Source organism: Emys orbicularis, chromosome 8, assembly GCF_028017835.1.
Source record: "Emys orbicularis isolate rEmyOrb1 chromosome 8, rEmyOrb1.hap1, whole genome shotgun sequence".
In the NCBI taxonomy this organism is placed as follows: Eukaryota; Metazoa; Chordata; order Testudines; family Emydidae; genus Emys; species Emys orbicularis.
This window is the reverse complement of record NC_088690.1, coordinates 79646444-79718289: the sequence shown is the minus strand read 5'-3', so window position 1 is coordinate 79718289 and position 71846 is coordinate 79646444. Positions and strand designations below refer to the sequence as shown.

General features: G+C 47.2%; 1 protein-coding gene and 1 non-coding gene across 2 annotated transcripts; both read right to left on the bottom strand.

The window, feature by feature from the left end:
* Positions 1-31225: 31225 nt before the first annotated feature.
* HSPA9 (heat shock protein family A (Hsp70) member 9) lies at positions 31226-66821 on the bottom strand. Its single transcript, XM_065409679.1, has 17 exons — positions 66651-66821; positions 64150-64208; positions 60078-60165; positions 59782-59963; positions 57359-57483; positions 55443-55516; positions 55251-55357; positions 53792-53954; positions 52909-53001; positions 50146-50355; positions 46931-47158; positions 45531-45635; positions 44322-44439; positions 40149-40243; positions 37448-37540; positions 32956-33096; positions 31226-31977 (listed from the first exon to the last, which is right to left on the bottom strand). The coding sequence occupies exons 1-17, from the start codon at positions 66729-66731 to the stop codon at positions 31915-31917; spliced, it is 2025 nt and encodes a 674-aa protein (XP_065265751.1). The 5' UTR covers positions 66732-66821; the 3' UTR covers positions 31226-31914.
* Positions 46001-46071, bottom strand: LOC135883193 (small nucleolar RNA SNORD63). The gene has a single exon (XR_010561631.1). It is a non-coding gene; the product is annotated as a small nucleolar RNA SNORD63 (small nucleolar RNA).
* Positions 66822-71846: the final 5025 nt, after the last annotated feature.

The following is a 71846-nucleotide window of genomic DNA, read 5'->3' as shown; positions in this document are numbered from 1 at the left end:
TCCCAGCGGGAAAATACAGAGAAACCCCACCAAAGGGGAAGATCCAGCGTCAGGTCCATCCAACCCACTCGAGGGGACCCCTGGGACATGGTCTGCTATCACTGTGACCAAAGAGGTCACATACGGGCCCAGTGCCCCAGGCTCAGGGACAGACTGAGCAGACCAAACCCACAGAGGGTTGACTGGGTAGAGACCCAGCCGGGCGAGAGGCAGCACTCCCAGGGAAGGGGGGCTGGCAGAGTACCACCTGCTAAGGAGGGAGGAGAGCTCCAGGCCTGCTCCTCTGTGGGGCGGGATGCTTCAGACTCAGGGTTTTTGGTTTATACGGTGGGCGCGGGGCAGTCCCTCCGGAAAGAGTACCTCGTTCCCCTGGAGGTGGATGGGAGGAAGGTCGATGGATACTGGGATACGGGCGCAGAGGTGACGCTGGCCCGGCCCGAGGTGGTGGCCCCAGATCAGGTGGTGCCCAACACCTACCTGACCCTGACGGGGGTGGGCGGGACACCAGTCAAAGTGCCCGTGGCGAGGGTACGCCTGAAGTGGGGGGCCAAGGAGGGCCCCAAGGATGTGGGGGTACACCCGTATTTGCCCACTGAGGTGTTGATGGGGGGAGACCTGGAGGACTGGTCAAGCAACCCACAAAGTGCACTGGTTGTGACCCGCAGTCAGAGCCGGCGAGGGGTACTGCGCCCTGGCCTTGGGGAGGGTGCCTTGCCCGAGGCGCAGGACCCTAACCTGGTGGGGAGGGAACGCCCAGGGACACGGCTCAGGGAGGCTGCGGCTTCAGACCCAGCCGGCGGGAGGGAGCAGGTGGCCATCCCTGTCCCAGCTGCTGAGTTCCAGGCCGAGGTGCAGAAAGATCCCTCCTTGCGGAAGATAAGGGACCTGGCCGACCTCGGTGCGGTACAGACCATGGGGAGAGGTGGCCGGAAAAGGTTCCTGTGGGAGAAGGGGTTCCTGTACCGAGAATGAGCTCCCCCAGGGAAAATGGAGTCAGGGGGGATCAGGAGGCAGCTGGTGGTACCCCAGAAGTATCGCCGCCAGCTGCTGTACCGGGCCCATGACACCCCCTTCCCAGGGCACCAGGAAACCTGGCGTACCCAGCAGAGGCTGCTACGGAGCTTTTACTGGCCTGGGGTCTTTGTTACTGTCCGACAGTACTGCCGATCCTGTGACCCCTGTCAGAGGGGGAGGAAGGCCCAGGACAAGGAGAAAACGGCTTTAGGACCCTTGCCCAGCATAGAGGAGCCTTTCCAGAGGGTGGCCAAGGTTAAAAGGGGGGCTCTGAACCAAGAGAGCCCGAAGCACAGATCTCCAGACTGGAGTGCTGGGAGAAGACCGCAGCCCAGTTGGAACCCCAGGGGTATTGGGGTGGGAAAAGGGCACAGGCCGCATAACCCTTCCCACATGCGAACTGCGAATGCCTTCGAGCACCCCCGACCTAAGGGGGGGCGTGAAACTGGAGGGGCCTGGTGTAATTCTCACCAAGGAATGGGAGGGATGCTGGGGCATCCATGGGAACGGGGGTAGGTTCGAACTTCCCCGGGTCACTGGCTAAAGTGACCCCGCTCAGTTCGGTCTCGAAGGGGGGAGAGATGTGACGAACTGGGACTGTTCTTACTGTGGTCTGTGAATGCTGACAGGGGTGTGTGGCTAGGATAGTCTGCATTGGGGGATGGGAGACTGACCGAAGGAGAATACCTGAGCATGTAACCTGAGAACCCAGGAGGGGGCTGGGGCCAGGTGACACCTTTGCCCGGGAAACTGAACAAAGGCTGGGGGAGGGGTCGCTGAAGGCAGAGTCGGAGGAGCTGGCTAGTGACCATGGCTGGGAGGCAGACGGGGCTCTGACCTCCCAGGGGGGCTAGGGTGCCCGGGGACCCCAAGATGGACCTAACTGAGGGGGATCCTGTTGTCTGTGCCTGCAAGACCTGTCTTGGACTGTATTCCGGTCGTCTAAATAAACCTTCTGCTTTACTGGCTGGCTGAGAGTCATGGTGAATCGCAGGGAGCCGGGGGTGCAGGGCCCTGAGTCCCCCCACACTCCGTGACAACTGCCATTCGCGATGTGCTACTGACAGCTAGCAGAACATTGGAGAGTAGTGCAGGATCCATTCTTTCAGACAGAGATGGCAGGGCAAGCAGAAAACAAGGGACATTGAAAAATGCCACGAACTGAAGTTGGAAGCATATGGAATGCTGGAACAGAAAGCAGTGCATCATGGTACATTGAGCCCAGACCCATGATGCGCTGCAATCCCCTCTGCCTTCCCACAAGACCTAGCAGCAGAAGATGAAGAGCTGAACTGTGGATAGCGTCCCACCTGCATTGCTCTCACTGTCGACGCTACTGCCCCAAGTGTGGACATGCTATGCCAACAGAGAAAGACAGTGTGAACATGCAACAATGATTTTCTTTTCGTGCTTTTTAATCATCGACCAAACTTCTGTCGAAAAAACTCTGCCAGTGTAGACATAGCCTAAGTACCCCACAATCTAGTTGTGCTAACCCCTTGGAAAAGCAGGTACAGTCAGGCTTGGATCCTGTGTGTTCATGGTACTCTCCAGTACAAACAGGAGCAGAGGGCATAAATTGAGTTAAGTTTGAAATTTCCAGCCCCTCTGGGGTTTGCTTGCTCCCAGCCATGTCAAAGAGCTAAAATGATCAACAATTAAATAATTAAAGTGTCAGCATCAGGCTTTAGAGTTGCCACCCTGACGAGGTTAATAGCGGTGGGGCCATTCACACTGCTGTGTCTTCATTGCAGAGTGAATTGGGTGACCGGCAGTTGGCTGAGTGCCAGGTTAGCCAAGCCTGGGTGCAAGCAGCCACAGTGCAAAGCCCTGCATGTGTTACTGGGTATGTCTACACTGCAAAAAAACCAATAACACAGCAGTGAGCCTTAGAGCCCGGGTTAGCTGACTCAGACTTGTGAGGCTTGCGCTAGGGGCTAAAAATAGCAGCATAGACATTCCTGCCCACAGAATAAAGTTGGGGGGGAAAATCCCCCGAGTCTCCATCCACTCTCCCAATGGAGACGTAAGCAACTCAAGCGACTTAATTCAGCTCCAGTGAGTCCAAACTCCCCCGGGCTGCTCAGCCACCAGGCATGTTAACGACAGCGTGGCTGCCTTCTGGCACTGGACCCCTCAGCACTGCCGTCCCCTCCCAAATTGCTGTCTGGAAAACAATTCCGTCACCCCCAGCACTGGCTCCAGAGCATGAGGCCATACCAGTCACGCTGCCAGGCTGAAGGAGGTAAAACCGATTCTGTTCACATTCGGAAGCTTCCTCTGCAGAACACCGGAGGTTTCGCCCCAGAATGGTGGTAATGGATCCCAGGCTGTCCCAGGGTTGGTGGCATACAGAGAAGTAGGAAATCTAACACGTTTCCATCTGTCTCCTGGCTGGCAGCATGGCAGGAGCCACACAACTCCTTCGCTCCCGCCACAGTTTACAATGCTGCATCAGAAGGAGAAAAAATGGCTTTTGGGAGCATAGGATCTGGCATAAAAACCGACTGGGCCAGTCCATTGTTCTGCTTCCAGCAGTGATGCCTCAAACACCAGAGTGGAGGGCAGGGCTCATTAAGTGCATGGATAGATGGGCAGAGAGATGCCGGTTCTTAATGCTTCAGAGAAAGGCCATAAAAGCAACCCCCATGCACATCTAGCACGTGCTGCCTAGAAGGGGAACACCCTCCTGCATCTCCCGGCTGGGAATTGCAGGGGCTGAGAGGGTAGTTCACCTCACACCCCAGCTAGTCCTGGGCTTCTTGGCTGAAATTGCCAACAAGTGGGCCAGTTAGTGCCACTGCTCATGGCATGTTGTGTGTGGCAGACACCAGCCCACGGCAAACAAAGTAGAAGACATTTCATGTGTTTTATTTATTTGAATTTCTGCCTTTGTTCCATCAACAGGCCACTGAGCAACCACGAGCCAGTGACCATTTACTTCAGTGTTGCCCTGGGCTGGCTTTGAACCAGTGACACACAGGCTGGATGCAACACAGCTTTTGTAGAAGACTGTGAAAGGGAAAGGAGAGCCTGATGGTTAAAGCATTATACCGGGCCTCAGGAGATCTGGCTTCAATTTGCAGCTCTGATGTAGACTCCCTGTGTACCTTGGGTAAGTCACTTTGGCCCAGTTCCACAAAGCTATTTTGGCTCTTAACTCCCATTGGCAGCTTTGTGGATCTGGGCCTTACCTCTCTCTGGGCCTCACTTCCCCATCCTTTGTTTAGCTTGTCTATTCAGACGGTAACATCTTTGGGGCAGGGACCATCTCTATGTCACAGCACCTCGTACAGTGGGAGCCCACTCTCAAGTACTAACAATGGTGTCCAACCAAAGTGTCCTAGAGCTAGATCAACTATTGTCTCACCTGCAGTTAAGGCCTCTGCCCTAATAGGAACGGACAGCGTTAGAAACATTGACTCATGGACATTAGAGCTGGAGAAGATCTCCTTGGTCATTTAGTTCCTGCTCCTTGCCAGTACGGGACCATTCTCTCCAGAATAATATAGGCTGTTCTACCAGGTCCATCTTATCATTCTTCTAGTGGTGGCATGGGCTCCATCACATGCCTGGATGAGAGTCTTCCATGGTCTGACAGATGTTACACTTAGGGAAGTGTCCTCTGCGTAATTCCATTCCCCTTTGCTTCATTCCAATAGCCCCAGCACATGTGTTATGCACTGTGGGTGCAACGGAAGTATGCATCTGGCACAAACACAAGCATTTGATATTGAATCGGCTCCCAGCACTACCCAGTCCTAGCTTGGGTTAATGCGAGTGAAAGATAAGCCATGGGACTTTCTGGCAGCGTTCCAAGCAGCTGAGTGCCTAGAGCAGGGAAGCTCTCTGTCCAGAGCACAGAGCGCTTCGATTGTGTCTCTGGGCCCCCAGACAGTGCTATCAGAAGAGCCCATTCAGCTCACCCCACCCACCCACTTTTAAAGCTGCCCTTTTTGTTTGATAGCTTTTTAAATTTCCAGGGTGGTTCCTTCACCTGGCAGCTAAGTAGGGGCAGAGCTGAGAGAAGAGAGACCGTCTGACCCTAAAGACAACAGCCATAAACCCCCTGACACTTTTATATTATGTAAAGCCCATCATTTTCCCCAGCTGGGTGATGGGCTGGGGATACAGATCTGGGGTTACTATTTATAATTGTCAGCTGGTTTTGAGGAGCAATGCGGGTACTTTGGTATTTAAATTAATATTTTAAAATGATGGCATGGCACTGGTGGCCCCAATCCAGCAAAGCACCTAAGTACGTGCTTAAGGTAAGCCCTGAGTAATCCCCATGGCTTCACATGATTAAAGTGATGTCCTTATGCTTTGCTAGATGGAAGCTTTCAGTTCTATAAGTGCCTAGGTCCCAATTCCCTGGTATAAAACAGGAATGACGCCCATGTAGTTGGCAGCTTCACTTGAACCAGGTAAAACTAAATGTACTTTCCATAGACGATAGTAAATACCTTGGTGTTTTCTAGTGTGGATAATTATACCCTGCCTCCCCCATTTCCCCAAGTGGATTCAATAGGATACAGTCTTCTTCACTTCTTGCTCTAAGAAGTTGCTTTGTGTTGCTGTGCACTGGTAAACAATTGATATGTTCCACCCCAGGGCTGACTGCATTTTAAAGGGGGAGAAAGTGATGCCTCTATGGAATTCATCTATCAGTTTAAGGGCCCGATTCTGGTGCATGGAACTCCTATGGATGTCAATGCATGTAGAGGGCTGTCCGGATCAGCTCCTTGCTTTGGAAATCTTCATGATGAAGGATGGGTGATATTAAATTAACCGCTTTCCTGTTAAAAACCCAAATATAAAGACAAAACTGAGTGGAGAGTATTTGCACTAGATTCTACCCCAGTTCTTTAAAAAAAAAAAAAAATCACCTTCGAAGAGGCAGGACAGTACACCAGCCATTCTTTAGTGAAATCTTTCATCTTTTTCCCAGGCACACCTTCCATAGCAAAGTACTAGATAATGCCTACATCACGTATACTCAAAGCATCTCAGCTCATCATACTACCTCACTCCTCTCCATGGACAGCTAGGGGAATCAGAGGTGGCTTCTGAAATTTTTGGCACCCATAATGCGTTTTGTCTGCTTCTGTGCATATAACCCTAGGCAGTAACTCTGCACCTAAGAAATCATTTCAGACATGGAGACTAAGGCAGTAAGCAGCCTTTTACTGATGGTATGCCCAGCTTCCAGAAAGAATTGCACCACAACCAATCAACAGCATTTCTCCAATGTCTTATTGCCTGGACAAATAGGCTACTTGCAATAGCACCATCTGGTGATAGAAAGACAATATCACCGCTCATTCTCCTCCCCTACAAAGGGGAGCCAGAAAAATCACACCCCACTAAGTCTGTTTTCTCAGTGTTCCCTATCACACCTGAATGAGTGAGGCACATTACAGTGACTGGCACTCCAAGTGCTCTCCCCGATTGGCATGCTTCTTCCACAGGCCCAGCCAAGCCAGGTGGGACACAGCCCTGGAATAAGGAGGGGCTGCCCCTCTTGCCCCTCTGCTGCAGCATAAATCCTACCTGAGCTGCAAGCATTCTCCCCTCCCCCACCTGCCTTTTTTTGGAGTTTAGCTGCAGTGATTCAGTGGGACTTTTACACCCCGAGAAACAAAAATTAGGTCTGAAGTCTCCCCTTTGGAAAGCGTAGTATATTAAGGCTACATTATGCTTCTTCATGAAGGTCACTGCAATGTACAAAGCTCACCCAAATTGGTCAGTGTATTTTGTTTGCAAACACATCCACAAATCTGCTCGGCAGCGGCGGCTGCGCCGGAAAACACATTGTATTAATTAGCTTAAAACCATGCCAGTCTCATCGTCATAGATACGAGGAAGGCGCAGCGATTTGCAACCTTTATGCATTGCCGAACATGCAATGGCAGTGCTGTAGGGTTGCTAGAGGCGGTGACCCCCCATACATAGTCTGCAGCATACTTATCCCCGATTCAGCAAGACAGTGGGGGCCACATTCAACGGCAAAGAGGGAATTCTGTGGGAAGGAAGCGCTCAGCAGAGCCCTCAGGAAATGGGGGCGGGAGGGAGGGTCTAGTGCTTTCCCCCATACCAGGGATGGCTGGCTTAGTCACTTACTGTTTCACTGAAGGGGAACTTCTCTTTGCAACTGTTTCACAGAGCACGCCAGGATGCTGCCTGCTTCCCAGGGAGTTCAGGAGCCTGGACTGGGGTGCTGTAAAAAATGACGTGTGCAGAATTTATGGTGTGTGCCATCCCCCCTCTTCTGGCGGCTGGATGGTTCTGCCAAAATGATCAGTAGTGAAATAGATAATGTGCCCATTTATATTGGTATGTTTGGGCTTCAGAGGAACAGGGACACATTTACAATGTGCTTGTACAGCCTCTAGCACAGTGGGGCCCCAATTGGCTGCCCCTAAGGCTCTACTGCCAAATAAGTGTTGAATAACAAATAGTCTATAGAGATGCATGGAGCAGTTCACCCCTCTCAGAGCTATTGTTTCAGGCTGTTTGCAGACTCAAGCAGGAATTACTGCGTCAGTTTACACATGGTTTACATTTTCATCATGGCCATGAGGGCTAAAAACACCATTCTAAGCTTAACTGAAATGTAGCTTGTGGCACACAGTCCTGCAGCATGGGGCTCGGTGCTACTACAAATGCTGAAACAGCAAATCACTGAATGCACAGGGCCCTGGTTGTAACTCCCAGCCCACCATTCTACACCCCACTGGCAACTACCAAAGTGTCCTCAGAGGTTAACCCCCGTGCGACTCCCTGATAGCCTGCCTAATGCACAGAGTCACGCACACCCCACGTTGCACACAGCTCCTGCCTGGCTGACTTTCAGATGGGGCAACCCCCACTGGGGCAAGAGACAAGGTGCAAAAAACCCAAACCAAACAAAAACCCACCCCACACCAGGGGAGAGGAGGGAGACCAAGCTGGAAAAATGGGTGGAGGGACACAAGTCTTCAGCTCCTCCTGCAAACCCTGGCTGCAGCCCAAGTACAGCGCTATGAGGATGTATGGTGCTACATCATATGCAATGGCTATGGTGCATTTGGATTTCAACAGTGCCCACCCCCCCAGCTGAGAGCAGAGCCTCGTCAGGCTGGCAACTGTATGGACACAGCCATGCCTCCAAAAGCTCACCATCAGCCTAGAAAAGACAAAGGCGAGAGGGGAGACTGAAGCACCAAGCAGTGCCAGGAGTTGCCCAAGATCATTCGGCCAGTCAGGGGCATAGCCGGAAACAGAACATAGGCCTCAAGCCAGCACCCTACCCACCAGGGCATAGGTGGTCACACCTAATGGTTGGAACAGTGGCAGTCAGAGCCCAGGCAGGAGCAGTTGCAGACATAAAGCAGGCACTAGCCAAGTGCTACTGCTGGGCTTAAGAGCGGTCCTGGCAATGCTGTTCAGCCAATCAGGCGATCTGGCTGATTAGGGGGTTCAGCTGTGGTGAGCAGCTGCTCCCAGGCCCAGCTGCACACCCCGTTCCTGACACAGACCGCCCAGCCCTGATAAGCAATATTGATCTACAGTGATCAAATATGAATGGGAACCTGTATCCCCTCATCTCTGGGGTGCTCCGGCCCTGGGGCGAGGAGCACTATAGAAATGCCCAGAGATGAACTCGTTAAAGCATGAACCAGCCTAGCAAAAGGCATCACTGAGGATATTCCAGGTCCAGTTTATAAGCTGGGTGGTCAATCCAGCTGGTCCAGTGTAGGTCCCCAGACAGTCCCATGTACTTAGCCCCATGACCCACCTCATCCCAAACTCCCTTTTCTCTCTGCCAGCAGGTATTTTGCCCTTCCTGGATGCATTTGATTCCATCGAGCTAGGGAGTGGGACAGGTTCATGCAGAGGGCTTGGGCAGTACTTGTGTTTAGTGAATTAGTGTCCCAGCGCTTGGTGCTGTCCATGGCCTGGGGGCATCCAAGTTGTCTGGGGGAGAAGGTCGTGTCCCGCTGTGAGTTATGGCCTCCAGGCCAGGGTTTGCAGCTCAGACTCCATACTGCCCTCTGTGCCCCACTGCTATCAACAGGAGATTTGCTCAACGATCACGGGGGGAATATGGCCTTGTGAAGGGCCTGACCTCATTTGTTATTGTTTGCTCAGTGTCTTATTGTCTCACTCAGCACCCTGCCCAGGGGAAGGCGCGCTCCCCTTCGGGCCTGCCATCATCCTTTCCCATCCTCCTTCCCCATGTCTCTCACCTCCCAGTGCCCACGGAGCAGTAAATGCATTACACTAGTACCTAGGCGCCACAACCAACCTGGACCATTCACTTTTCCAGAGCAAAATGTTCTGCATCTCCTCATGGTTTGGTACCGGGGCAGTCAGCCAAGTCACTCGTCATCCCTCATCCTGACTCCACACAGGGTTGAGTCTAGCTTTGGCAGCTCTCCATGCAAGATAACACCTGAGCAGCCTGTAACTGGGTCAGCCACCTCCCAAGCACTCACTCGTGGCCAAGGGTGGCTCTGCAGCACCCTGCCTCAGTTTCCCCTTCACTCAAGCTCCTCACTTACACCACAAAGGTTTGCAGCCAATAACAACACCCCTTCTTGGGGACCAGTTTAGTAACAAAAAATAAACTCAAAACCAAAGACTCCTCTGCAGGAGACACACGCTGGGCAAAACGCCTCTTCCCTGAGGGTGCCTGTCTGTCTTTCGGAAGTTCCTTTCTTTCACCCTGTCCCAAGCTAAGCACAACCCCTGGTCCCAGAGTGTGGGTGGAGCAGTCTGTCTGTCTGTCTGTCTGTCTTCCTGCTCATTCAGCATTTCTTGCCTGGTGTATAGCCTTCTCTACCAGCCTCCAGCCCCACCGGCATCTTCTGCTAGCTGAATCAGGGCCCTGAGGAAATCTTCCTGCTGTCTGCAGGCATCTGCCACCCCTTCTCTGACCGAATGGTTCCTTATCTACTGCAGGCCAGCTTCACTCACCTGACCCATCAGTCACATGAACGTCATTCTCCCTACCTGGGGAGGTGAGTTAAGCATGTGGCAGGTGGACTGAGGCCCATCTCTACTGAAGGGGCCCAGCCACTCTACGCCAGAGCCCTGTCTAATACCCCATACCCACCACCACACTCCCCCCTACTGACCATCCACTGCTTAGCAGCAAGCCTGTGGCAACCCCTCCAACACCATCTGTTTGTGAAGCTCCGCTGCCTCTGGGGGCACTCTCCCCACCTGGAGCATGGACTGGAAGCTAAGAGCCAGCGCTGAAGGACACATTGCCATGGAGACAGTAGGAGAGAGACAGTTCAGGGTTGAGTTCCTTGCTGCTGCTTGTTGACACAGGGCAGGGACAGGAGTCAGGGAAGCAGGGCTGGTACTATGGTGAGTTGGATGTCAGCAGAGTCACTGTGTAGCCCTGGGCCTCAGTGGAGAAAAAATAAGAGTGCAATGAACACAGGGCTTTTCACCGTGGTCCTTCCTCAGTGGCTTGTCCTCGTACTTGGAGCAGCGCTTAGAAAGAGCCCATTTGGAGCAGTCGAAGGAAATTCACCACAAGGATTGAGCTGTTTCTGCTCTCCAGGTGAATGCCACTCTGTGTAACCTGCTGCACATCCGACCTAGGCACATCATGCTCTGACACTACTTCTCCGGTGCTCAGAAACAAACACAGCCAGAAGCTTAAGGCTTAAGGAAGTAGTTTCTTGTATTTCAGATCCCTGTTACCTAGCTTGTCTCTTCTGGTGCGAGGGGAAGGTTTGGTGCTCAGAACAATAACCCTTAGCACTAGAGCTGAATGAATAATTCCTAACAAATCAGGTCCTTGATGAATTGTGCGGGGAGAGGAGGTTGTGTTAACAGATGCCTGTGAGCTGATCTGATTTTCTCAGATTCATTCATTCTCTGAAATGATTCACCAAACAATTCTGGGACTCTAGATTGCTGGCGAGCAAGTCTGTGTGAGTATTTGCCAGTCAACACTCAAAATTCCAGCAGCACTGGTGACTTTTGCCTGGATGTGCAGATCACAAGGCATGCATTGGTTCCCTGGCTGGCTGAGTCTAAGCCAAAGACTCCGGTTTATGGCTATGAATATTCACCTTTGAAAATGTAAAATGTGCTCCCTGCGAACGTTCTTTATTAATCACTGAAACTGGTTTGTTTCCACACTCAGTCCTGCTAGTAACTCACTCATATTCAAGCGTCCATGAAGCATGAACATGAAAAAAGCCATGAACCCAGCCAAGGCTCATTTGAACAGCTGCTCACAGACAATTTTTCCACAGTGTTCATCCAGCGCTGCATAGAGCTTCCATCCTGCTTTACATTTTCAACATAATGTGCAGCCGTTAATCAATTCCTTCTCATTCATTAGGAAGCATTATTCCTGTTCATTCTGCCTCTCAAGAGTCCCTCAGAAACTAATACCTGGAGCTGCTGCCCAAAGCAACACAATTGCAGAAGTAGAAGTAGAACTCAGACATCCAGCGCTGTGGTTAGGATATAGGCCTGACCATATTGCTACAGATAGGAGTTTGTCTCCCCCGTCTGATGGGTGTGGACCACTGAATTCAGCTATTTGACCATCATTTCCCAGGCTGGTTCATCGTCAGCGTTAATCCCAGCTCCTGCAGTGGTTTAATACTATTTTTAAACAGGAGTGAAGCAGTCTCTCTGTATGTTAACGAAATGATTATTATACTGCTGCCCCAAGCAGCCCTGGAACGAGACACTGCAGTTTCTCTGCCTCCTGTCCTGGTTTCCTCTCTTGTTCTCCTCTCAGTCTAGCTGCTGGGTAGCCAGTTCTAGCCTGTCAGCATCAGGGTTTTTTTGTTGCTGTTCTCTTTGCCAGTTATGGGTAGAACTGTCTTTTGGGCTAGGACTGGCTCTCCAGATTGTAAATACAGTGTATGTATGTAGATTATGGTACATTTACCACAGTATAAATGTATCATCCTTGTCATCACAATACGTTTGCAGAGGGGCTTGTTTTTCACAGCGAGTGCTCGGGGCTAGGCATTCTCTGCTCCCAGACCTAGCAGCCGAATCCACCTCACCGGGATCGAGGAATGAAATGGAGACTAACGTGGACACCTGCAATATCTTGTGGTACATGCGACGGGTTGGATCACAGAAACCCTCTTGGGAGCTGACACGCGATGTGCCAAGACTACTTCTACCCCTGCTTTCCCTGCCAGCTGAGCTCTCCAGCACCCTGTCTTGCTGAGCCAGACACTCCCGTCTGCTCCAACACAGACCCAGGGTCTGAATTACTTGCCCCAAAGCTGCAGGTTTACCTGAAAGCAGCTAACCGAAGTGTTCCTGTCTTTAACACTCAGATGCCCAACTCCCAATGGGGTCTAAACTCAAATAAATCCATTTTATTCTGTATAAAGCTTATGCAGGGTAAACTCATAAATTGTTCGCCCTCTATAACACTGATAGAGAGATATGCACAGTTGTTTGTTTCCCCAGGTATTAATATATACTCTGAGTTAATTAATAAGTAAAAAGTGATTTTATTAAATCCAGAAAGTAGGATTTAAGTGGTTCCAAGTAGTAACAGACAGAACAAAGTAAGTCACCAAGCAAAATAAAATAAAATGCGCAAATCTATGTCTAATCAAACTGAATACAGATAAGATCCTCACCAGTTCCAGAATGCTCCCTTTTACAGACTAATCTCCTTTTAGCCTGGGTCCAGCAATCACTCACACCCCTTGCACACTGTCCTTTGTTCCAGTTTCTTTCAAGTATCCTGGGGGGTGGAGAGGCTCCCTCTTTAGCCAGCTGAAGACCAAATGGAGGGGTTTAAATAAACTTTCTCTTGTGGGTGGAGATCCCCTCCTCACTCCTATGCAAAGTCCAGCTCCAGGATGGAGTTTAGGAGTCACCTGGGCAAGTCACATGTCCATGCATGACTCACAGTTTTTACAGGTAGCATCCATTGTTTACATGCTACCTTGAACGTCTTCAAGTAGACTTATGTGGATTGGAGCATTCCAAGATCCATTGTCCTTTAAGTGTTTCTTGATTAGGTATTTAACTTCAACATTCCTTTCTCCAGGAACTGACCGAATGCTCTACTAAGGTTATTTAGAAATCAAGCCAGTACACAGCCAACATTCATAACATTCATGACTTCAAATACAAAAATGATACATGCATACAAATAGGATTAATACATTCAGTAGATCATAACCTTTGAGATACACCTCTACCTCGATATAACGCTGTCCTCAGGAGCCAAAACCTCTTACCGCGTTATAGGTGAAACGGCGTTATATTGAACTTGCTTTGATCCACCGGAGTGCGCAGCCCCGCCCCCCCAGGAGCACCGCTTTACCGCGTTATATCCGAATTCGTGTTATATCAGGTCGCATTATATGGAGGTAGCGGTGTATGTTACATGGCATATGTAGCATAAAACACATTCTAAGCATATTTCCATAAAGCCTTATGGGAGGTACCGTCACAGTACGGCCCCGATTAATGGTGTAAGCAGAGGAATTTTCTCTAATACGCCCAGCGTTAAGATGATCACGATGTTCAGGAGGAATTTCTCTTCAGGGCTAGGGGTACTTCCCTCCCTCTGGAGCTGTGTTGGTATTACTGAGCAATGCCAATTAGATTGTGTCCAAAATACTAATTATTCTTTGCAAGATATTAACAAAAAAATGTTTTTATTTTTCACAGAGCAAGTCCTGGGAAATTCTCCTGGTGCGAGGAAGAGGGAAGGGCAGATTTCAGAGACATGCACCAACAAGAAGTGTAAGTATGGGAGAGAAGGAGTTTGCAGCATCAGCTCTGTTCCTGAGACCATGAATGTGTGTAACCCACCGGTCAGTGTGTGTTATAGGCCACCCTCTGAGCCTGATCCAAAAAGCTCATGAGCCAGCCCCATCTGGAGAGCCTGACTCTTTAGCCCAAGCTGTAGCAGCTCATGCTTTTAGCGCTGGAGGTCCTTGACTGAATGCCAGGTGGTTGGCCAAAGTGACAGCAGTCACAGGTGAATGACATTGCTGATGGGGGAAGGGGGAGAGGAAGGGCACAAGAGAAAGACGCGGAGCTCCAGTTCTACTGTGTAGACTGTCAGCAGGCAGTGGGATCTCCAGGATGGGAGGAGAGGAAGAGATGTGAGGCGGAGAGGAGCGATTGTGTGATGGGTGCCCTGCTCTTGCAGGGGTGGATACTGGCAGACTCTAGTCCTGCCCAGCTCCCTTTGGGATGGTGCTTCAGTGATGCTGTATCTCAAGGATTTGTTAATTGGCACTTAGCTGCCACTTGTAACATTAGCACTGAGGGAATCTGACAGGCAGAAAAATATCTCCATCTGTTGGCCAGCTCTCTCTGTCCATGGGAGCCAGCAAATGTGGCATGTTCTCAGTTCAGGGGGTAGCAAAGCTGCCAGGGTAGCTTTAGGAGCTGGCAGTGCCACACTGGCCTGCTGGGGCAAAGAGGGACACTCTCGGCTTCTTTTGTTTTCATGTATCAGCATTTAGACTTTGCAAACACAACCCAGCTCTCTGTGTGTGGAGCACCACGGAACACAAAGCATGCTGAGGCTCTCTTCTCTTGGGCTGAATCCACGGCCATGGGCTCCATCACATCTGATAGCCTGCCTGGGGCTGCGGCCACCGCAGCCGTCCCTCAGAGGCATCTTGGTGAAGAAAACTGGGTCAGCGTGCAATGCTGTGAATTATGGGAAATTCCATCCTGACCCCCACCGTGATGACAATGTGAATAAGAGCCTGATCCCACATGTGCTTATTCATGTGAGTAGGGTTTTGCAGGCTCAGGCCTTAAGAGACTCGACTGGGCAAACAAGCTATGAAACACTGTTTGGAGGGAGTGTTTATGTATTGCAATGTCCTCTGTGAGGGGGGCGAATTCATCACAGGGGCAAATCCATTGACCATATTGTTCACCGTTAAACAGCTGCTATGTTCCATCCCAGAGGTGGCAGCCGTTCAGTGGCAGTTTGTTTCCTGTATAAATTTAGGCCCTGGGCTATACTCTGTGCAGGACCTGAGGGGTTGTGGAGGCGGGCAAAGGTGGCTGTATGCTATTTGGGGCTCCTCTCACAGATGCTAGCTGGTCACAGCCCCCAAAGGGCCATTGTGCCAGCTGGGGTTTGCCAGAGCACAGCAGCACGCCGGCCACCCCCTTCTCCTCCCAGCACAGCCCATTGCAGGCGGGACTGAGGAGCGATGTAGAGTTGGCTGTGTGATCTCTACACCTAGCAGCGCTTCTTCTGTGCCTGGAAATCCTCAGCCCATTGTGCTACAGGACCAGGGCAAGGGGCCTGGGGCAGGCTGAGCGCTGGCACGTAGTTTGTAAGGCCCTCTGGGATGGAAGGTGGCAGAGCAATGTAAGATATTCTCATTCACACACTGCCTGGGGGATGGGAAGGGGCTGGAGAATGGAAGGCCAAAGGCATGACAATAAATGTGTGGCACATGCAGGAGCGGCGCCAGGATTTTTGCCGCCCTAGGCGGCAGCGCTCCTCTGAACATTCGGCGGCGGGGGTCCTTCCGCTCTGTGTCTTCGGGGCACTTCAGAGGCGGGTCCCGGAGCAAGTGAAGGACCCTCCGCCAAAGACCCGGAGTGGAAGGACCCCCCGCTGCTGAATTTCCACCGAGGGTGGCAAAATGCCGCCCCCCCAAATCCTGCCGCCCTAGGCGCCGGCCTTGGGCACATGCAAAACAGAGCAGAGGCAAGCGGGGGCTAGAGGGAGGACACGCCATGTGCTAGAGGCAAGTACCTTCATGCACAAGGCGCTGCAGAAAAAGAGTGTGCAGAGTGCTGCCCTATGAAAGACTTTCTCCAGTCGCGATGCCAAGGTCACTGAAAACGCTGGCCGTCTGCCACACAAGTGCTGGCTGCTAGATTGAAGCCTGCTGTCCAGGGATTGCTGCCTGTGTCTCCCCAATGCCCGCATGCTAGAGGTTAGACAGCCAGGATTCTTTGGCTCCCTGCTGCTAGTTCCGCCCAGTTTCTTGCCTACACCCTAAGCCACAGAGCGGCAGAGTTTTCCCTTGAGTGGCAACCCCCTCTGAGGAGCATATGTGAGGATTTACGTGCAATTTACAAGGGAAAAGCACTAACTGTAGGCAGTTTTCATCTCGTTGATTAAATGATGTAAATCAAGTACAAACAGGAGGCCAAGGTTCTGCTCTCAGTTACAGCAGTGTAAATCCAGCCAGATTCCACTGGAGTTACTCCCCATTTACTTGAGTGTAACTAAGGGCAGACTCTGGAGTGGCATCTGGAATGATGAAGGAGGTTCTGGTCCAACAATTCCTTCTCACTGAGCTAACCTTTGTGTAGTTGAAGCTAATGGCAACACGCTGCTCTCTGCTAAGCCTGGAATACCATGTAGGCCCAGCCCCTCGGCTGGTATAGGTCATCATAGCTCTGGCGATGTCCAACTCACGCCAGCTGAGGGAGCTGGGTCTGCCAGGTCGTTGGGGGCAGTGTGTGTTCAGATGAGAAGCAGGATGAAGTGATGTCAATGAGGTCAAGCAGGTAGAATCCTGGCTTAGGCAAGCCCGTCCCCTGTAGCATGCCAGTCACAGGGTGCATTATCAAAGACTGGGCTGAAGAGAGCTGGCACAGCGTGGCTTTGCGTGACAGCTGGAGCCCACGCATGGTATTTCGGTGAGGCCAGTGCTGGTGAAGTGTGCCAGGTGGGGAGCCTGGAATGCGCTGTCTGGCCAGTGAGTAAGTACAGCTGCATTGCCAGCTTCCTCCCATAGGCTGCCCCCCACCCTGACCTAGCAGGACCATTGCAAGAGCTGAGAGAGGAGTTGAGTCATGATGATCCATTCAGTTCTTGGCAGCTCTATGGAGACTAGCAAGGTGCCAAGAAGCGATGGCAGTTTTTGTGGTGTAGACACCTTTATTCAAGGAGACATGAAGTGACACAGCCATTGCACGTGATTTGGTGTATCTATCATCTATCTATTGATCACTTATACGATCCCCATCACCACAGAGTCTGAGCAGCTGAGCAATGTGGTCACCTGAACAGAACTCAGACCATAGTAACCGCTGGTCACTGGCAAGGTGGGCTGGATTTGAAATGGTGACTTATGGGTGGAAGGCTACATTATTCAGTGTCAGCCCTAGATCTACCAGTTCCTGCTCCAGATGATGATTGTGAGGTGCAGCTCAGTAGAGTTGCCCACTATGACTACAAGAGATAAGACATGAAGCAATTCCTTACTTCTCTGATGTGCACACAAGCCTACCATCAACATGAGCAAACCTCACGGGCTCAGTGCCTCAGCTGGTGTGAATCCACGTAGTTTCCCCAAAGTTAATGGAGCTATGTCAGTTGGCACCAGCTGAGGTTCTGTCCCTCTGTGTCTTGATCATTTCTGAGTGTGGAGATGTCAGTGTGAGCTGGTTGAGTAATGCGGCTTCACTCAAGCACCTGCCTATATCTAAAGTGCTGCTTCAGCCTTGGGGAAGAGGGAGTAAAAATTTTCAGCCTTCTAAGCATTTTCATTCTCCCCTCCGCCCCCCCCCAAAAAAACCAGCCTGTGGTTACATATGGCCTGTCATAATCCCCCCTCCAAACAGTAGGAAGGTGGATTACACACAGCTTTACAGTAATCGTCCAATAAGAAGCCAGTTTATGCATGAGATAACAATAACAGAATACCATTTATTTAAATATTTTTGGATGTTTTACATTTTCAAATATATTGATTTCAGTTACAACATAGAATACAAAGGGTACGTCTATACTTACTTCCTGGTCCGGATGTAAGCGATTGATCTTCTGGGATCGATTTATCGCGTCTTGTCTAGACGCGATAAATCGATCCCGGATCGATCCCGGAAGTGCTCGCCGTCGACGCCGGTACTCCAACTCAGCGAGAGGAGTACGCGGCATCGACAGGGGAGCCTGCCTGCAGCGTCTGGACCCGCGGTAAGTTCGGACTAAGGTACTTCGAATTCAGCTACATTATTAACGTAGCTGAATTTGCGTACCTTAGTCCGAAGTGGGGGTTAGTGTGGACCAGGCCAAAGTGTACTTTATATTTATTTTTGATTACAAGTATTTGCACTGCCATGAAAGTTGAAGTTACAAATGTATAATTATGCACAAAAAAACCCTGCATTCAAAAGTAAAACATAACATTTTAGAGCCTGCAAGTCCACTCAGTCCTACTTCCTGTTCAGCCAATCGCTCAGACAAACAAAAATGTTTACATTTTCAGGAACAGGGCCGCCCAGAGGGGGGGGCAAGTGGGGCAATTTGCCCCAGGCCCCGGGCCCCACAGGGGCCCCCACGAGTATGTCGGAGGCTCCCCCCGCCTCCGTCTTCCCCCATCCCCCAGCGTCTCAGCTGGTAAGGAGGCGGGGCTGCGAGCTGTGGCCGAGCGGCAGGAGCTCAGGGCCCGCTGGAAACACCAAGCCGCTGCAGCGCTGGACGCGGCGTGCTGAGGCTCCGGGAGAGGGAGTAAGCGGCATGGTAAGGGGCCGGGGCCGGGGCCAGGCACCCCCCCAACCCCATCCCCCACAGCCCTGACCCCCAGCTCCGAGCCCAGCCCCTCTGAGCCGGACACCTCCCGACCCCATCCTCCCCACAGCCCAGACCCCCAGCTCCGAGCCCAGCCCCTCTGAGCCAGGCACCCCCCCAACCCCATCCCCCCCACAGCCCTGACCCCCAGCTCCGAGCCCAGCCCCTCTGAGTCGGGCACCCTCCCGACCCCATCCCCCCACAGCCCAGCCCCCCAGCTCCGAGCCCAGCCCCTCTGAGCCGGGCAACCCCCGACCCCATCCCCCCCACAGCCCTGACCCCCAGCTCCGAGCCCAGCCCCTCTGAGCCGGGCACCCCCGACCCCATCCCCCCCACAGCCCTGACCCCCAGCTCCGAGCCCAGCCCCTCTGAGCCGGACACCTCCCGACCCCATCCTCCCCACAGCCCAGACCCCCAGCTCCGAGCCCAGCCCCTCTGAGCCGGGCACCCCCCCAACCCCATCCCCCCCACAGCCCTGACCCCCAGCTCCGAGCCCAGCCCCTCTGAGTCGGGCACCCTCCCGACCCCATCCCCCCACAGCCCTGACCCCCAGCTCCGAGCCCAGCCCCTCTGAGCCGGGCAACCCCCGACCCCATCCCCCCCACAGCCCTGACCCCCAGCTCCGAGCCCAGCCCCTCTGAGCCGGGCACCCCCCGACCCCATCCCCCCCACAGCCCTGATCCCCAGCCCCTCTGAGCCGGGCACCCCCCGACCCCATCCCCCCAACAGCCCTGAGTCCAGCCCCTGTGAGCCGGGCACCCCCCAACCCAGAGCCCAGCTCCCCACCCAGCCCTGGGCAACAGCAGCGCCACCCCCAGGCAGCGACAGCCCATTGGCACCAACCATCACCATCACCTAGCAACAGCCCATTATGTAATTGCAAATGTATACATACCATTAAAGCATTTAATGTTTTTAAATAATGTATTTAGTGTATTTTCAAATTACAACAAATTAATTTTTGAATGTATTTCACTAGTTATTTTTTACATTTCCAAATACATGTTACTATAGTATTGCAACTTTTTTTTATGGAAGGGGCCCCCAAAATTGCTTTGCCCCAGGCCCCCTGAATCCTCTGGGCGGCCCTGTTCAGGAGATAATGCTGCCCGCTTCTTGTTTACAATATCACCTGAAAGTAAGAACAGGCATTCTCGTGGCACTGTTGTAGCCAGCGTCCCAAGATATTTATGTGCCAGATGCGCTAAAGATTCATATGTCCCTTCATGCTTCAACTGCCATTCCATGGGACATGCGTCCATGCTGATGACGGGCTCTGCTCGATAACAATCCAAAGCAATGCGGACCAACGCATGTTCATTTTCATTATCTGAGTCAGGTGTCACCAGCAGAAGGTTGATTTTCTTTTTGGTGGTTTGGGTTCCGTAGTTTCCGCATCGAAGTGTTGCTCTTTTTAGACTTCTGAAAGCATGCTCTACACCTCGTCCCACTCAGATTTTGGAAGGCGCTTCAGATTCTTAAACCTTGGGTCGAGTGCTGTACCTATCTTTAAAATTCTCAAATTGGTACCTTCTTTGCATTTTGCCAAATCTGCAGTGAAAGTGTTCTTAAAATGGACAACATGTGCTGGGTCATCATCCGAGACTGCTATAACAGGAAATATATGGTAGAATGCGGGTAAAACAGAGCAGGGGACATACAATTCTCCCCCAGGGAGTTCAGTCACAAATTTAATTAACACATTATTTTTTTAATGAGCATCATCAGCATGGAAGCATGTCCTCTGGAATGGTGGCCAAAGCATGAAGGGGCATACGAATGTTTAGCATATCTGGCACGTAAATACCTTGCAATACCGGCTACAAAAGTGCCATGCAAATGCCTGTTCTCACTTTCAGGTGACATTGTAAATAAGAAGAGGGCAGCATTATCTCCTGTAAGTGTACACAAACTTGTTTGTCTTAGCGATTGGCTGAACAAGAAGTAGGACTGAATGGACTTGTAAGATCTGAAGTTTTACATTGTTTTGTTTTTGAGTGCAGTTATGTAACAAAAAAAATCTACATTTATAAGTTGCACTTTCATGACAAAGAGATTGCACTACAGTACTTATATGAGGTGAATTAAAAAATACTATTTATCATTTTTACAGTGCAAATATTTGTAATAAAAAATAATATACACTTTAATTTCAATTACAAGACAGAAAACAATATATATGAAAATGTAGAAAAACATCCACAATGTTTAATAAATTTCAATTGGTATTCTAGTGTTTAACAGTGCAATTAAAACTGCGATTAATTGCGATTAATTTTTTTGAGTTAATCGCGTGATTTAACTGCGATTAATCGACAGCCCTAGTGGGGATAGATAGATAGATAACTGGACACCTTCAATTTTCTCTGGTAGTTCAGTCACATCCCTCCATCTTAGGTTAGTACTTCAAGGAATGGTTCTACTCTGAAGAGTGAATGTGCAAAAATATCATCATGGGTTTCCATGTTCATCTTTCCATCACTCCAGATCAGATCTGCTCAGTTTACAATATAAAAGTAGATAGTTTGTTTCTAACTACTAGCCATAAAAAAATGACCCTGGGATCTGAGAGTCAAGCTGGGCTTTTTCTTAACTCATGCATCACAACCATCAGTAAGGCCACTGCACTCAGAGCCAAATTAACAACTCGCTGATGATGCAAGAGCCAGATTACAATCCATCTCATTTTCTCAGAGTTATGTTGGGACACAGCCCCCAGGGAGAAGAGCTGTTGAATTAAAAGGCATCCTTTCACACTAGGTCATGTTTCAACGTAGAAATGCACTTTACAAAAGGACACAGCCGTGTAACATGGATGTGCTTGCACCGCTGGAAAAAGTGGAGAGAGAGTCCCATTCCTCTCAGTTATAGCTGTAAAATATTGCTGCAGAACATTACAAAACTGCATTTCAGCCAAGGATAGTTACAGCAGCTGTGCGCACATGAATCAACCTTGAACTATGTTGGTCAATGTGCTTGCACTGCCGAAAGCAAATGAAACAATTGCTAGAAATGGGTCCAAGACAGAGATTTAGCTCCAGATTTTGAAGCACCCAAAGTACAAGCACCTTTGGAGCTGACGTTTGGCTCACCCCTGTAGCCAGAGAAGGGCCAGCTGCAGAACTGACTCAGATTGGGATTCTGAGGCCTGGTCTACACTAGGAGGTTATGTCGAATTTAGCAGCGTTAACTCAAATTAACCCTGCACCCGTCCACACAACGAAGCTATTTATTTCGACATAGAGGTCTCTTTAAATCGATTTCTGTACTCCTCCCCGACGAGGGGAGTAGCGCTAAATTCGACATGGCCATGTCGAATTAGGATAGGTGTGGATGTAATTCGACGCTAATAGCTCCGGGAGCTATCCCACAGTGCACCACTCTGTTGACGCTCTGGACAGCAGTCCGAGCTCGGATGCTCTGACCAGCCACACAGGAAAAGCCCCGGGAAAATTTGAATTCCTTTTCCTGTCTGGCCAGTTTGAATCTCATTTCCTGTTTGGACATCGTGGCGAGCTCATCAGCACTGGCAACAATGCAGAGCTCTCCAGCAGAGGTGACCATGCAATCGCAGAATAGAAAGAGGGCCCCAGCATGGACTGATCGGGAAGTCTTGGATCTGATCGCTGTGTGGGGCGATGAGTCCGTGCTTTCGGAGCTGCGATCGAAAAAACGGAATGTGAAGATCTACGAGAAGATCTCCAAAGCCATGACGGAGAGAGGATACTGCCGGGATGCAACGCAGTGCCACGTGAAAATTAAGGAGCTGAGACAAGGGTACCAGAAGACCAAAGAGTCAAACGGACGCTCCGGATCCCAGCCCCAGACATGCCGTTTCTACGAGGCACCGCATTCCATTCTAGATGCGGCCGCCACCACTACCCCACCACTGTCCGTGGACTCTGAAGATGGGGTATTGTCGACGGCCGCTTCCTCGGAGATGTTCGTGGACGGGGAAGATGAGGAAGGAGATGAGGAGGATGAGGCAGTCGACAGCGCTTTCAACGCTGATTTCCCCGACAGCCAGGATCTGTTCATCACCCTCACGGAGATCCCCTACCAACCCTCCCAAGGCGGTAACCCAGACCGTGAATCAGGGGAAACATCAGTAGGTAAGTGTTTTAAACATTTATTTTGAACAGAATAGGAATGGTATCTTAACAATGGGTTTTTCATGATTAATTTGCCCTAGGCGCTTTAGTTTCTAGTCCTTGCCAGTGCAGCTACTGGAAAAGTTTGTCAATATGTCCGGTTTTTCATTATTAGTTTGACCTAGGCGCTTTAGTTTTTAGTCCTTTCCAGTGCAGCTACTGGAAAATTCTGTCAATATGTCCGGGGATAGAGCAGAAATCCTCCTGGGACATCTCCACGAAGCTCTCCTGGAGGTATTGTGAAAGCCTTTGCATCAGGTTCCTGGGGAGAGCGGCCTTATTGCGTCCTCCATGGTAGGAAACTTTTCCGCACCAGGCTAGCAGCAAGTACTCCGGGATCATTGCCTCGCAAAGCCTGGCGGCATACGGCCCTGGTGCTTGCTGGCTTTCACGCAGCATGCGGTCTTTCGCTGTCTCCAAAATCCTCATCAGAGTGATATCACTCATGGTGACCTGCTTTGAATTAGGGGAATGTTAGTATTGGGACTGATTGCCTGTTCCTTTACATAACTGTAACCGGCCGTTTACAGCCACGCGGTGGAGGCGTGACAGGGGCAGCATGGAGGGATCTTTCCCGGGGACAGCCGCAAGGGGGGGTGGGACAGGGGCAGAGTTCATGCTGGCCGGATTGCCGGCAGCAGGAACTGGCCAACGCTAGGAGCATTGCTTGGAACGTGAAAGGAGGGCACTGCTATAAATTAAGCTTTAAGCAGCCAAAAGTCTACGGCTTACCATGTCCGCCTGCTAGCCGAATTCCGTTGTCCGGCCCCACTTGTGTGATCTGTACAGCAAGACCCCAGGCACTCAATGGGAAGGCCGAAAATTCAACCTTGTACTGAGTGCACGTGATAGGTGCTGTGCATGGTCTTGTTCACAGAGAAAGACTATATTCATTGTTCACAAAACTGTATCTTTCTGAGGAATTCACTCCCTTTTTCCCATCCCACAGCTGCGAGTGTCTCCCGAGCTACCCCGGCATCCCCCTCCCAGAGGCTGGCGCAGATCAGGCGATGAAAGAGAAGGACACGGGACGAGATGTTCTCAGAACTTATGGGCTGCTCCCGAGCCAAGGCGGCACAGCAGACCCAGTGGAGGGAGAACATGTTGCAATACCAGCGATCACACAGCGAACGGGAGGACAGGTGGCGGCAGGAAGACCAGCAGGCGACTCAAACGCTGCTTGGACTAATGAGGGAGCAAACGGACACGCTCCGGCGCCTTATAGATGTTCTGCAGGACCGGAGGCAGGAGGACAGAGCCCCGCTGCATTCTCTCTCTAACCGCCCGCCCCCGCCACAAAGTCCCATCCCCCCCTCACCCAAAGTCCCAAGAAGGAGGGGCGGCAGGGGCCGTGAAACAGTCACTCCACCTCTGCAGACTGCTCAAGTAACAGAAGGCTCTCATTCCCAAAGATTTGATAAGTCCTTTCCTTCACTCCAAAAGCACCTCACCCAAGCCCCCGTCCCAGTTTCATCCCCTAACTATGTAGTTGTTAATAAAAAATACATTTCTGTTAATGACTGTTTCCGTCATGTTCTTTTAGAGGAGAGTGTGTTTGAAGGGGGGGAAGGGGGTTGGGAATTGGAGAGGACAGTCACCTTTACCAGGGTACAGACACGGGGGCAGGTTCAGCACATTGCAGTCACTAGGCACCCTGGTCAGTCTGGGAGGTGGTTTTCATGTTCTGTGGGGGTGGAGGGGCTATGTGAGTTTGTGGCGGGGGAGGGCGGTTACAGATCTTATGCAGCGGTCCTTAGCCTGGATGACAGAGCCACGCAGCAGGGGATCTGTAACCGCCCTCCCCCGCCACAAAGTCACATAGCCCCCACACACAGAGTCCCGAAAAGGAGGGGTGGCAGGCTCCGTTGAAACAACCAGTCCACCACTGCGGACCGCTCTAGGAGCAGGAGCCTGTCATTCCTCGAGTTTAGAAGCGTCCTTTCCATCAGTACGCCCGCTCCCCACCACAGTCTGCGTCCCAGTTTCAACACTTTACCACGAAATCCTTAATAAAGAAAACGGTGTTAATGAACAAAGTTTCATTTATTTTATTTTTAAAGGTGTGTTGGAAGGGGGGGAAAGGGGTTGGTAACTGGAGAGGATAGTCAACATTAACTGGGTAAAGAAACGGGGGCAGGTTCAGCTTCTGTTTAAACAAACTTAATAGTCACAGGTTACCCTGCTCACTCTGGAACCTAGCTTTCAAAGCTTCCCGGATGCACAGCGCGTCCCGCTGGGCTCTTCTAATCGCCCGGCTGTCTGGCTGGGTGTAATCAGCAGCCAGGCGATTTGCCTCAACCTCCCACCCCGTGGTCCGGGAAGTAAATACCTTCCTGCAGCCGTCTAAACAGACCAGAGTTCCTGAAAACGCGAGCATCATGAACCTTGCCCGGCCATCCGACGTTGATGTTGGTAAAACGTCCCCTATGGTCCACCAGTGCTTGCAGCACCATTGAAAAGTAGCCCTTTCGGTAATGTACTGGCTGGCCTGGTGGGCCGGTCCCAGGATAGGGATGTGAGTTCCATCTATAGCTCCACCGCAGTTTGGGAATCCCATCGCAGCGAAGCCATCTATGATCACCTGCATGTTTCCCAGGGTCACTACTTTTGAGAGGAGTAGCTCAACGATTGCGTTGGCTACTTGCATCACAGCAACCCCCACGATAGATTTGCCCGCTCCAAAGTGGTTCGCGACTGACAGGCGTTGCAAGCTTCCAGAGGGCTATGGCCACTCGCTTCTGGACAGTCAGGGCTGCTCGCATCCGGGTGTCCTTGCGCTTCAGGGCAGGGGACAGCAACTCACAAAGTTCCAGGAAAGTTCCCTTACGCATCCGAAAGTTTCGCAGCCACTGTGATTCATCCCAGACCTGCAGCACTATGCGGTCCCACCAGTCCGTGCTTGTTTCCCGGGCCCAGAATCGCCGTTCCACACCATCAACATGACCCATTGCCACCATGATGTCCACGGCGCGGGGTCCCATGCTTTGCGAGAGGTCTGTGCCCCTCTCAGACTTAATGTCCTCACCGCGCTGCCGTAGCCTCCTCGCCCAATTTCTCAGCATCTGCCTCTGAAAAAGGTGGATGATAAGGTGCGAGGTGTTGACAACGGCCATAACTGCAGCGATGGTCGCAACGGGCTCCATACTCGCACTGCTGTGGCGTCCGCGCTGTCAATCACCAGAAAAGTGCGCGAACTGATTGCCCGCCGGCGCTTTCACGGATGGAGGGCGGGAGTGACAGTTGAATGACGACAGTTACCCAAAACCACCCTCGACACATTTTTTGCCCCAGCAGGCATTGGGGGCTCGACCCAGAATTCCAATGGGCAGCGGGGACTGCGGGAACTGTGGGATAGCTGCCCACAGTGCACCGCTTCCAATGTCAACGCTTGCCCCGTTAGTGTGGACTCACAAAGTCGAATTACTGTCCTTAGTGTGGATACACACGTTCGACTTTGTAATATCGGTTCCACAAATTCGCTTTAAGTAAAATCGAACTACTCTCGTAGTGTAGACATACCCTGAGTCTTCCAGTAGCTGAGGGTTATGTGGACCTGGGGTATTGGCTCACGCCTGTCTTTAATGTTTAATGAACAAAGTTGTTCGGTATCCAGAGCATTTTATTGAATGAAACCATTCCTTTCATTGCAAATCTATAGCCTCTTGGTAGCTTTTTCTGCATTTTCCCTCCTTTGGTTCAAATGGCACATTCCTCGAGTTTATGATTTGAAATGTAGGAATTGCCAGACTCGATCAGCCCCCTGGTCAGTCTGGTGCAGTGTCCTGCCTACACCAGCACTCATTCTCCAGAGTAAGGTGCAAGAACCTCACAGCAGGCAGATGTGGGCTAATCTGCCCCTCACAATAGGTCTCTTTCTAAAATCTAATCATTAGAGATTGGCTTAAGCCTGGAAGCAAGTGTTTTAATAGCCCAAATCTTGTTAGCATTATCTATTACTTAAAACAACCTGATTTTCTAAGGTTCTCCCACAGAACCTTCAGCTTCTAGTGACGTGTTTAATTTAGCTTCATGTTTTCAGTCCCTAGCCTTTACATCATATGTATCACCCAGCCCTAAGCTCCGGGTGAGGAATTCTTTCATGCACCCAAATGAATGCACATGGCACAGATGTTGCCCAGTAAACTCCCCCACTGCAGTTGTGCAAAAGGTGCTGAATTATTATGCAGGGATCAGCACATATTATTCAAAAGCCTTAGCATTGCACAGGACATAGGCTTTGCAAGATGAATACCAGCTTATATTAAGAATGACAGAGCACAATGAATCTAAAATACCCCCTCTACTGACAGATGTCTTCACAGGAGCATGTTGCTAAAGCAGGTACTCTCTAGGACAGGAACCACTCCTTTTATGAGCGATAATAGCCATTTGTCTAGCTGCAATGCTGTATCTCTTGCCAGCTCAGCAGTTTTTTGCAGCAGGGAGCTGTTCTCACCATGAAAGAGAAATCCCCTGATTCCACCCCTTTTTGGCTCTTTTAATAATTTAGTTTTCCAAAGAAAAGGCAGAGCTAATGATAAGCATTAAAAATAGCATCTTTCCATGCAATAGACATAAGCAGCTGGGAGCTCAAGCAGTAAAAGAAAAGATTCATTCATAAGTAAAGGTCAGCTGTGATCAATAATTAAAATCCCTGAAGGCAGTTTAGCAGCAGTCTTCTTCAGACAGTGCTTTTGTCCTGATGGTCTGAGAACTGCAGACTAGATCCAAAAGCAAGAGATTGGCATTTAGGACTCCAGGATTCTGTTCCTGGCTCTGCCACTGAGACAGTGTGTAATACTGTGCATACTGCTTGCCTGTGGGTTAAGGCAGGAAGTAGCCAAAACCATCAGAGATTCTATTTAGACAATTTCCAGGAACCACCCAAAACACCCCTTAGCCAAGGAAAGTCTCTCCCTCCTCTTTTGACTTATGAGGAGAGGCTGAGGGAACTGGGATTGTCTAGTCTGCAGAAGAGAACAACGAAGGGGGATTTGATAGCTGCTTTCAACTACCTGAAAGGGGATTCCAAAGAGGATGGATCTAGACTGTTCTCAGTGGTAGCAGATGACAGAACAAGGAGTAACGGTCTCAGATTGCAGTGGGGGAGGTTTAGGTTGGATATTAGGAAAAACTTTTTCACTAGGAGGATGGTGAAGCACTGGAATGGGTTACCTAGGGAGGTGGTGGAATCTCCTTCCTTAGAGGTTTTTAGGGTCAGGCTTGACAAAGCCCGTCCTGCTTTGAGCAGGGGGTTGGACTAGATGACCTCCTGAGGTCCCTTCCAACCCTCATATTCTATGATTCTATGATTCTTTTCCAGACAATCAGTAACTTTAGTTGGATAATCCCTTTTGATGAGGCCAACAAATTGTGGGGAAAACCAACTAGATGGTCACATCGGTATGCAATCTAGGTTTGTAAAGGAGATTGTTCTCATCAGGAGATACAGTATTAAGCAGTGCCTACCATAAACAGATCTTGCATACAGGACCATGATCTAGTGCCACATTGTGGAAATGTTAAGCATACAGCTGGATGTGCGAAATGCATGCACACCTGCATGTCTAAATTGCATATGTAATTACAGCAAGTGCCACTCCAAAGTGGATAATTTTGTGCACACGTTTCCACAGCCAGACATTTGCCCATGTAGCTGTGTGCTGAGTTTCTGAGGAAGTCCAACCCTTTCTTACTGACAGTCCTTTTTACACCAGGTGATTACTGATTCTAGAAGGAAACCTGGAAAAGTTGCAGCACAATAGCCCTTGAAGATCAGTCAAGGCAGAAAGAACAGGAGTACTTGTGGCACCTTAGAGACTAACAAATTTATTAGAGCATAAGCTTTCATGGGCTACAGCCCACTTCTTCGGATGCTGTAGCTCACGAAAGCTTATGCTCTAATAAATTTGTTAGTCTCTAAGGTGCCACAAGTACTCCTGTTCTTTTTGCGGAAACAGACTAACACGGCTGCTACTCTGAAACCAGTCAAGGCAGATTGTGTCAAAAAAGCTTATAGTCTCTGGGTTTATAAAATCCAAACCTAGCCCGTGACACGAGTTGGGGGTCTCAGTCTAGCTCTTAAGTAGACAAGTGTCCACATTACAAAAATTTCTATCGCTGTTAGGACCGTTGGTATTGCCAATGTCTGAATGGGCCATGGAGACCAAACCTCCCCATCCCTGTGGGCTGCTATGCCAAGGTAAAGCCTATAAGTTACAGTCCCTGTGACTGCTGCAAACAGAAAGGCCCTTAAGTCTCCAGTAGACTAATTACCCTCATCCCAGGATAGAAACAAATACCCAACTGAAGCCACCAGAAAAATCAGACACAAGGAGTATCACAGCAGCAACTTTCACTGCCACAAAATTCATTCAGATCAAAGAGCAGCCAGTTTGCAAGAGAGACACCCCTTTTGCATCACTACCAGCAGGGGTGGCTCTAGCTTTTTTGCCATCCCAAGTACAGCAGGCAGGCTGCCTTCGGCGGCGCGCCTGCGGGAGGTCCGCAGGACCAGCGGAGCTCCCGCAGGCGCGCCACCGAAGGCAGCCTGCCTGCCTGCCGCCCTCACAGCGACTGGCAGGGCGCCCCCGTGGCTTGCCGCCCCAGGCACGCGCTTGGAGCACTGGTGCCTGGAGCCGCCACTGCTATCAGCTACATTCCTCCACCTGTCATCGCTCCCCTGCCCTGACAATCCTGAGTCTGCTCTGGAAATTCCTGGCTCAAAGCTGTGATGCCAACTACTGTGCCTCTTTCTGCAGTGAAGCATTTCTGGCCTCTCTCCCCATTAACTATGTGTTTGATTAGTTTTCTCCCAGGGCTCTGAGCTTACATTTTTCCAAGTTCAAACTCATTTCATTCTTTGATGCCCATCTTTTTCCCCTCTAGGCCTCTCTCTGCCCTCCCTGGAATTTGCATCCCCTTTGATACCACTAGAGCCCTGTTTAGCCCAACCCCCCAACACTTTTGGATCACTGATGAAGCTGTTCAACACCAGATCAACCTCTGATCATAGGGGCACCACTGTATACCTTGATACAACATCATGTTAGCCTCTGTACCGGCCTTGTGCCAAGGGCTCCTATTCAAGCCGTTTATTTTCCAAGCACACTTTTGAAACACAGCAAGCGCAAATTTATTTCCTTTTCACTAATTAGAACGGGGCCTTTAATATGTCCCAGCCCAGGGTGTTTAACTCAAACATAGGTGTCATCATTAGACTATTTCAGGCACGAGGTAGAACCTGTAGATCAGATCTGTTTGGTGGGGCTATTAATGACTGCCTTTCCACACAGATGACCCACAGAGTTTTACAAAGCCCCCCTTTGAATAGATTTAACAGAGTAGGCATGTTCTCAATTCCGCTCAAGAGGAATCTTCTAAAACCTGTATAGGCTTTTACATGAGCCCACTTGGAGATGAAAGTAAGTGGCTGACCTGACTGCTCACATTGACTCACCCAATAGTGCCAAAAGCTCCCTGCTGGAAACTGGCAGCACGTGGGCTTGGGAAGATAGGAGCAGCAGCTCAGAAGTGGAGTAGCTGAGTGAGCAGGCTTTGCTGTTAGTAGAGGAAAAACAATCTTGGTTTGTGAGGCAGAAGGGGGGCCAGCAGCAAGGGATGGAGGACACTTTAATCTGAAATCTACAGCTGAGAGAGTGGGAAGTTTAAGGAGTGAAAGCTCAGGCTCAAATGCAGAGCAGAGGGCAATTTTGGGGGAAGACCCTCAAGACAAGATGCTTGTTGGGGTCAGTATTGACAGATGTTGGAGGAGGCAGGGAATGGGAGGGTTTTGCAATTGGGATGAGAGTAGAGTTTAGATTTACCACAGAAGTGAAATCACTGCTGGGCACTAGGGAAGGAAAACGTTTGGGAGTGGAGAGATTGGGATGGTAATCCTTACTTTGGGTGAGTTAAAGTATTAATTTGCACAGACTGTAATAGTCAGGAGGCAGTTGATACACTGTCTTGCCTGTTCATACTTAGTGCAAAGTGAGGTAATGGAGAAGCCTTTATCTACTGAAACTTGGTCCAAAGTCCAGTTTCTATGAAGTGTCCTCCATTCTTTGTACAATTCCCAGAACTGCATCTAGCGCAGACGAGGAGACATTTATATGGACAACCAGTCACATTCAATTAAGTGTGTGTTAGAAGTGCAGTAATGATGGGTATAAACCCTCATTCTTCATAGCAATAGCCAACTGACTACCTGGAAGAAACTTCTATAAGTGCAAAAAGCCCCATAATGCACAATTTCTTCTGGAGCCAGTGATGCCTGGCTCCAAGCAGGATATTGACTAGATAAAGCACTGGTCTGAGCCAGCAGGACAATTCCTACGTTCCAAGAAGAGCATGCAAGCACTAAGTAAGAGAAAAGCAGGAAGAACCTTTCTGAATGTAACTAGGACTAAAGCATTAATGAAGCTAGTTTACTTCAAAAACATATGGCATTCAGGTTTCCAGTTTGCTCATTCTTTGCGCCAGCAGTGGGTCTACCAACAAATGCCACCTCACCAGGATGCAACTAGCCAAAAACTCAAGAGAAATTGGACGCTTTTCCATTTTTATTTAAAAAAAAAATCCAGAATAGATCCAAGAAGAACAATTTTATCATCAGGGAAGTTGTTTTACCATACGCAGAGAACAGACATGGTATCGAGCAGAAAGCTTAGACAAGCAATGCATGTAACTTCAATGTGGCCTTATTTAAAAGGAATTAAGTTACAGTCAAATTAAAGTAACCCATTCTCCTTCAGTCCAAGAATACTAAGCTAGCTGCAGATTTAACGGTCTCTAGCAATGTAGCTGGCCCTGCAACTGCTGAACCCAGGACCTGTTACAAATCAGTTCACAGGCACTTGGCTCCACAAAGAGGATACATCAGGACTCCCATTCCCACCCCAGAATTTGTGACATGGTTTCGAACCTTTAAACAAATGTAGTATACCACTTCGTCAAATGTTAGGAGTAAATGAGGAGTGAATCCCCTGGGCGCTCAGTTGAAAATACCATAGGGCTGAATATTTAGAACTTTGTCTAGCATGAATTAACGTTCATGAAATGATGATTCATCTAGTGGACACAACACTAAATTTATACATTAAAGAAATTATATATAGAATACTGCAAAAACACAGTAAGACTGAATTCTGCCCATTTCTGCTCAGGAAGGTCCCTTCGCTCCCAAGCTTCAGAATTTTCACCCTCTTCCTGCTGCAGTCTCGGCGCAAGAGTGACATTCTACTGTTTCTCTTCCTTCTGGTCCCCAGAGCTTCCACCAGAACCCTCTCTCTCTGACGCCATCTGTGAAAGACACCATCTGTTAGTTACAGTATGCTACTCCCACAGAGATATCCAGATAGCTTGGAAGCAGCTGCCCAGGTTTCTTCTAGACTGATCACAAGACTCTTCTCACATTGAAAGACAAAGCCTAAAGGCCAGATTATTGAAGGTATTTAGGCGCCTAGTGCGAATTTCAAAAGCACCTAGGCGCCTAACACCCACTGAAACCAATGGGAGTTAGGCACCTCAGTGCATCTGAAAATTTCATTAGGGCCTAAATACCGTTAACAATCTGGCCCTAGCTGACCATTTTAGACAGAGCAGTCAGGAAGTCCATGATGAGTCTCTAGCAGCCAGTGATTATGCACAGAAGTTTAAACAACATTTACCATCATTTTAATTATCAGAGGGGTAGCCATGTTAGTCTGGATCTGTAAAAAGCAACAAAGAGTCCTATGGCACGTTATAGACTAAGACGTATTGGAGCATAAGCTTTCGGGGGTGAATACCCACTTCGTCAGACGCATGTGGCCATCATTTTAATGGTTTTTAATAACTGTATTTGAACATCTGGACACGGTACCCTTTCTACGCTCACTGAAAGATCTACATTCATACTTCTGCTAGGAGGTTTGCCTGATGCCCATTTATCTTGATGTATAAAAACAGTCTCAAGTATTGCTTGTCACCAATCAAGAGCTTTGTAATGACTGTTTCTACAAAGGTATTAAAAAGTTATACGTAATCGGTGGGACACATCAGCAGCACAAACAAAATGCTGCATAATATTGAGGATCAGACTTCAGAACTTCCGTGATTGGCTGGACAGCTCAAGACGTTGTGCCAGAGAAGATGTCACTAGTGCAACAGCTGCTATTTAGGGGAGTTGACCTGTGGCTTCAAGCTACCCAGGCATGGACAATCCTCTAAGGCTTCATTTGGACCAGCTCCCTCTCCCTGTACAAGCACCAGTGTAATCCACAAGCCCTGCACACCCACCTTTTTGTATGCCATTTCAAAGAGTTTGAGGGACGCCTGCTGTAGGCTGGATGCTGCCTGTCTGATGTTTTCTCCTGTTTCCGCATCTTTACGAGCCAGCAGCTCTCTCATTTTAGCAATCTCTTCCCTCAGTTTGTTGCACTGTAAACAAGTTACAAACAGTTACATTGCACTTAGTTCATTAAAACTGAGCCCTGCCCTTCACTTCTACAGCCCCCTCTCAGCTCTTGCCAAAAGGAGTGGACTTAAGTCTCAAATTAAACATCTGCAGTGCCTAGTAGCTTGTCCAGTTCCCAATGGGCATGTATCCACATCACTGAATACACCACAGCTGGCACTAACTGGTCACCTTGTTTGCCATCTCAGCAGAGAAGCCAAGGACTTAAAAGGGCCACAGAGACCGAACTGCCCGCTTTGGCTGAGAGCTGGCCTCACTGATACCTCTAGTGACCTATTGCCACCACAGAATCAACGGGAGCAGAAAAAGCTGCTCTTCATCTACCCGTCTTTAAAACTCCACCAGAAAGAGCCACAAAGCAGAGTGTTCAACGCACGAAGCCCCAAAGAGTTCCCTCCCTTTGTTGTGTGTGGGAGGAGTGGGGATGCAAACAAAAGCAATATGGTCTCATCCCAGTCCCTGCTGCCATCTGTCAAACCCTCCACACAATCTGGCACTTCTCTGTCAGACTGGCAGTGCGCTCAAGAGGGCAGGATTGGCAATGTGAGGTTACTGTGGGACAGCTGCACTGACAGAGCTGTGAGGGCGTGGGACACTCACTCAGCCAGGTCTAGAGGCAGAACATGGGCAGGCACTGCCAGTCCTTTACTTTTAGGCCCACAGGTTGGAAGGAATACTATGTTCTTGAAGCCTCGTATAACAGATTTCCCTGTTCTAAGCAGGCCACACTCCTTCCAGGGCCCATTAACACCGCCCCTCTGGTCTCCCACAAAGCAATGATGGGGTTAGACATATTTCCCATACAACTTCCCTTCAGAGGCTAAGTATGTCGTCTCTTGTCTTCCCAGCCCCTGCTAGGCCAGAAAACAAGTTCTACCCTCTCACTGGGCTACACAAGGACCTGGTGTGTCCACATCCATGTTTTAAAAAAAAAAAAAAGGCCCAACAGTGATCTGGGTAAAGCCACTGAATCTTTATCTAAGCTAATCTAAGGGTACTTGCCAAGAATCTCCAGCCTTGGCCCTTCCTAAACCCCAAATTACACTGGTCTACAATTTTTGAGAAGTCATCTGCTTCAGAGATAAAATGTGCTATTATGTATTTTGATGTGCTGAATTCAAATATGACAATTAAAACAACTGATTGGCTACTGTTTCTAAGATATTTAAGTTTTTACATTTTATGTCTATGTATATTGTGTAGATAGTAGAGTTTTAATCAAATTGTAAACCTAGGTCTTTTCATGTGTTTATGGTTGCTTTACATGATAATATTTCACCTGTCCTGTTTATGTAACACTTTAAAAATCAGCAAAAGGGTTATATAAATACAATTTATTATGAAACAAAAGGCAAAAAACTATTATTTACATAGTTTAGTCCTATTCAGTGTCTACTCGGCGTTTCTTGGCTTGTCTCTTGGATTCATTAAATGGAGCATCTCTTGTCACTGTCCAGCAATAGTCTGCAAGCATTGATGGGCTCCATTTGCCCTGATAGCGTTTCTCCATTGTTGCAATGTCCTGGTGAAATGGCTCGCCGTGCTCGTCGCTCACTGCTCCGCAGTTCGGTGGAAAAAAATCTAGATGAGAGTGCAAAAAATGTATCTTTAGTGACATGTTGCAACCAAGGCTTTTGTATGCCTTGAGGAGGTTTTCCACCAACAGCCTGTAGTTGTCTGCCTTGTTGTTTCCGAGAAAATTTATTGCCACTAACTGGAAGACTTTCCATGCCGTCTTTTCCTTGCCACGCAGTGCATGGTCAAATGCATCATCTCGAAGAAGTTCACGAATCTGAGGACCAACAAAGACACCTTCCTTTATCTTAGCTTCACTTAACCTTGGAAATTTTCTATGGAGGTACTTGAAAGCTGCTTGTGTTTTGCCAATGGCCTTGACAAAGTTCTTCATCAGACCCAGCTTGATGTGTAAGGGTGGTAACAAAATCTTCCTTGATTCAACAAGTGGTGGATGCTGAACACTTTTCCTCCCAGGCTCCAATGACTGTCGGAGTGGCCAATCTTTCTTGATGTAGTGGGAATCTCTTGCACGACTATCCCATTCGCAGAGAACACAGCAGTACTTTGTGTATCCAGTCTACAGACCAAGCAAGAGAGCAACAACCTTCAAATCGCCACAAAGCTGCCACTGATGTTGGTCATAGTTTATGCACCTCAAAAGTTGTTTCATGTTGTCATAGGTTTCCTTCATATGGACTGCATGACCAACTGGAATTGATGGCAAAACATTGCCATTCTGCAGTAAAACAGCTTTAAGACTCGTCTTCGATGAATCAATGAACAGTCTCCACTCATCTGGATCGTGAACGATGTTGAGGGCTGCCATCACACCATCGATGTTGTTGCAGGCTACAAGATCACCTTCCATGAAGAAGAATGGGACAAGATCCTTTTGACCGTCACGGAACATGGAAACCCTAACATCACCTGCCAGGAGATTCCACTGCTGTAGTCTGGAGCCCAACAGCTCTGCCTTACTCTTGGGTAGTTCCAAATCCCTGACAAGGTCATTCAGTTCACCTTGTGTTATGAGGTGTGTGGTTCAGAGGAGGAGGATGGGAGAAAATGTGGGTCCTGTGACATGGATGGTTCAGGACCAGAAGTTTCATCCTCTTCCTCATCTGACTCAAGTGAGAATGATTCCGGTGCATCAGGAACCGGCAGTCCTTCTCCGTGGGGTACTGGGCGTATAGCTGATGGAATGTTTGGATAATGCACAGTCCACTTTTTCTTCTTTGACACACCTTTCCCAACTGGAGGCACCATGCAGAAGTAACAATTGCTGGTATGATCTGTTGGCTCTCTCCAAATCATTGGCACTGCAAAAGGCATAGATTTCCTTTTCCTGTTCAACCACTGGCGAAGCTTTGTTGCACAAGTGTTGCAGCATATGTGTGGGGCCCACCTCTTGTCCTGATCTCCAATTTTGCAGCCAAAATAAAGGTGATAGGCTTTCTTAACCATAGTGGTTATACTGCGCTTTTGTGATGCAAAAGTCACTTCACCACAAACATAGCAGAAGTTATCGGCACTGTTCACACAAGTACGAGGCATCTCTGCTCACTTTGGCTAAACAGAAATGTGTCCCTTTGCAAAATCAAACACTGACAAATAAGAGCACGACACTGATTTCTAGAGCTGATATAGGGCAATTTGTTCAGCAGAGTGATGTAAGCTTCGTTATGATTGCATCATCCATGACTTCTAGGAATAACATGATGCAATTCATATCATGTATGACGCAATACCAGCTTCAGATTGCATCATTCATTGTTTTGCCTAAAAAGCAAGTACTGTCCAAACCCAGTCATAGATTTATTCATAGATCCAGTCAAAGATGTATTTTAGTCATTTCTGGTTTAAACTGAGATCCCTTTCCTTTATAACTCACTTATCCTCTGCCATTCCCAAGTCAAGGGTCGTATATACTGACCCAATAGCATATCTTGAAAACTACAGCCAATCAACAATTTTAAGCATCATTTTCGTTCTCAGTGACCCAGAATTAGTAAAGTTTGACTACATTTATTTCAGGAGCATTTTGGCTGTAGAGCAGTGTTACTTGTTTGAAGTGGATGCTTTAATACTTTTGCAGCTTGTGAACTCCGTTTTAAACATAGCTTTTGAAATGAAGAATAATGCAGAGATGAAGCAGTCACTGAACAGTATTAAAACCCCTCTGACACCAAGCATCTGACTCACTCCAGGTAAAGGAAGGAAACTATGTTAAAACCATTTAAGCTGCTCCCAAGTTCCTGGGTGTTGTACTTGCAAGTTCACCCACTGTTCCGAGACACTCAGGAAAGAACGGAAGCCTTCACTTAATGCTTATTAACTTACAGACAAAGAAAACTTGTTTCATACATTCAGTGTCTTTGAAGAAAAAAATTCCCTCTGAAATCAGCCATTGCAAATGTTTCTATGGAGTCAGATCAAGGGTATGATTAACTGAAAAACCTTTCACATTAACATCGTCATAGGCCACCTACACCTTACTAACACTTGCGACTCAGGGTTTGAAACAAATTCTCTGCTACAATAAAATGTTCTCCCACACAGCCAATCACCTCCACCGTCCAAGTGGGACAAAAAGCAGCCAAGGACTGTGCCTGCCTTCCATTGTTAAGAATTCTTCATGTATTCTGGAAGTCGGCTTCTCTAGCAAGTTTCAGCCACATGCTATTTTAAACAATTAAGAATCCCTGAAAGGTTACGTGCTAACCAATGCTTCACCCGAGAGGGAAGATACTGTAGGGAACTCTGGCTCCTTTAACAAAGGCATCAGAAAATACCCACCTCATCTGCTGGCAGCTGATCCTTAAACTCCTCCATCTTGGATTCTGTATCATGGATAATCCCTTCTGCCATGTTCACAGCTTCGACACGTTCCTGGGCAAATTGACAACTGGGTAAGGGTCTATGCAATATAACATTCAGATCTACACAACTCAGTTACAGTGTAAACAGATGTGAGTGGCACAGAACTGGATGGCTTAGCGGAATGGCAATGGAGAGAACTCAGACAAGACTTAACTAACTTCCTCCCCACACTGTAAGGAAACAAACAAGTCACTTACAGGTGAATCTGTGTTTGGAAATCCAAGTGAGCCATCTCAACCCTCATACCCCTGGGAAATTCCCAGGTGCGTTCCCAGATGGCGAGGCCAAGCACATGGCATTTGCTGCACATGGATTTTCCTGTGTGCCAGTAACACCAACAAGGAAGGAAATATGGTTTTTGTTTCAGTATTTTGGGCAAGACACCTGGAGCCTCAGCTTTCAGACCAGACTACGGAGTTTCTCAGCTGACAGGGTACTAGGAGCAGTGTGGAACATCGTGCATTCTGTGAATTTGGGGTCCTTCAGATTTTTGCTATCTCCCATGCTTTCTGCAATATTTAAATTATTTTTGCATACTAGGTTTGCTGGTCAAGAAATGCAAATCCCTAGCAGCTTTCCTGGTTGCAAAGATAACCAGCATGGGGCCTGCTGCAGTACTACCTTACTACAGGCAGATGAACCATGTGGCCCATTGCTCAAGTGCGTTAATCCATGTGGTAGCATGAACTATTGCACTGATGGCAGTCTCAAACAGAGCAGGGCTGGATGTTCCACCCGTTTGGAAGAATGCCCCACAAGAATAATGTGATCCTCAGAAGGGTGAGGTGCAATGGAGTTGTTAGCAAAAAAAACCCCCTCCTTTATTTTCTATTGATCCTTGTCAGTGGTTCAAAGTTCACAGCACCTAATCTGAAACCACCACCACCCCAGGCACCTGAGCTGGTACACCCTGCAGAGGCCAAGAGTTAAAAATGGGAACCGGGGAATGAACTGCCCTCATCCGTGAGTGAGTCACTCCAGATCACGGTTTAAGCATGTTAGCAGTCAGCACAGGAAAACTTGTACTGCTGTCTGTCGTGCACCCAATCTGTGGAGGGGTGTGTCTCCCCCATTTCACGGTTGTCATCTGGGCACTTGAAACCACCAACACTAGTTCAGTGGGTTAGGAACACAAACAGTGACAAGACAAAGATGGGGTGGGAACGTTCAGAACACTCTACACAAGACCTATATATCTACAAAGTCTGCCCAACAGACAATACATGAAAACAGACAGTTATGCAAGTAGCTGGCACCTCAAGTGTGTATTTTGCACATGTAACTTCCAAACGCCAAGGGGTCAAGAATCTCAGGGTTTCAACAGAGGTATGAAGCAAAGAAGAAAAAGGTACAACTCCTCTTAAGAAAACTCAGCTCCTTTCACAGAAAGCAACTCCAATATTCTACCCTTTGGTCTATACCAGAACTTCACCCTTCTGAGGATCAGAGATTTAAAAGTGTTGTCAAAACAAGATCACTAGTTCTGTAGAGATGAGAGCAGTGTAAAGCATCTACAGTGTCAATTTCTGCAGTCTGTAAGCATATGCTAGTGCCATATCCTACAGTATCATCTGCTTAAATCAATGTTCTATATTTAGTAGTGCAATTCATTATAGTTTACTCTCATTAAATCAATTAGTCCCAACCATTAACCTTATGAATATTATAGATTGGATCACTTGAGTGCAGAAAGCGTCACTCCTTTTTGACTAAGTTGATGTGGACTCTGGCCAGATATTCCCTGAGGGAATGGTGCTCTCATGTGCACAGAAGGCATAAATACCAAGACTCAGATAAGACCTGACACCCAAGATGCTGGAGACCAGGCTTTTAACATGTGCACTGCAATTGCCCATTGAAGGGGAGTGTGTCATGGGGGTTAGGACCAACATTTTGGTTTTGTAAAATTTACAAAAAAATTATTTCAATGAGTTCAGTGAAAACAGTTTAAACAGCTCCCTGCTGTATTTGCACCTAATGACACAGCATTGCACTGCTCCATGAGAAACTGGAAGCGAAAGTTTTCAGAGTAGCAGCTGTGTTAGTCTGTATCCGCAAAAAGAACAGGAGTACTTGTGGCACCTTAGAGACTAACAGGTCTAGCTTCAATATCCAAGATGAATTAAATGTAAACATTCAACAGTATCTGTGGTGAAAAGTAGATTCAACCAGATTTTAAAAGTTCCATTCACATATTAGTAACAGGTAGGGGAATTTGTCTATTTATAACACAACCATGTCCCTTTAATTCTTTAGAAAAGAATTTTAAAATACTTGGTTTGTAAATGTAAGGTCAGCTATTGAACAGAGGTTAACGAGCTGGGTATTTATATGCCTATATTTTCTTGCAGTTAAAGCCAACTGCATGTAGAAATCTGGTAATAGGGGGACAAGTGGTTAGCTAGGCATCTAAAAACCCATTTGCACATGCAATTGCAGCCATTGCACATGCAAACATTGGCTTGAATACAATGACCTATGATCTCTTAATCTGGCCCTTATATGTCAAGCCAGAAGTCCTCTGAGTAGAGTGCAGTTTCATAATATGGAATGGAGATTTTTGACTGGTAAACTAGTAACCCGTTAGACAAGACCACAACGACCACCATCAAGTTACCTTTCTTCGCCTATCTTCCTCTGCATATTTCTCTGCATTCTTCACCATGTTCTCAATGTCATCTTTGCTGAGGCCACCAGAAGACTGGATCACGACTGTGTTAGAAAATAAAGTACAGTATTAAAAAAAATCGGCTTTGCATTTTAATCTCTTCCCCTACAGCAGAGATCGAAATAATCATGTCCTTTCGAAAAGAGCGCTCCTACATTAATGCTCCAGCCACACCAGCTAGCTTATGTTGCCAGGGATCATTTCCTTGTACTAATGAGCTGCTAGCACAAGGCATGTATTTGAGCCAGTGCAATAGTGACACCATAGAGCAGTAGTTTTCAAAAAAAATTTCTGGTGACCCAGTTGAAGAAAATTGTTGATGCCCATGAGCCAAAGGAGCTGGGGGATGAGGGGTTTGGGAGGGGGCTCTGGGCTGGGGCGAGGGAGGGAGTCAGGGCTCTGGGTGCAAGCTCTGGGGTGGGACCAGGGGTAAGGGGTTTGGGGTGCAGGAGGGGATCAGGGCACTGTGCTGGGGATGCAGGCTCTGGGGTGGGGCGGGGGGATGAAGAGTTTGGAGTGCAGGAAGGGGCTCTGGGTTTGGGGGGGCTGAGGAAGGGGTTGGGGCATGGCTCAAACAAGGCAGACTTTCTGCCTGTCCTGGCACCATGGACCACGCTGTGCCCCGCAAGCGGCCAGCAGCACGTCTTGCTCCTAGGCGGAGGCATGCGCAAGCAGCTCTCGCTCACAGCACCCCCCACCAGCTCCCATTGGCCGGTTCCTGGCCAATGGGAGAGCGGAGCCAAGCTAGGGGCGGGGCAGTGCTCGGAGCCCCGTGGCCCCCCTGCCTAGGAGCCAGACCTGCTGCTGGCCGCTTCCGGGGCACAGTGTGGTGTCGGAACAGCCTGCCTCAGCCGGGCAGCACTGCTGACAGGATTTAACAGCCGGGTTGGCGGGGCTGACCAGAACCATCGTGACCCAGTCCCTTCCATTCTGCGACGCAGTTCTGGGTTGCGACACAGTTTGAAAACCACTGCCTTAGAGAGTGCTCTTAAACTAAGATCTGATAAGAGAAAAGTGCCAATCCCCAATGACATTCATTCCTAGTGCCGCATTTACCACTTCTCTGCTCTCATGCGAGCATTCAACTCTTGGGCTCAGAGAACAACCCTTGTACACCTTCAAAGTAACAATGCTGAATAGCTGCAGTTTCTCACAAAGTTGCTAGTAGTCTGTATTATTCTAGTTAGTGTACCTATCTAAGGAGACCTACTAGAAAGTACAAGTACAAGGACAGAACTGCACTTGGAGAGGCTTGGTAGAATGGCAACTCAGATAAAGGCTCTGTTCCCAGCTGTGCTAGATACTTCCTTTGTAACCATCTGCAAGTCACTTCACACTGTTCTTCAGTTACTCCACGTGGAAAGTGAGCCTGTGTATAAGGCCCTCAGGCCAAGGGAGCATTTTGGCTCAGAATGCAGGAGGAGCCTTTTTATCAGGTTATGGAGTTTCCTTTCACTTTTGGAGAGCAGCCCAGAGCAATTCAGAACCTGGCTTCAAGACTGTTTCCAGCCATGCTCTCCCTCCATTTCCTTCAGTGATAGAGCTGTAACTAGCTTTCAAATAAAGGCAACTTATTTTTTCTCCTACTGCTGCCCTGTGAAAACTGCCTTGTTTGAGCCAATATCGCAATCTACATTTCAAGTGGGGGGGGCGTAATGCAATTTCATTGGAAAGCAAGGGACAGATGTCATTGGACATTTTACAATACTTCAGGAAGGGAACCAATTTTAGGTCTTCATCTCAGTAAGCACTTAATTTTTCACAGAGTATTCTAGGTGACAGTGAGCCTAAACCCTAAAAACCTAATAGCACGAGTCTATTTCAAACTTAGACAGGGGATAAATGAGCCAGAGGTTTACAATGGGATCATGGTTGCAACCTTTGTTATTCGCTACAGATCGCTAAAGGCTGGGACAAGAACCGTGGTCCCACATATCCAAGGGGAGGTATCTATACTAATCTAGAAGAATATCTGTTGAACACCTGCAACCAGCTAATATAAGGCAACAGTGCATGCTCCTGCTCCAAATGAATTTGGTGTCGATAAGGTGTGTTTTGTTGTCAACAGCAGCAACAGGACTGAACCCAAAAATATTCACCAAGATCATTAAAGCAAGTTTCTAATTATGTTTTCTTCAGCTATAACCCGCCATTTTTGAATGAAGCAGAAAAAATTGGAAGTCAACCAATTATCATGATAGGAAAATAAGTGTCAAATAATGACAATTTTTCTTCAAGCTTTGTAGAAATCCAGCAATCCAGGCTAAAGAAGTTTTCCAAGCCAAAGTTATAGGGCTCTAAACAGTGCTTCATGGTTACAACAGTAATTGTGGAGGCAATATTGCCTCTAACATTTGATTGTGTTATTAAGCAAACAGTGACAACAGCTTCAGCTCCCCAAACTCCCTGCAGTTAAAAGATGTTGTTTCTAGGCTACCAGAATCAGCTGGTTATCAGGGGAATCTGCCTTAAGCACCTGGGTTTTAAAATTCTTGTGGCAGAGTAGCTAGGAATAAAGTACATTCTTAGTACTGTGCTTGTCTGATCAGATGCACTCTTCATGCCAGGGTGCTTGGTATTGGCCAGGTGTCTTGCTAATTAACCTCCTCCCCCTAACAGGGCTTGGCACACTGATGCTGTCCCATGACTAGACAATAAGCTGCTAGGACTATTGGTATATGACACTAGTTTCTCAGATGGACAGTGTACCAAGGAGCACAGCACAGCAGACAAGTGAAAACGAGCTCCTACCTAGTCCAGGGTTCCCAGTCACCTACCTCCCTGCTCAGCCCCCTCCCTTCTCCCCAACCAAAGGAAGAACAGAACAGTCGCTGCCCCAAGTGCCACTGTGGGTAGGTAGCTCTGCTTCTTGGGGGTACAAGGCAGCATGACCTATAGCTGCTCATTTATCACTGTGAGGGGACTTCTCTTCTGCCTACATCACTGCATTTCACAGAGTGAAAGACAGTCAGGCTGCTTTCAATGCAACTTCATCTGCTGAAGTGAGGACTTAAAAGCTGGTCCTATTTCCCACCAGTGATGAGTCTCAACAGGGGCTGCTCATGTACAGGGCTCATTTTAAATGGAAGTTGGGCAACTGTAAGGTAGTAGATGAGGGTCACAACAGCCACTAAAACCCTTTGGTGGTCCATGCAGAAATAAAAGTTAATGAACGAGCCAGCTTATTGAAGGGTGCAGTTTTTTACTGAAGCCACCACCGCTGCCTCATACTGCTCCACTCCCCGATCACCACATGCTCCGACTGTGCCCCATGCCACCCAGTTCATTACTGCCTCCCACTGGCTGGCTGTTTGAGAGCTGAGAGCCAACAGCAGCAGGGGCAGGGCACACCTCTGCCAGTACGGAGAACACAACCAGAGCTGGAGACCAGAGCTGATGGGGAGCCTGGCACATGGGTGGAGTCTGTGTTCCTGGGGGAGGCAGAGTCTGCGGGGAGAACCAGTCCAGGTCCCAATGCCCCTCACAGCAGCAAGGAAAGGCTCTGCCATTACAACCCCAGCTCTAGATATGCCTCCCCAGTGGTGGTAAGGGGTGGAGCCCCACCCCTGCTTCTGTGATGGAGAGGTGCTTGGGCCATTAGGTGGCACTGCAACCTGGTGTGTGGGCTCCTGCTCCCAGTCCCGGGCTCCGTTTGCCCTGTATCCCGTGACTCCCCTTACTTTAAGCACAGTGCCTGGTGCTCAGATCTGAGTGGGCTGGGGGCCAGCTGGGTTGACTGTGGCTCACCTGTGGCTACATCTCTGCTGCCTACTGGCAGGCCAAATAAAACAATCTGGTGGCTGGATATGGCCACCAGCAGCCCATCCCTGGTGCTCAAGGTTTAACACACTGGAGCTGATACCACGCCTCCTGGATAACTTAACAAATACAACTTGTCCTACCTCTCCCCTTCCCTCCATTTGTCTGCCTATCACCCTCACCTGCTGTGCCATGTCTGACTCTAGACTAAGCTTTTTGGAGGGCAGGGATCACATCTAGTTTGAGACATCTAGCACACTATTGGGGTTCATACACTCAGAGGTTCATACAGAGTAGCCAAGCATAAAATTCCATACATTTCCTTCCCTTCACTATAAGGGATCCAATGATAGCTGCACTTACTTTGCTGTTCACGTCCTGTCCCTTTATCCTTTGCTGAAACGTGAACAATTCCATTAGCATCAATGTCGAATGTGACCTCAATCTGGGGCACGCCCCGTGGAGCTGGAGGAATTCCAACCTGGAAACCAGAAGTGCTTAGCCATTAGTTCCCCAACAGATGTGGGCTTGGTGTACAAGCCTTCAGTGTTGTGCATATTATCTTGGTGAACTGCCAATTCAACTAAAACAACCTCAAAGAAGATCCCAGGATATGCTTGTCAGAACTTGTGGCAAATTAGTGGTATCTGACAGACTTAATGGGACAGACCTAATTTAATGCAGCAGCAGACTTCTACCCAGAAGCTAGGGAAGCTGCCATAAATGTCACGAGAAGAGCAAAAGCTGTTTTACAACTTAATGCCAATAAGGCACTTCCCCCCTCCCATGCATGGCAGCAAGTTCAATTTCCTTTAGTTAATTACTTGGGTCTATTCTGGGGAGAGCCAGGCCCCGCTTGAGGCTACCCTATTTAAATAGTGACATATTCACCATGCTCCAGGAGAGGCAAAGTCCTGCCTTACTGGAGGGCTCCTTCCAGCAACTGGATTTAATACTAGAGTTGTCAAGCAGGAAGAGGCCTCTTAAGAACCCGTATAAGCTTGAGGTGGCCCCAATACAGTACATCCCAATACAACATGACCACTCTTGAAATTAAATCACAAGTGTCCATACGGATCAGGAGGACAAATACCTGTACAGGCTGATTACTTATGAAGAGAGTCAACTAATCAGCCACGCCCTATACACAATCACCCCTTGGAGCATGGTAACTGCTGTCTAACACAATCTAGGCTGCTCCAAAGGGACTTGAAGGGAGGGGGTGATCGGCCAGCTACTGGCTGCCTCAGGGACAACTGTGAAGCAACATGGGATCTAAGTAGTGAGTTATATTTGGCAACAGACTAACATCCTAGTTCCATGGGTACAAAAAATAAAACCAATGCCTCTAAGATGTTATGCCTACTGAAGGCAGGCTGACAGTAAGGCCTACTGATTTACAAGCCTGGATCACTTTGTGCTTTACATTTGTGGGGCAGGTAAAATCAAATGGCTTCTGTTAAAGTCCCCACTTTCAAGAGAATGGGGGGGGGGGTCAAACAAAATGGGAGGAGGCTTGGAACTTAGTGAGTTAAGGTAGTTTAAGGTCATGAATATTTAGTGCAAACATACCAAAGTGAACTGGCCAAGAAGCTTGTTGTCAGAAGCCATCTCTCTCTCACCCTGGCATACTTTAATCTCCACTTGAGTCTGCCCATCAGCTGCTGTAGAAAACACCTGTAGAAGGGGGAGAGAAATAGAATATTTGACAGCTTACAACCCCTGAATTGAGCTACTTACTACACAAAGACAGGGAACAGCATGAAAACTAGCAAGTTAGGCTGAAGGGATAAAGAACTACTTTAAATGTGTATTATCCCTCCATGCCTCACAAGCCTTTTAATACAGTAAAGATTTTAAGGCAAAAAGAAAGATTGGCAGGCACCAGGGCAAGATTTCAACAAAGGCAGTCAAAGTGTTTGTCTGGGAGTCAGAGGGGAACAAGGAAACAAGCGCTGGAGCCCAATCTTTTCAGTATCCCTGCAAGATAGGGGGAAGAGCATTCTGACTCCAGACCACCACAGGCAGTTTTGGCCATGCATTGTGCTCAGTTATATTAAGTCTCCGCACCAGTTCTCTTCAGAATGATGTGTTGATAGTAACATCATAGCACAGACAGCCCAGTTCTGTCTCAAGACAAAAGCTCAAGGGATTTCTTATCACATGCTTCTAAAGAGGGGGGAGGGAAGTTGAGTTTATTGGGTTGAAATCTACCTCCGCCCCGACAAAGAAAAGTTACTCACTAATCTGCCGCATTTTGTGTTGGATTTCAGCCTCTCCTTTCACTTGGAATTCTATCTAGGTTTTTGGGGGTGAAAAGGAGAAGAGACTCTTCTGGGATCCCCTGCTCTCCTCCCCAATGGCTGCACATTGCAGGGACCCTCATTAGCCAGCTGAAGAAGCCCTCAGCCTCAGATGGTTGCTAGAGAGCAACACAAGGCATATTCTCTCTCTTTCTCTCTGGGGCAGAGGGCTGCCTTAACAGGGTTCCCAGCCCTTGCTGCAGTGAGAACTCATCTTAGTCCTGAGCCCAAAAATGCTACCACATGACCACTATTAAGCCAGCTGGATCTTCACTGTGTGTTCAATTCCAAATGCCCTATACCTATTCCCCATGTTGGGTGTCCCACCTTCTCCCTCCCTAACCCTAGGATCATGCCCACGCTGCTATCTCTGCACACAGTGCTCCTCCAGTCATGCTGCCACAAGCAGCAGAGTGAACTGTCTAGCTGTTCAGTTTCAGTCTGCTGGGCCATGAGGAAAGCACTGAGTGGCATGACTTCGACCCTCCTGGGCAACATGGATAGGGGGGAAAAAAGCACACTTATCATAGTGTCCCCATGGGACTTAAATACAGGGACAGGGCAGAAATAGAACATGGGGTACCCAACGCCTGCAATTGTGCTGTCCCTAAGACAACAGCCCAGGAATGCCATCAGAAGCAGACTGTTACCAAGATGTTTAACCCTCACCTGGCTCTTCTTGGTTGGAATCGTCGTGTTCCTGTTGATGAGCTTAGTGAAGACACCTCCCAGCGTCTCAATTCCCAGGGACAAAGGAGTCACGTCCAGCAGCAGCACATCGGTGACATCACCAGCTAACACACCACCTTGAATAGCGGCACCAATAGCAACAGCTTCATCTGGATTAACTGCTTTGCTAGGAGAACGGCCAAACAGATCCTGCACAGTCTGCTGCACCTGAATGAGTACAGAACACAGCCCATGTGTAGGGAACTCCTGCTATCACAGCCTTGCTGCCACAGTCCATCCCATGGTATAGTGAAAATATATATGAGAAAGGAACCCTTCATTATCTGTCCTCCAACCAGCTGTCACTTTTGCTGTTCCCTTCCCCCCACCCCTACTACTTCTGCCATCCAGTGGCAGATAAGACTAAGCTTCTGGCCCATGACTGGCTCCTACTCCCCCCCATCCCTCAATTTGCTCCTCATAGCACCCAGTTGAGTGGATTCAGGTGTACCCATATTTGCCCTACACCAACATCATCTAGGAGGCCAAAAGACAGCCAGTCCCCTCCTCTGGAGTACTGTTTCCAACCCAGTGAGCCAGCAGTGAGTCACCCAAGGAAGGGGATGAAGAACTATAGCCCCCCAGAGTTCAACACTCCCACCTACACTGACCCCTAGCTCACCACACTCAGCAATAACGCAGCAACATTCTGCTCAAGCAGAACGGGGATCACTTATCCCAGCTGGGCACAAGTCAGCACATTCCAGGCTTATTCTCCCCAGAGCTGGGCCCAACTCTAGGGACTGAAATGCAATAGTAAGCACAGAACCGTGGGACAGGTTAGAAAATCCACAGAAAGGAGGGGGCACACCTCATCTCATTTAGTGTATCAAAGAATAAATGAAGCCATATGAAAAGCAACAATGTCTCCAGACCCTTATTTAATGTGGTGTTTCAGTAGGTACTTTGCACTCCACCTTTTCAGAACAATATGCTGATGAAGATCCATGGCTGAAGTATCAGGACAGGAACTCAGCTGGGTGTTTGAAATACTCTACACGGCTTTTAATTCCACTCCAAGGGGCCCACTTCCACCACTGAGATTTTAGCTGATGCTCACAGCTCCTCTGCATCCCAAGCTGCGTTAGTGGAGCAGCCATTTTCTGCACAGGTGAGCACTGTGCTCCTGGGGAGCTGTGAGCACTGCTCCAGTTCGTCTGCCTGTGAACACTCCCTTGTACAGTGAAACATACAGGAAGACCACATAATTAACTGGAAATCTTCCCCCTAGGGGGCATGTTTTACAGTGCAAGAGGAAGCATTACTTCTGATCACAGACCTGACATTTCCTGGAGCATTGTCTGTGTGAAAGCAGTTCCAAGTAATGTCAAATTTCACCCCAGCAGTGGTGTGAAGGGGAGCTGGGCAAGATGCAGTACAAGAGGGAGAAAGCTACATTACTGTGTGCAATACACAGGTGCAGATTTCGGTATGCCTGTGCTCAACTCAGCCTGCAGTTAAAGCTCTGAGTGAGTAGTCAGGGAAGCGTTATGTAACCTTGCAAGGCCACATGGTGCTAGAAAGGTATAAATAGGATACTGATATTTAAGTAGTGTCTTCCACCCCCAAAGGATTCTCAGTACTTCAGGAAGGGCTTCCCCCACCATGGAAATGAAGCCACAGTGTGTAACACTACATAAGAGACTCAGACAGAAGGCAAGAAAAATATTGTACCCAGTTTAAACTGCAGGGACCTTAGCAAGGGGGGAATGTAATCACTGGATTTTGGCCAGGACAGCAGCTTTTAGTGACTTCTGTCCTGCAAACCTCACAGTATGTCTACACAGCATTTGAGCACCTGCAGGAGCAGCCTCCCAGCCCTCGTCAACAGACTTGGGTTAGTGGGGCTCCTGCTAGTGCTCTGAAATCACTCCCAGGCAGACCCTCCTCAGCAGGGTATTCTGGATCCTGGATGGCTGTCAGTCACAGTAAGATAGTGATAACATCTGAAGAGTACCACAGCACCTACTGAGTAAAGCAGTCTTTACTGTTCTCCACAGACTGGGAGAGAATAACTGAGGGAAACAAACCCATGGCAGTGAGTCTTAGAGCAAAGGTGAACTGACTTGGGCTGGTGCTGCAGGGCTAAAAATAGCAGTGTAGACATTTGGCCTTGGGTTGGAGCCTGGTCTCGGAGATCTCCCCGCCATCCACTGGGTTTCAGGGCCTGGGCTCCAGACTGAGTCTCTACACTGCTATTTTTAGCCCTGCAGCACAAGCCCATGTCAGTTGGTCTGGGCTCTGATACTCACTGCCATGGGTCTTTTTTTCCCCTCCCCTGTGTAGACGCACCCTAAGAGACCTCCAAGTAGCAGCATAGTCCACGTTCTTGAGGACACCCTTGCACAAGCATGTTCCCCACTGACTTCAGGGAAGCTGAACAGTTCTTTTTGGAGCCTGGAATCTGAGAACACTAAGTCAACAGCAGGCGGGTCCTAATGTTCAAGACTTTGCATGTCTGCAAAGCAAGTCTAAGTCACCTGCTGGTGCTTATCACCATAGTATACAGGTATATCTAGGTAGCCAGTGCTAAGAGAATAAGGCCAGTGAAACCTGCTCATGCCAGGGAGCAAACACGTACCCAATTATGCATTAGCGGCAGGTAACAGAATGGCTTTGCTGATAGCCAGAACAGTGAACCTACAAGATCCCTAGATGGCAAAGCTAAGTTGACAAGAGGGGGTGAATTCCACATAGGTCACAAGTCTGGCAGCAGCATACTGACCAACAAGCTGCTCTCCCACGCTAGAGAGAAAAAGCCTTAAGTTCTTAAATCTCAACAGCACTGCTTACGTTCAGTCCACATCAGGCAGCAGGAGCCAGGAACAGAAATTTGTAACACCTGCCAACTCTCACTGGTCTTGGAAAGGGTAATCCCGTCAACAGTATCCTCCAGGCAGGCCCTTGGATCAAACACCAACCCAAGCAGGGAGTGGCAATTGTTCTACTCACATGAGCAGGCATGCCTGATCCTGTCCCCCCTCCCCACTCATCCTGCTGACTATATAGACAGCCTTTCACCTACAGCATCTCCAAAGTTTCTGGAATTAGGACTTCGGTCCCCCTTAAAATGCTTTTGTGAAACACAAATAAAAGTGACTCAATCCTTGGACAAAGGCGTTAAGTGGTATGTGTCACAGGGGAACATGCCATACCTTAGGCATTCTGCTCATGCCACCAACCAAGATGACTTCACCAATGTCACTTTTGCTGACTTCAGCATCCTGCATGGCTTTTTGGCAAGGTGCTACTGTCCTCCTGATCAGATCTGCTACAATACCCTCAAACTGGGAACGACTAATCTTCATGTTCAAGTGCTTTGGTCCAGAAGCATCCATAGTAAGGTAGGGCAAGTTAATGTCCGTCTGCAAAACAAGAATTCACTGGTTATCAGAAGCAGGAAATCAAGACAAGCAACTATGTGTGGCTTTCAGTGTTATGTATTGAATTGTAACAACTGATCACTTACAGATGAAACCAACAGGTTTCTGTAAGAATCCCTTTAAGAATCTTTTGAAAAAAAAGATCACATATATTTTAAGATTTCTGTATATCTTTACCCCATCCCCTATAGCCTCAGTTTAAGGAGGCTGGTCACATTTTATATTAAGGTTCCAGTTATAAATAGCTTATAAAGGATAAAATTATTATTATTATAAGCAGGTTACAGACATGATCTGCTTATGTTACATGTTTATAACCATGGCTATAAGCAATCCATTGACCCATTAGACTTTAAAAATCTAACAACTGATTAACCATTTATTAAAATATCAATCATTAACTCATTATAAACTACATCTAAACAGAAACTTAACATTAAGTGCAACCACAGATCCTCCATGGTTAAGACAAATCCCGTGTATTCTTCCCAGTTTCTTCAGTGGCGCAACTTTTCTGTACATTTACCCTATTTTAATTTTATAAAGCTGAGTCAGGCCCTGTTCACAGTAACTTTGCAGAGTTGTGAATTGTTTGCTGTAACCAACATGTGTAAACACACAGAAATGGCAGTCTAGAAACCACTAGCCCCTTATTACATGCAATGTTTTCCATCAAGAACTTCACATCAGAGGTTAAAAAACAAAATCCAAGTAGAAGAAAGTGACAAAACCCCAGAGACAGAGCACATGCGTATTTGCTGTTAAGAGAGTATAGAAAAATTCACCAAATACCTTTTTTTTTTTTTTTTTTAAAACCACACACAACACAGCCTACTTCACCGGGGTTAAACATATTCAGCAATAACAAACTGTTTTCTCAAAAAACGAACAAAGTCTCTATTTTATAACATTTATGCTTGAGAGCAAAGCCAATTGAATATTTTAAACAATGATTTCCATTTAAAATTAAGCACCAGGCATTACAATTTAGAATACTCATTTTCTCCAACTATTTATCCAGTGTCCCTGCTTATAAGTCCACTACACTAATTTGAAGGCACAGCAAAATAATGGCAAAAGTGCTGAGTCATAATGACACCACAAATCACTGCAAAACATTAATGCCTCAACACACACACACAATGGAGCAAGTTTGCAAAATCAGAACAGGTCCCTTGCTATAGACCAGGGCTGCGGCACCAAGCTGATTTTCAATGGCACTCACACTGCCCGGGTCCTGGCCACCGGTCCGGGGGGCTCTGCATTTTAATTTAATTTAAATGAAGCTTCTTAAACATTTTAAAAACCTTATTTATTTTACATACAACAATAGTTTAGTTATATATTGTAGACTTATAGAAAGAGACCTAAAAACGTTAAAATGTATAACTGGCACATGAAACCTTAAATTAGGGTGATTAAATGAAGACTCGGCACACCACTTCTGAAAGGTTGCCGACCCCTGTTATAGACTAAAGCTAAGCTCTCTCCTCTTAAATAGAAAAGTCACTAAAGTCATATCAAAGACTTTCCTGAAGGCTCTTGCTTATTTAACTCTTACTGGTGCAGTACAGAAGAATTTCCTGGCAGAATGGAGTGTATTTTCTAACAGCGTATGTTCTCTCTCCAGTGAGCTAGCAAACCAGAATCTGTTATGCCCTTGTCAGAACTATTTATCCATTGTGACTGGCCTAAAGACCACGCTTCCTGTGATCTCCCCACTTTGCCAAAGAAAACTCCCACCCAGAAATAACAGTTCTTAACACTATTCAAATCCTGGAAATTGGAAACAGAACAAAGACAAACTCAGACACTGTCTAGTTGACTTCAACAACATCTAAGTGAGACTGCTCCCTTCAATGAAAAATAGTTCGTTAGCAGTGGATAAAGAGGGGGGGTCTGGAAGCATCCGATATCTGAAGCAGAGGGTGGGAGATGTGATCCTTGGAATCTGCTCTCAGTGTCTAGTGACTAACCCCCTTGTGTGCAGCTTTTAGAAGAGTAGTTTTTTATTTTTTTAATACAGATTATTTTCTTGTCATTATGCAAATAAGTAGTTCAGTCAGTGGTTACATTTAAAACGATAAGATTCTGAATTGCTAGAAGTAAAGCCACAATGTACCAGAAGCAGGATTATCAGCAATTCAATTCCTTGATGCCCTCTAGAGTTCTGGAATAAGTAGCATGCAGACTTAAGAACCAGGTCAGATATTCCTACAGGAGAGAGAGGACATCTTTTGGGGTCAAAGCTAACAGGATTAATATTCCTATCCAGGAGGTAGAAACCGCCACTGTTGTTCTAAGCCTCAAGCAATTACCTTGCATCACCTAACAGATGTTCAATTTTCTCAGATTGTTAATACCAATACTAGCTTGTCAAAGCATTTCCCCACAGAATGATGTCCTTTGCACATACTCAAGTTTGTTTTATCAACCGAAATCGCTGTCTTCACATTTGGCTGTGTGCAAAGTAAAATGTGCAAAGTGACATATCAAAGTGGCCTACTAATGCACTTTATTATCCAGTCATCTCACCTGCACAGATGAAGAGAGCTCACACTTGGCTTTTTCCGATGCTTCTCTCACTCTCTGAAGAGCCATGTTGTCTTTAGTCAGGTCAATGCCCGTCTAACCAATAAGAAATGTGTGTTAACAAAAAACCTGCCAATCTCCAAAAAACCAGTAGCCTGCAGCTGTCATTTGCTGTAGGTCACCCCCGTCCCACAAAGACATCTGCAAAAATTATAAATTGAGTCCTAGTGCTTTGTCTGCTTATCCCCCACACTTGTAACCATAACAATAAATACAAGTATTTAGTATTTTACATACATTAGCCCTAACCACCACGTGAAGTAGTTTTGTAGTGATATATCCATTAACAATCAGAAGAATTGGGGCAGACGCTGTGCCTTGCTGAAGGTAACACTGGATCAAATGACTGAGTTATGATTAGATTGCACAATTTCCCAGCCGCCACCCTTGTGCGCCATCTACTAGGCAGTAGCATCATGCAGCACTAGTGGATTTATGTAGCCAATTCCCTTGTAATATGAAAGGGGGTGAATTATCTGTAGGACAACCCCATAGAGACAGTGTCAAAGGAACAGAAGAGCAGAAGTCTTGCTATTCTGTTTGACCTAGACTCCTGTGAGACGTCCGCTCTTTAATTTGTATTTGTTTTTAGCCAAATATGAGGCAGATTACTGAAGAGCAGCTCAAGTCATTTTAATACCCTACACTTTTAGCATTTAGGTTAATGGTCAACTAAAACTCAAAACATATCAATACAGAAGAGGATCCTCATCCTTCTAAGGTAATTTGAGATTCCCTAGCTTCGAGAACTGGTTTTCAAAGCATTCTTAGTAACACTATCAAAATTACACATGGCATGTTAACTGTGCAAACAGATCTCATTTACCTCTCTCTTGAATTCCTTGACAATATGCTGCAGCAAGGCCTGATCAAAATCTTCACCACCCAAGAAAGTGTCACCATTGGTAGATTTCACCTCAAAGACTCCCTTCTGAATTTCCAAAATAGAAATATCAAAAGTGCCACCACCCAAGTCATAGACTGCAATACTAAGACAGAAAACAGAGAATACACCCTTTAAAGACAGTCTTTTGGCTTGAACACTTTCAAACTCATGAGACAGGGGTGCAGATAGTCATGTGAACCTTTACATTGCATGCATAGGCTATTGTCTACAAAGGTGAAGGCTGATAGTGGGCCTGATCCTGCATTCCTTACACACCAAAAGTGCCCATTTGAAGACATCTGACTCCTATTTAAAGTGACAGTTTGTGGTGCACAAGGAATGCAGGACCACGCCCATTACGTAATTTCAGCACCTGGTTTACTGCACTATTCAATTCTTTCATCTCCTGGAGAACTGCTGAATACTAAGTTTTCCCCTGAAGAAGCCTTCTCTAAAAAGAGAGTTACCAAGCTGACATAATAGGCCCATTCCATGCACATCTGGAATTCCTGACTTCAAATGAAAGTTCTGGATGCATATGGACTGCACTATTGTGTCATTATGTAACTTTGGTCATTGCTATTACCTGCCTTACTAGGGAAGGCTTCTCCAGGAGAACATCATACTCACCAATGCTCGGTGCCAACCACTGACCAAAGTAGAAAGAGTGGAACTGGATATTGCAGTTAAACCAGCTATAACATTTTTATTAAAAGGAGAGTGCATTCGTGGTTTGCCCCCCATAAAGTCATAAGGCAAATTAAGGTATGGAGCTAAAGCCCAGGCATTTCAGAGTTATGAGACAGCTTCTGGGAAAGGCCAGGGGAAGCAGAGAGCGCTTACACAGCACTGTAAACTATGAACAATTCTCTTCAATAACATGAATTTACAGTTTGTAAAATCTATCACAGCAAAACTGTTATGGTAATACTGACATGCAGAGGATAATAAAAATAAATGTCTTAACAGGTACATTGGGAAACAAATGCTTTCCAGTAAGCCAGAACCTGGATAGAGATTTTTATGCCAATTTAATCTTAAATATAAGGAACCTGTCAACTCAATCATCTTGAAGAACCACACTAAGAAGTTATTACTAACCACAGTTGAGTGTTCTTAAATTAGTGGTGTGCAGTTGTGCTGCTGTGGAGCTACTGCTAACTAATTTAAGATGCAGTTTTGGAATGAAGATCTAAGATTCAGGGGTTTTTTTTTTCTGAAACTGGTAAGAATGGAATAAAGCTCTGAGAGCAACTGCATACAATAGATTACTGTGGAATTAGTTTAGCAATAGGGTATGAACTAGTATCTTAAGCAGCACAAAGTCTTAAATTATTTACAAAACAGAACCCTAAAGTGCTCTGGCTAAGAGGGATGGGGATTACTAGCAGATATTTACACTTTGTCTTCAGACTTGTCTAGACCGTAAGCCAGGGCAGCAGCAGTTGGTTCATTAATCACCCTCAGAACATTGAGTCCAGAAATCTGCCCAGCATCTTTAGTAGCCTGAAAAAGAGAAGAAAGTTGACCAGTGAGAGAAGTTAAAATCTCTGCTTACAGACACAGGAAATCCAGGAGCTTGTGACCCTACCTGCCTCTGAGAATCATTGAAGTAAGCAGGGACAGTGATGACAGCATTCTTTGCTGAGTGTCCCAGGTAGTTTTCTGGAAAAGAAAAACCAGCAAGTTATTGTAGTTAATAAAAACTTCCGACCCACTCTAAAATGTTGGTACTTTGTTTCTACTCCCTCAGCTATAAACAGAATAAGGGTCCTCAATCTGGGCTTTGTGACTTCCCTCCCTTTATGGAGAGATGGGAGAGGGTCCCAAAGCTTTTTTCATTTTTAACATGGGGGCCGCAGTATGGAAGAGCTTGTGACCCCTTAGAATCGCAGTCACCTCAAGACATTTCTATGCTTTCCACTAGTGATCAGACAACACTGGTTAGTGTGAATTCACCTATAACATTTGCAGAATTCTGTGCTTTTATAGGCGGTAGAAAACAATCCTGAGGCTATGTCTTTACTTTGGAATGTCTTATATTTGGTCAACAGACTATCCACCCGTTTACTATTGTTTGTATGATTTGTTTGTCCAGTATAAATATTTTCCACAGCAGGTTGATATACCGCAGATTAATGGGGACAAATAAAAATGTAATTTATGGTTAATCAGAAAAGCTCCTAGTTTTCTGGCACATCCCTATTCAGTATCATAACTTCCTGTTCTTTCAATCAATATTGAAAGTAGAAAGTCATCATTAAATGCAAACAAACTTGTGCAAGTATTTGGATGCATGCTACCCATCCCAGAGACTTCACAGTGCTTTATTTTGTTTGATTTAATATATCCTTACAGTATTTTATCCAATCTAATTTACAGCCTTTGTGGTGACTGGGCTATCTGGGCTATGGGTTGGCCTGCTGCACAACACTAAAGACCGCCATTTCCAAAATCTGGAGGCAATCTCTAACCTCCCGCACACTGCAACTCAGTCATCTAGGCCTCTCCTTCCATCCCTGCTAGCCATGTATAGTCAACACCCACTTGCAGTCTTACTTGTTGATCACTTGATATTGGGGTGCACAAGTGCTCTCCAACCCAGACAGCAGGTGAGGAGTAGTGAGGGTTCCAAAACTAAATTTCAAACTACCCCACCCCACTGTAGTTGGGGGATTTCCTTGAGATCACAGTAGGGATGGAAGGGGAAAGAATCGTCAGCTCTGTGGGCCATCACCCTGGCAGAGCTCCACAGCCACCACTAGCTAGGGAGAAGTACTTCACAACATGAGGTCCCTTTAACATTTTTTCTCTTGCTGATGGATATCAACTAGCCATGTAAGAACCAACCCACTCCCATCAATCTGCTTACCACATAATGCAACTGGGCAGAGCTTAACTCCACATGTAGAAAAGCAGCAGAATTAAGAAGCTGACATGTTACAGCTAGCTAGGCAGAGGACCTAACCCTGTCTGAACAGGAAGTCAAATAGCTGCTGTATAAACCAAAGGCTAGCAGGTATTTGTGGCAGCAATCACTATGCCAAAGGAGGCAAGTATTAGGAGTCTGTAAATGGCAAGTTTCACAATATGCATGGTTATCTGGAAGAGATGAAGACAAGTGTGCACTCCTTCACAGCCAGCAGACAGGACTGACATTTTGTTTTAAACACTCATGAATTTCAAGACTCTGCAAATTGAGACTTCGAATAAGAGCAACCAGGATAATGCTTTGCCTGAAGCTCTAACTCGGTCAAATATCCTAAATTGGTCAGTACAAAATTAAGGGTCCTTCACTCTCCCGGAGGGTAAAAGATAGCTTACTACCTTATCCCTACACAATCTGATGTAATTCAGGCCATGGTTTAGAAGGGTTCTAGAAGAAGGAAGGAAGTTTTTATTATGGCTGTAGTAGGCCCAATATATTTATCAGACACCTAGTACCAATACCAAGGTTAAACTTGTGCTCAAACAAGTCAAACAAGGTAAACACCTTGCTGTACCAACCTGCAGTCTCCTTCATCTTCATTAATACAAAGGCACCAATTTGGCTTGGAGAATACAGCTTCCCATGCGCCTCCACCCAGGCATCACCGTTAGAGGCACGGACAATTTTAAAAGGAACATTTTTACTGAAACACAAGAATTTCACATTGAGTAAAGTTTGTCTAGAGAACACTGAATGCATCACACAAGACTTTAAATCATGATTTGAGGACTTCAGTAATTCAGCCAGAGGTTATGGGGTCTATTACAGGAGTGGGTGGCTGAGGTTCTGTAGCCTACAACATGCAGGAGGTCTGACTAGATGATCATGATGGCCCCTTCTGGCCTTTTAGTCTATGAGCCTAAACCCTACTGTGAATACATAGCTAGTATTGCTGGTTAACCTGAAATTGGCAAAACTTAGTGATACCTTGGTTTTAAAGGGAGAGATCCTATAGTAAACCTTCCCCTAACAGCCTCAGATGTAAGGGAGGCACCTGAAAATACCATTTGCAAAGATCCCAGATGGAAACCACTGCATTTCTTGGAAAAGGTCAATACCAATCAGTCTGATTCAGCTTTGATGTATCCTGGCATCAGTTACAGCCAAGGACCCTGAGTAAGCTCAGTGTTGTCCAGTCTGCTCCCTCCCAAAGGGACCTATACAGGTGGTCAGACTCCTGACACCACTCTTCACTCAACTCTGAAATATGGACTCTGGAGCCCTCATTTGCTGCATTGCAGTTGGTGGTTGCTCCCCTTTCACTCCACCCTTCTACCATTGCAACCGTTCAGCTACCCAGCCCAATCTTACTGCCCATTAAGTTCCTTGCTGCTGTCCTCCCCACTTTTCCTTTACAGCCACCCTTCCCCCATTACTCTCCTCTCCAATGAGGACCTACCAGAACACCCAGTTTTTAATCATGTACACAAGAGCTAAAATGTGCTGTTGCTACAGAAGTCACAATTAGAACCCAATGTGTGCGCACATTACTCTAACCCAGCAACAGTCTTATTGTAACGTGTCCTTTCACATCCCACAGCTCCTTTGTTTTTTCTTATATCCATTTGTTATGTCAACTCTTTATTTACAGTAGACTTGTAAGCTCTCTGGGGGTAAATACAGTGTTTTCTGAGTGCTGTAAAATAACCATCAGAGCCTCTTGCTTGCTTAAGTCCAAAATAACGTAAGGCCTATACCATTAAAAAGCCAGAAGAATGTTTAAAACCTTTCACACTAATCTGTGTTGGACAGAGTAATTTTGCATAAAATACCTGCATAAGATTCAGTTTTCTAGACTCAGGTACACAAAACTTTCTGCAATATTTTGCAGAAAGTGCTGGAATTAAGGATATACATTAAGTTGTAAATACACAAGAATTTCTGGGCACACAATAAAACCAGTGCGCACTTAAACTGAACAGTTTTATTTAAGAATCCCAGTGTAAACTGTGCCATAACTGCTTTTATGCAAACTTTAATTCATGTTAAACAAGATCAAACCAGTGGTCCATCTAGTCCAGAAGCCATCCTCTGACAGTGGCCAGTACCAGCTGATTCAGAGGTAGATGCAAGAAACCCAGTTGTGGACAATTAAGTCACATATGGAAAAGATTTTCCTAAGCCCCCCGTCAGCTAGTGGTTGGCTTATATTTCTCATCCACTTAAATATCTAACCATATTTTAAATCCCTAAACTCCTGGCCTCTGATATCCTGTGACAAATTCCACAGGATACTTTATGCACTAGATAGATAGTATTTCCTTTAGTAAATTGTAAGCATGCTGCTTTCCTTTTCATTAAATGTTTTTGTATTATGAGAGTTTCCTAAAGTGAGGAAAATAGCTTTGGAGTAGGACAAGCCACTAGAACTGAATTGCAATCCCAGGGAGAAGTGGCCATTAAATTACTGTTCCTCTCCCTCCCATGAAAAATAATGGCTATTCAGTATCCCAATCACAAGGCATCTGCTCACAACTTTTATATGATAGACATTATGTAGAAAGTATAACCTTCCTTGTAATTCAGTGAACATTATGTGTGCAGTGTTCTATAGCACGAGGACTCAATCAGAAGTGAGATGCAGGAAACCCTCAGGGCAGGGGCGCTCAGGGTTCTGAACAGTACAAAGTACAGTCAGCACTTTGCCATTTGATCCATTCCTCTTGCCAATGCAGATGGCACCAGCTATATTGCATTTGTCAAGAACCAATTACACTTATGAGTCCGCCCCTGAAAGCTTAAAAAGCATCATTAATAAATGCAGTGAAACACAGGCTAAACTTTTGAGGAATATGAGCAATCAACATGTGGGACACTACGCACTGAGTACCACGTCTCACCATGTGCAAACAGCACTTTGTTTTAGGCCATGCATGGGCGCACTGCACTCTGCAAATTCTCTTTCCAGAACAGGGGAATAACTTTAATTAGTTCTACTTACATATCTTTCTGTACTTCAGAATCATCATAGCGCCGTCCAATGAGACGTTTGGTAGCATAGAATGTATTCTGTGGGTTAGTTACAGCCTGTCGTTTAGCTGGCATCCCAACCAATCGTTCACCATCAGCTGTAAATGCTACAACAGATGGGGTAGTTCTGGCACCTTCGGCGTTTTCCAGCACCTACATAAAAATGTTAAGAGGCTATAACCCAGGAAAACTACCTGCGAAAGTGGCAGCACTGATTCCCTCCCTTAGATACAGATTGTTATACACTAGTAGTTATCAGTTACTCACCTTTGCTTGTTTTCCTTCCATAACTGCCACACAGGAGTTAGTTGTGCCCAAATCAATACCAATAACAGCACCTTTGACTGCTTCTGAGCTGCAAAATATATTTAAAGCGAATGTTACGGTTACTGCAACCGGTGAAACAACTAGAAAGCTCTCTCTCCTCCCCTCCCCACATCATCTTGCCAGGAATTACCTTTCAACCAGATTCTACCTGCAGCTGGGGAAGCAAATCCATTTTCCACTCTAGAGTAAGAGGAAATTGGAGAACAACCCAACTTATGTTGGAAATCAACTTGGTATCATCAAATTGTGGTTCTGTATTAGATTTGGTCATTCCAGGCATTTGTTGTGTCTAAATTCTTACTTGTTTTCTACGATCCACTGTGAAATCCCCTGGACTTTTTATTGGCTAGCATCACACTTTAAATACTTAAGAGTCTGTACGCTATTTGTGAATGTGGTCCTTCAAAGACTGATGTCAAGTCAGTTCTAACATCCCTAAACATCAAGTCTTTCATATGAAAGGCCTTATTCCCTCTCAAGTAGAATTAAGCTAAAATAAGTAGTGCTGTCAAGCGATTAAAAAATTAATCGCAATTAATCGCACTGTTAAACAATAATAGAATACCATTTAAATAAATATTTTTGGATTTTTTTACATTTTCAAATATATTGATTGTACAGTGCTCACTTTATATTTTTTATTACAAGTATTTGCATGTAAACAAAAGAAATAGTATTTTTTCAATTCACCTAATACAAGTACTGTAATGCAATCTCTATCATGAAATTTGAATTTACAAATTTAGAACATACAAAAAAACCTGCATTCAAAAATAAAACAATGTAAAATTTTAGAGCCTGCAAGTCCATTCAGTCCTACTTCTTGTTCAGCCAATTGCTCAAACAAGTATGTTTACATTTGTAGGAGATAAGGCTGACCACTTGTTTACAATGTCATCTGAAAGCGAGAACAGGAGTTCTCATGGCACTGTTGTAGCCCGTGTCCCAAGATATTTACGTGCCAGCTGCGCTAAAGATTCTTATGTCATCCCTTCATGCTTCAACCACCATTCCAGAAGACATGCGTCCATGCTGATGACGGGTTCTGCTTAATAACAATTCAAAGCAGTGCAGACCGACGCAAGTTCATTTTCATTATCTGAGTCAGGTGCCACCAGCAGAAGGTGGATTTTCTTTTTTGGTGGTTCAGGTTCTCTGGTTTCCGCATCGGAGCATTGATCTTTTAAGACTTCTGAAAGCTAGCTCCACACCTCATCCCTCTCAGATTTTGGAAGGCACTTCAGATTCTTAAACCTTGGGCTGGTCTACACTGGGGGGCGGGGGCGGCGAGGGGGGGGAGAAAGAGGGATCGATCTAAGATACGCAACTTAGTTCGACTTACCTGGCCGTCCTCACGGCGGCAAGTCAACCGCTGCGGCTCTCCCGTTGACTCCGCTTACTCCTCCTGCCGAGGTGGAGTACGGGCATCGATTCGGGGATCGATTTATTGCATCTAGACGAGACGCGATAAATCGATCCCCGATAGATCAATTACTACCCGCTGATCCGGCGGGTAGTGTAGAAGTGGCTCTTGAGTCGAGTGCTGTAGCTATCTTTAGAAATCTCACATTGGTGCCTTCTTTGCGTTTTGCCAAATCTGAGTGAAAGTGTTCATAAAATGAACGTGTTGGGTCATCATCCGAGACTGCTATAACAGGAAATATATGGCAGAATGCGGGTAAAACAGAGCAGGGGACAAACAATTCTGCCCCAAGGAGTTCAGTCACAAATTTAATTAACACATTATTTTTTTAACGAGCGTCATCAGCATGGAAGCATGTCCTCTGGAATGGGGGCCGAAGCATGAAAGGGCATACAAATGTTTAGCATATCTGGCACGTAAATACCTTGCAATACCGGCTACAAAAGTGCCATGCAAATGCCTGTTCTCACTTTCAGGTAACATTGTAAATAAGAAGAGGGCAGCATTATCTCCTGCAAGTGTAAACAAACTTGTTTGTCTTAGCGATTGGCTGAACAAGAAGTAGGACTGAGTGGACTTGTAGGTGCTGAAGTTTTACTTTTTTTGGGGGGGGAGGGGGGAGTGCAGTCACCTAACAAAAAAAGAAATCTACATTTGTAAGTTGCACTTTCAGGACAAAGATTGCACTAAAGTACTGGTATGAGGTGAATTGAAAAATACTATTTTTTCATCATTTTTACAGTGCAAATATTTGTAAGCAAAAATAATATACACTTTGATTTCAATTATAACACAGAATACAATATATATGAAAATGTAGAAAAACATCCAAAATGTTTAATAAATTTCAATTGGTATTCTATTATTTAACAGTGCAATTAAAATGGCAATTAATTGCGATTCATTTTTTAAAATTGCGATTAACTCAAAAAGTTAATTGAGTGAGTTAACTGTGATTAATTATTTTTAGGGCTGTTGATTAAACTGATCAGAATTACTAGCTGTAGCTTTTTATTTCACCTTTACAATAATTCCCCGTATACATAGTTTTGATTACAAATTCCCACGTAAAAGGCTATTTCCTGCAATCTAACCTGGAAAATCCATAACAGATTTATTCATTCATATAGCAAGCATAAAAACTGTAGTACAATTATAAAGAATTAATACAGAAATACAGGTTTTTTGTAGTCAGAGCCCCGCATTTGTATCTAATAATTCAGATGTTAGTAGTCACACCGGCTTGAAAGCAGCTGCCTGGAGGAAAAAGACTATGAAAAGTGCTCAGATCAGTTTATTAGGCAATTCTCAGTATGGAAAAGTGCACATCTATAGATAAAAGGGATGAACTAAGGCCCTGTTGAGGTCCTCTGAGCCTGGGGTATTTAGAGCTACAGCTAGCTTTCTTTTTGAAACAAGACATGCTGACATTTTTAAGCCTTGACTGTGGGGGTAACATGATGGGTGGTATTTCTAAATGAAATGATTTACAGGGATGCGCTGCTTTTGGGGGAGGTTGAATATCCTCTTTCCTTAGTTTACTTGAGAAGTCTTGCCTTCAGTGGCAATTATACCAATTTATTAGACATGCAATGAGCAGAGATAGGGAAGTAGCCCCAGGTATGAGCTTTTCCTCCAAGGTCTCACCCCATTCTCCCCACCACTCAACCCTCCCACCCCTCTCCCTGAGCTACCTTACTTCCATGACTTAGTTTATTTGTCTCCAGTGCTAAAGGACTTACATCAATTATATTGTTTTCATCAAGTTATACAACAGACCAGAATCCCTGAGGTTTATTTTTACCTTGGATTAACAAATTAAGAAAAACTGCAGAATATATTGTGAGGGAGCACAAACCACTTCAAAGAAAAAAAATGAATGTAAACTGATCCGCAGAGCTGTGGAACCTTCTCCAACACAATAACAGAAGATAATGTTGATGATGCATCAGGATTAGTAGATAGTAATTTATCACACCCATTTAATGTTCTGATTTCATAAGAAAGGGGGATTCCTAAACAAAATAACCTTTTTCAGGGATACAGAGTTTTAAGTGTTTCCTGAAAAAGTGAGGGAAACAAATTAGGCGACAGAGTCAGTCTTGAGAAATCGCCAAGTTTTGCAAATTCTAATACACACACAATTTTCCTCCATTACTTTATATTGGACGGCAGAAGATTGGTATACTGATTATGCTCACAAAAATGTTTTTGCTTCAAAAGAAGTTTCATTGGCGTCTATGGAACAAACTGATGGATTAAATGAAGTTAAAAAGGTTTTATTAAGTTTCTTCTTTGTGTTGAAATAAATAGGTTTGTTTGGAATTTTATTAGGTCTAAGAACTTTACGTATAGCAGGAATTTTTTTGCATACTTAGTATCTGATTATTTATGAAATGCTGTGCCAGTAGAGGCCGTTTTGTTTCTCCTTAATTAACCATACACACATCTGACCAAGGATTTCAAATTATGAAGTTGGAGTCAATTTAGGTATCAAGACTATTACACAGTTTTTTGTTTTTCTTGCAGTTCAATCTTTTCCTCAAAAAAAAAAAGGGGGGGGGAGGGAGAGAAAAGAGAGATACTTACGCATACTTCCTACTTGATACTGTTCTGATAACATCTTGACTGAGAGTATTCCAGACTGCCTATAAAATAAAAAATCAGGATATTACAGCAATGAGAGGTTTCTTGCATCTTATTTCAGGTAAGATTACCTCACATCCAGTATTTTAAAAGGATCTGTAGCTATGCTACCTTAAAATAATAAAAAGTGATACACCTCCACTACCACATTAGCTTTGTGTTTAATCTTCAAAATTCCTTTTACTTAACTGAAGACTAACCAAGGACTCAAGAAAATATTTCAATATATTATACAGCCACAGAACATTTACCTTAAGTTTTATTATTTATTGTTTATATGAAATGTGAACATTTTAAGACCCATATTATCCAAGCTGAGCAAGTTGCTAGTATAGAAGATTCTTGCTATGAACATGCACAAGTTAAAGTTGTTGCAACTGCTGCAACGCGTAAAGCTGAACCTTTAGCATGACACAGGCAGCAGCAGATAAACATTAAACAAATTTCTTGAAATTTCCTCAAGGGGTAGACTAGATGACAGTGCTTCAGAGTTTCATTCTTTCAACTAGGTTTAAGAGATGCTGGATGAAACATCAGTGTTTTTGAGTTTGTAATCTCATATAACCTCATATGGGGGGAGGGATAGCTCAGTGGTTTGAGCACTGGCCTGCTAAACCCAGGGTTGTGAGTTCAATCCTTGAGGGGGCCACTTAGGGAACCAGGGGAAAATCAGTACTTGGTCCTGCTAGTGAAGGCAGGGGGCTGGACTTGATGACCTTTCAAGGTCCCTTCCAGTTCTAGGAGATAGGATATCTCCATTAATTAATTTATTTATTTATAACATCTTAGTACAAATAAAATCCCAATAACATCTTAGTACAAATAAAATCCCACCATGAGAAGAAAATACTGCTTTGTTAATACGTCAGAGACTACAAACCCCTCCTGCTTAGCATACACTTTGACCTGGGGATGAGTGAGAAGAGGAGAGGCAGGAGACAGAAAGGAGAGAGTAATGGCTGAAGCCTGGTCTACACTTAAAAATTAGATCAAGCTAGCTACATTATGTAACTAATGTCACACCCTGCGCACTGCAGTTAGGGTGACCTAATGCCCGGTGTAGACATGGCTAGGTCAATGGAAGGATTTTTCTGTTGACCTAGCGATCACCTCTTGGAAAGGGGGATTAACTACATTGATGAAAGTGGTTTTTCTGTCAGTGAGGGAAGCATCTACACTATGGTGCTGCAGCACCATAGCTATGCCACTGTAAAGCATCCTGAGACCGTGACAGAGTATCTCTCTGTACACAGACCAGGGAGTTCAGAAACTAGGTTACTGTTCAGCATTGAACGGGTCTTGCAATACGATCCCCATTATCCTTGAACTACTTAACCATTTGCACTTCAGTTCCCTCATCTGTAAAATGGGCATAATATTTATTTACCACAGGGAAGTAGAAATGCTTAGCCAATTTAAGATTCTCATTACAGGGCCAGATACAACTCCCATTAAAACAAAGGGGAGTCTTTCCGTTTCAAATCCCCCAAGTTACCTTTAAAATCTCTTTCTTGTCTGTCAGCAATACCAACTAACAAATGCTCCTTAACTAAAGATTCTCTACTAATTTTTGCAGTTTTGAGGGAGCAAACAAAGAAGATACAAAGCTGTTTACTTTTAAAAATAGCTCCTAGAACATGTACTTAGTTAGATTAGCTGAAAGCCACACAGTAGTATAGCTGAACTCTGGCACTAAACTCTGTCAACACATGCTGACAATGAAGGTCAAAGGAAGAGCCCCCGCCCCTAAGTACCAATGACTCTGTGTTGAGCCACCTTTATTAGATATTCCCATTCACCAGTCTGGGTGTTAAAATCAGAACTCTCCTGCTCTTACAGTTAAATCCATTTTAAACGCCCAGATTCCAAAAGCGCCCTCCCCATTTCCAGCTGCCCCAGTTCTCTGGCGCTCCCTCATCATTAACCTCTCAGCACCTAACGGACCCCTGAACTCATCCGCCAGCAGTACAAGCCCGCCGGGATGGACGAGGAACGAGACCGAGGTTACAAGACTTGCGCCAAGTGGCTCCAAGTGGCCTCGGGGCAGCCACCGATCCAAGCTGGAGAGTTACACAACCCCGCACGATGCTGGCCCTGGACTCGCCCCGGAGCTCAGCACAGGGCTGTCAGCACCAGGGCCCCTGCCAGCACCAGGGCCTCCGCCAGCACCAGGGCCCCGGCCTAGGCACCCCCTCCCTCCGTCGCGGGGCCCCACCGCGCAACTCGCCGGCAAGGCCCGGCCGTGACCCCCGGGGGGCGCCTTATACGGGAGCCCCCCGCCAGCACCAGGGCAGGCCGGCTCCTGCACCTCTCCCCCACCCTCGGCCTCCCTGCACCCCGCACCACGAGGGTGCCGCCCCCCACGCCTGCCCCATCGCTCCCCACCTCCCCCAAGTAACGCGCGGGGCCCGCCGCACCAGCCCCCCACGGGCCCGGCTCCGCACCTGAGCGAGGCCGGGGCTGGGAGCGGTGCCCCGGCGGGGCAGCAGGTGGAGGCGGGCGGCGGTGCGGCTGGCGCTCAGCATGGTCCGGGTGTGGCGGGCTGGAGACTCTCACGCGGAGAGGAGAATGCAGACTGCGCAGCAGCTCTTCTGGAAACCTCCACCCACGTGGGCCGGGTCAGCGCACCCCGACGGGGCTGGCTGCTGCAAAAGCCTGACCCCGCACCAACGCCTCAGCGCCCCGCGCCGCAGCGGAGACTATGCGGCGGCTCCGCGCGGCACCTCCTCGCGCGCGCTACCCGATCCCGCGCTGCGGCCGACAAGCCTCCTGTGAAGCGCTGGCACCCCGGGGGAGTTCCACACAGGCACTGTGAAGGGCAGCTGGGGTCCTGACGGGCACTGCGTACTCAAGGTCGGACGGGATGAAGCACTGGGAAATTGCAGCGGCCTTACGTCAGGGCGACTGCACACTACGCTTGCGCCGGTTAGAGGCAAGAGCGCATGCGTTGTCTGCTTAGGGAAATCTGCATGGCTCATGCGCAGATGAGCCGAAGGGAGGTGGCTGTTTCCGACGCCTTACTGATCATGCGCAGTCGGAAGGCTGCCGAGGGACCACGTGTGCTCTGCTCCCAGCGGCGGCTGGCAGATTTGTGCTACTGAGCCGCTAGGGGTGTGGGAAACCAGCCCCGGCGGGGGCCGGGGCCTTGGGGGAAAAGCCGGGGGGGTGTAGCTCCGCAGGCACAGCCTTCCCGCGCAGGAATAGGCGGCTCGGTTCCCCACTCGCTGCTGGCAGTAAAGGGCTGTGATACACGGTCACGCCTGCGCACAGCAGGGCGGGTCCCTCCTGCCCTGCCCCGCCCCCCTTGTCCTGTTTGCTCCATGTAGGACATTGGCCTTATGGGTGCCTGGCCCAGCGTGGCACACCCATGGGCAGCGCTGGCTATGGAGTCCCTATAGGGTGACCAGATGACAGAGGTCAAATATCGGGACGCGGGGGGAACGGAACAAAAAAAAAAAAAAAACAAGCGGGCGGCGGAGCAAAACAAAAAAACAAAAAAAACTGCCGGAGCACAGGAAAAACTGAGAACCCACTGGCAGCTCCACACCCCGCCCCCCACCAGCTTGCCTCCGCTCCGTCTCCACCTCCCCCCTCGGGAAGGGAGGGGGCAGCACGCAGAGCTCCCCCCCCCCCCCCCGCCAGAGGGACCTGCCAGGGGGCCAGGTGAGTCCCTGGCAGTGCTAGCCTTACCTGGAGCGGCTCCCAGGGAGCATCCAGCAGGCAGGTCCTGTCCCTCTGGCTCCTAAGGTCGCTCGGGGCGGGGCGGGGGGACAGAGGCGCGGGGCTCGCTGCTGGTGCCTACAAGCCCCCCTGCCCCTGCAGCACACAGTGGAGACCTCCTCGCCGTCTCTGTGCGTGCCTGGGGAGTGGGGCTGCAGCACTCTGCAGGCTCCTGCCGGCTGGTGGGCAGGCAGGCGGGCGCCGGGAGTTCAGCTGAGCTGCCTCAGGGCCCGGGAAGAAGAGGTGAGTGGCGCCGGCAGTGCCGGCTTGCGTCCTCCACCAGACGGTCCCCCGATATTGGGACAAAGTGCGTCCCGACCAATGTAAGGTCGGGACGCGGGACAAGTCCCCTAAAATCGGGACGTCTGGTCACCCTAAGCCCCTAAAGCTAGGAGGCTGCTCCCTGGGTGCGTGGGCCACACTGCCCTGAAGACAGGTCTCTCCGTGTGCTGCAGCAGGCATGCTGATCCTGTTAACCTGCCCTGCCATGCCGCCACACATGGGTGCAGCATGCTCTGTGTTTCACATCAGCATTTTCAAAAGTGACCCCTGCCCAATCTCAGCCACTTGGGGCCTGCTTTTCTGAGTTGCTGAGCCCAGATGCAGTCAATGGAGATTCTAGTTGCTCAGTATTCTGAAAATTGGGCCCAAGATGTCTCAGGCTGGGTACCCAAAAGTGAGGCACACAAAATCTCCGGCTACTTTTCAAAATTTTGACCCATGTGATTGCCCTGGGTCAAGTAGTTAGTCAGTGTTGGAACCCAGCATTGGACCCAGAGGTTCCAACTCCCAGTCCTGCTCTTAACCATTTATTTCCCAACTCTGCCACTTGTGCATTTTGTTACCTCCAATTTCCACATATCTGTGCACAGGCTTTCCCATTAGTACATAGTAGATATGAACAAGTGCAGTTCACACTACTCTAAAAGCTTTTGTTTCAGTCTCTGTAAGACAACAAACACTACCTTAGGTCACGTTTGGAAGCTGATCGTCACAGCCAGAAAGGCAGGGAACAATTTTCAGCTATTGAAACCCTGCATTCTGTAGGATCTGAATCTATTGGAGGGAGAGGGGGCTGTGTTCAGATAAATAGATAAATGAGTTGGAAGTACAAACAATATACCCATGTAAGCGTGTCTGTGGGTGCTGCTCTGTCACATTACCAGACGGGGGCAGCAGAATGCCATGCTAAAGTTGCATCTCTTTCAGACTGTTCTTGTGAATTATGAGCAGTATGAGAAAGACAACTTAATTCAAATTACTGACAAATAACTTGCAAGTATTGGCAAGGCTGCAATTAAAGCAAAAGTGCTCTCAGAGGGAGCTGTCCTGAAGTATTGTCTGCAACAATCCCCCGTTTTCTTTTCATTTACAGAGTCAATGATAGAAAGAACGTCTATCCAATCCTGCCGAAAATGAGCCTCTAATTCTTGGCTCAGTTGCACTAACTGTACAGGCCGCTATCAACAAAGCAGTGGCCAATTCAATTCAGGACTCCACAAGGATGTTGTAAGAACAAATGAAGAAAGCAGCTCTCTTGAGTAGCTGAACTCAGCGCCTAAACATTTCCTCCATGTCACTGCAGGGGTAAGAGGCTGAAGTTTCCTGCAGCAGCTCTGGGTACAGTGCCCTTGGAATGTTGGTGGTTTAATATTTCAGAATCTAGTTGATTTTAGCCAGGGAGCATACTCCTGAAAAGTCAGTGCCCCCATTTACAATTTCCAGATGTGGCCTTGCGTGGGCCTGGGATGCAGCTGGACTCAAGGCCCAGTGGATGATCTAAAGAACCATTGCTGTTAGTCTTAAAGGTGCCACAGGACCCTCTGTTGCTTATTGCTGAAATGTCACACATCCATCTTTCACCACACTAAGTGCAAGATCTTTTGTGTTAATTCAATATGCCCTGAATTAACTTACTGGATTCTCTTTTCCCCTGCCTCTTTACACTCCCTTTTGCACCACTGATGCTATTCTAACTGACTCTTTTCTTTCCTTGCCCTGTTCTCATCTCCAACCCTTCTTCCATGCAGTTCCTATTCAGACCTGGTCCATTCTCCTGCTGAATCTTTGTCTATGCGATTCCCTCCCTGACCTTGTCTGCCATGGATCCTATCCATCTCTCCTCCTCCAAATACCTCCTTAAAACAGTTTTGTGCTGTGATGCCTATTAACTTTTGTCCTCCCCACAAGGTAGCAAAATAAATGAAACAGACACTTCCTGACAGACAATGTGACATTCCCCTCACCACTCAGTCACTCTGAACCCATCCTGCAAGATGCAGAGCAACTCTTGAAAGATGCCCAGTGCTCTCAACTCCCATTGAGTTCTCAGGGTATGGAGGATGCTCAGTGCCTTGCAGGATTGGGCCCTATGTTTGCAGTTTCCTGGATCTGAGCCTTTCTAGGGAAGGGCACTGGTGTGAGAAGGGGCCATGAGGAAGAGAAGAGGGCTGGTAGGGTGTGTTTCATCATCATATACAATGGTGTGACTCCCTGAGGATTCCGCGACATTGACTCAGTCTCCCAGAATACCTTTCTGGACCCACATTAGGTTCTCTCACAAACCCCTCTTTAAGGAGCTATGCGGGGACCTGTGGGATGGGTACCCACAATGCAGTGCCATTGAAATGGTAAGAGGGAGTCGTGTGTGCAGATACAATTAACCAGTTTTATGCTAGTTGGTATGGTTAGTGAAGACACTTCGCAACATTTCAGGACCAAATTATTCCAGAGCCACTCAGTGTTCTAGCCTTGAAATGATCTAGTCAGCTAGTTCAAAGATAAGGGAGAGACAACACAAAAATATCCTGCCATTGGGTTGTGTCCTGCTCCCACTGAAGTTAATAGCAAAACTTTCATTGACTTCAGTGGGGACAGCATTGGGTCCTAACTGATTTTTGATACGGTTTAAGTCAGTTTCAATTTGTTTGGGGAAACGTCTTGTTAGTTCAACCTGCAGTTGTCTTAAGCAGATTCCGCCGTAACTGGCAGCGTGCAAAAAGGTTACATGCAATCTTCAGTGAAATGAGTATGTTATAAAACATCTGTCATTGCCAAGGCAACTTAAATCCGTAGACAAATGTGACAAGTTCTGCAGGGAGCTGTGCGTTAGCTTCTCCACAGTAATTAGTTCCTGTCTGCAGTGACTCTAAGGCAGCTGCTGCTCTCCGGCTCCTAGGTGTATTTTGTACATGCATTGCTGATATGTCCTACTACGAAAGGGTCTGGAAGAGCAGCCTTTGGAGTCAGCTATACCCCAGTCGCTTTCCTACACACAGAAATGAGGTCCAATAGAAAAGGCACTGGCTGATCAAACATAACACGGAGTCAAGCTATATCTAGGATTCAAGAGCCCAAATGGAGAATATTAGGAGCCAAATTCTGCTCTGTGTTATTGTTACAGTGTACAGGCCCATAATAAGCAACAAATATTCAAGTCAATGGGAATATTCATGTGCTTAAAGTTAAGAATGTGTGGTGGGGCGGCTGCCCCACACAGGCAGAAAAAGGGTTAAAACAGCCTTGGGGAGGCTGTGCAGAACCCAACCAATTGGAAGAGGGCTTATTGAGCCAGCCAATAGGGAGAAGACTTAGTGGAGCAGCCAATCAGAGCCAAACTGGCCCATATAAGAAGGGCTGCTGAGCAGCTCAGAGGCAGTCTCTTCTTGGGGGCTAAGGATGAGGGGCTGCCCTGTAGGAGGGTTGAAAGAGACAGCAGCATGGACAGAGCAGTGCTAGGCAGGGTCACGGGGAGCAAGAGGGAGTTCCAGCCTGACAGCTGTCAGCCTGAGGTCCTGATACAAGGGAAGAGAAAGTGCTAGGGCTGTGGGGAAGTGGCCCAGGGAAACAGGTGGTGGAGTAGGAGAAGGGGCAGTATGTGTCTGCTGGCTATAGGGTCCCTGGGCCGGGACCTGGAGTAG

Bases quoted from the DNA above. Each gene is read 5' to 3' on its own strand.
- HSPA9 (XM_065409679.1), bottom strand. From the start codon at position 66,731: ATGCTGAGCGCCAGCCGCACCGCCGCCCGCCTCCACCTGCTGCCCCGC. The intron at 64,209-66,650 runs GTGCGGAGCCGG...TTTATTTTATAG, and splicing joins CCAGCCCCGGCCTCGCTCAG to GCAGTCTGGAATACTCTCAG. The intron at 37,541-40,148 runs GTAACTTGATGG...CAATTTGCCCAG, and splicing joins AGGAAGATAGGCGAAGAAAG to GAACGTGTCGAAGCTGTGAA.